General features: G+C 39.8%; 4 protein-coding genes across 5 annotated transcripts in view; 2 read left to right on the top strand and 2 right to left on the bottom strand.

Moving 5' to 3' along the window:
* Positions 1–11,911: 11,911 nt before the first annotated feature.
* DNAJA2 (DnaJ heat shock protein family (Hsp40) member A2) lies at positions 11,912–23,000 on the top strand. The gene is made up of 9 exons (XM_084533067.1): positions 11,912–12,113; positions 14,772–14,831; positions 15,774–15,997; positions 17,365–17,445; positions 17,730–17,863; positions 19,460–19,656; positions 21,270–21,414; positions 21,585–21,712; positions 22,228–23,000. The coding sequence occupies exons 1-9, from the start codon at positions 12,036–12,038 to the stop codon at positions 22,414–22,416; spliced, it is 1,236 nt and encodes a 411-aa protein (XP_084389193.1). The 5' UTR covers positions 11,912–12,035; the 3' UTR covers positions 22,417–23,000.
* Positions 23,001–27,687: 4,687 nt separating this feature from the next.
* On the bottom strand, positions 27,688–35,378 carry LOC311443339 (borealin-2-like). Its single transcript, XM_084533414.1, has 10 exons — positions 35,135–35,378; positions 34,525–34,653; positions 33,485–33,525; positions 33,098–33,158; positions 32,393–32,460; positions 31,544–31,611; positions 30,204–30,290; positions 29,025–29,157; positions 28,701–28,787; positions 27,688–27,868 (listed from the first exon to the last, which is right to left on the bottom strand). Exons 1-10 carry the CDS (start codon positions 35,262–35,264, stop codon positions 27,821–27,823), a joined length of 852 nt encoding a protein of 283 aa, XP_084389540.1. The 5' UTR covers positions 35,265–35,378; the 3' UTR covers positions 27,688–27,820.
* Positions 35,379–36,169: 791 nt separating this feature from the next.
* Positions 36,170–57,536, bottom strand: GPT2 (glutamic--pyruvic transaminase 2). Of its 2 annotated transcripts, XM_084533073.1 has the most exons (12): positions 56,974–57,536; positions 53,653–53,742; positions 52,027–52,135; positions 48,261–48,394; positions 45,991–46,234; positions 44,589–44,668; positions 43,889–44,025; positions 42,915–43,089; positions 41,965–42,120; positions 40,765–40,877; positions 39,435–39,564; positions 36,170–39,261 (listed from the first exon to the last, which is right to left on the bottom strand). In XM_084533073.1, the coding sequence occupies exons 1-11, from the start codon at positions 57,253–57,255 to the stop codon at positions 39,474–39,476; spliced, it is 1,611 nt and encodes a 536-aa protein (XP_084389199.1). In that variant the 5' UTR covers positions 57,256–57,536; the 3' UTR covers positions 36,170–39,261; positions 39,435–39,473. The 2 variants fall into 2 exon arrangements, with proteins under 2 accessions (XP_084389199.1, XP_084389198.1); XM_084533072.1 differs by having other exon boundaries at positions 36,170–39,564.
* Positions 57,537–67,426: 9,890 nt separating this feature from the next.
* LOC311443139 (UPF0547 protein C16orf87) overlaps positions 67,427–71,153 on the top strand; it is a 12,450-nt gene continuing 8,723 nt past the window's right edge. Inside the window, exon 1 of the mRNA XM_084533074.1 lies at positions 67,427–67,588. Coding sequence (XP_084389200.1) covers positions 67,523–67,588 — 66 coding nt within the window. The 5' untranslated portion in view covers positions 67,427–67,522. The remainder of the gene's footprint in view (positions 67,589–71,153) is intronic.

Consider the following 71,153-nt stretch of genomic DNA (forward strand, 5'->3'; position numbering starts at 1 on the left):
TTTTATTGGAAAGAAAATTGGAATATAGTAACAAAATATATATATACATAAATCTTGCTGTTACTATCCATAGTAATATTGGACTAGAGTGGAGAATGATGTGAAGCTGGTTGCACAAGAGATCTTAAGCTGTCTCAATAACTATTTTAAAATCACTTCGCTACTGCTCCAAAAATAAGTTTAGTACTGGGGTAGAATTGATGGGAAGCTTAGTGCACAGGTCTCAGGAGCTCACATTAACTGTTAGAATAACAGCAGACACTGCACTTTACGATCCTAATTTAGAAAGTAAAAAATCCATTTGCTACAATTTCTCATCTCTTTAGGACACCATAACCGTATGGGATGTGTGTTTACTTGAAATTTAGAAATCCCTAAATCTTTCTAGTTGCAAAGTAGTCTACAACCTTCATTACCATGTTCTACCTGGAACAGTTGGCTAATATATTAGTACATTAGTTCTAGAGACAGAGGTTCTTCTCATACAGTCTAACTGGTATGCAAAACCCAGCCTGGCTACTCAATATTCAGTTCAGTTGTGTATTTCATATAGAACTAGCTAAAAGAATAAGGCATTGCTGGCCAGCTAGCAGAGAAAAAAGTATGATATGTTCTCTAGCTTAGCAAGATTTCATGCAAATATTTACAACAAAAGAAAAAAAGTATAATTTTTCACATTTATATAATCAGTTCTATTTTATGCCTCATCTCTCAGGACTAACACAGCATATTTTCTTTCCAAAGAATCACTAAATCATTTTCTAAAGGGTAACTCCCTCTTCTATTGATCTCTTCTAGTCATATCACCCTTTTGACACAGCTTTTGCCAGCAGGAAGAGGAAACTGTTATTTGATTTAGCTCATTTTGATGCTGTGCTGTAGCTAGGCTCTTTGCCCTCTCTGTCAGCTCAGAACTGGCAACGAACTCTCCTTCTCCTACACGTTATGGCAGTGCAAGTCTATACCCTTTTGTACCCATACATCATTAGCTGAGATGCTTCCTGTCGGGAGCACTCAGCTGTTATTGCCCAGAGGTTCCTACACTTGACAGGAAAAGGCAGTGCTGAAGGTACAATGTTTGTGGGCTGGAGCAACGCTGGAGGGCATCTGGGCTCATTACTCACTTCACCATCTGGAAGCAGCATATTTATTGTTAGGAGACCTTACCTCCACCAGGGCATCTTATTTCCGAGGTTATCAATATACTCTATGTAGGCCAGCTGCTCAGTTAATTGTCACTGTGCCAAATCCACGTACTGTAATTCTATTGACTGAGCAAAATCAGCTTGTTTGATGAACTGTGATTGTTTCTGGTTTTAGCAAGTAGAACTGAATGACTTAAAGGCCCCAAGCTTTCAGCTATTTTTCCCTGAATAAAAAGCCAAACTGTTTTAAAGCTTAATAAGGTGACAAACACTTAGTAATGCACACAATGTTCCTGCGCGCAGACTCAACAAGCTCTTCCTCATAGTTCTGTGAACATAGTTAAGGAGCCAGTCTGCAATACCTCTACTATGCTTATTCTCTGCTTTTCCTCTACTGAATCCAAAACATTGGATTGTCACATTACATAGAATTTAAAAAGCAGATCTTTCCACAAGTCTTAGCTGCACTTTCACATAGGTCATGATAGATGAAAGAGTAAAGTTGAGTCTCTTGAAAGGATGCATTTTAAAAGGTCTGTCCACAATACTGAACCCACTTGAAATCATACCTATTGAGGTGATGCTAACCCACAAGCAGGAGTTTTCAAGGCAAATCACATTTGTTAACACTAGGATCAAAACTTAATACTAGAATTGAAAGGTCATATTTCTTAGTGAAGTAAGAATAAGTCATACCTACGAATCTGACAATCTTAGCAGCCAGGAATAAGCACTATGGTTTCTACATAGTACTTTAATGTATTACTGAAAATTTTACTTTTTTTTTTTTTTTTTTTTTTTAATGCACAAACAATACAATTGTTAAATCATCTTTTGTTTGACTTTCTACTCTATAATTCCTCCCCACATGCAGCCCAGTGGTTTGACAGCAGAATGCTTCATCCCTGTTGAATGACAGACTACATTACTACAGTCAACAAAGATACAGAAAGAGCTTCTCTCAGTCTATTCTGTACTTTAAATAATTGAGCTTTTCCTTGCAGCTAGTAATCAGAAGACCCAGGATTCGTCCCACATTTATTTCTCTTGGATACCATGCTTGATATTCTTAATGCAAAGGTTTCCCCTATTTTCCATTTAGTTCCTCCGTTATACTCATTTTCTGAACTAAAGGCTCCAAAATATTTCTCCAGAATTTACAGAATACCAAAATGGTTGTCTTCATTGACTCTTAAGTCTTACTCATAAGAAGAGTAAAAAAATAGCAAAATTTATTTTGGGTGTTCAAAATGTTTTCTGATCAACTCTTCCCCAAGAAAATCACTTAAGTAACTGTAAAAAAGGATTATGTGATACAGGCCTCTTTGGAAAGTTCTTTCTCATGCCCTAATAGATAGTCTCTGCACTTCTGAAAGGCCCAATTTTTTTTTCCTGTTTCCTTGGTGATGGATCAGGAAATAAAGAAAACCCTTCACACACAATGCTGTGGTCTCCAGTAAAAGACAATGTAGGGTGTTACAAGTTCTACCTATTTTTATGAGCTGCTCCTGAGAGATTGTTACATTTGGCATTCAAAACAGGAAAGTAGCTCTGGCAGCCAATCTCCATGACACAGCACTTACCTAAACTTTCGTTTTACCTCGAGATATACAGCAAATACCACTCAGCCTTTGACCTCAATTTGTCTGCCATTTACAAAGCTCCTTTTTATCCTTTTTCTTCCCTTTCAGCTATTACCTCTAGGTTTCAGACTGTATGCTTTTCCTTTCACTGAGAGCATTGCCTTATTTCTTCCTATTATTATTTTTGTTACCAGCCTCCAAGTAGAAGCACTGGATTGTCTGACCAGACTGTGGTACAGATTGTGTGCAAGTTTTCACTTCATTGAATCACAGAAGCCCCATTAAGCTCACTACAAAATTATTCAAAATTATACTAAATTTACCAAAGTTTGGTAATTTATACAAAATTGCCAAAATTATTCCTGATTTAATTGTCTATCAACATAATAGTCTTTTTTTTCCAAGCCTCTATTCTCAAATTACTGTGGAAATAATCCTATGTCCTGATATTTGTCATAACCAGACAATCTGAGATGAGTAATTAATGAAAACTGTTTAGTTTGACGAAGTGAAAGGTTTTGTTTGGAAAATAACTTTTACGTTAGGGCACGTTACAGGCCCATAAAGAAAGGAGTAAAATTATTTAACAAGCAAAAGCTCCCTCTAGCGGAAGGATGGAAGGAGGCCCAGTAACAGCTGCTGAAATTAAAACTCACAGCACACATGGCCTGATTCCTCATCAACATACTATCATTCTCTCTAAAGGGTTACAAGTATACAGACACAGGAAATGTGAATTTCTTCCACAAAAGGAGACAAGAATTAAGATGATCAAAACAGTAAGAAAGTTCACAAACTTAAGTCAAGTGAATTCCTAAAAAGGTCAGCAGCATCCCAAACTGCGACAGTGCATCTATTACTTTAAAATATAAAATAAAATTGGAGAAGTAACATAGTTTAATATCAGGCCTTCCCCCCTTTACTAAAGATTTGATGATGAAAATGAGAAAGAAATTGTAATGTTTTTTGAACTACGTATTTCAATTTTATTCAGAAATGATATATGCCCAGTTCAGAAGAACTAATGCTTTCAACTATCTTGTTTTAGGGGAACTATTTTCTTCACTGATAGAAATAATAGATTGCAAAGTTCAGAAGTTTATCTGAATATATTCAAGAGGAACGACAATAATTGTTTTCATGCTAGGACGACTGCTTCTCTGATAACCAAGGGAAAAGAAGACTTCTAAATCTGAAAAACTAAGTATTGTTATTGCTTCTCCTAGAAAAATTCAATTCTGTATTCACTTCTTTCTTCCCCTTTAGAATTACAGAGAAGTTCGTTGAGTAACAGCAAGAAATTCTATTTCCTCACCTTTCCCCCTTAGCAAATGTTTCATAAGAGGTCATAAAAGAGTGATTATTCAAGTGAAAGGGTATGTAGTCTAGTTAACACTTATTTTTCCCACATTTTAATGGAGTAAAAAGGTAACAGGTATATAAATAGCAACTTCTGTTATTAAGACGACAGAAGACCTGCAAAACAATTTTATTATTTCCCTCTGCTAAGTCATGTATTGTTCCCAAACGCGGAGGATTTTGTTGGTAGCTGAGAGAAAGGCAGACATCCCATGCTTTCAGATAGTCCACATTATTAATTCAGTGACAGATAAAGCTATTCATATTTTAGCTTGATATTCAAATGTTTCAAAATGGCAAAGCTTAGACAGGCATTTGGTAAAGCTCCAGACTTTCACTTCTGTTGAAATCAACAGTAAAACAGATTAAATTCATCTGAAGCAAGACTAAAACATTATGAAGTAATCTTTAGAACAAAACCAAAGACACAAATTGGTGGATTGTTAAACTAAAGAAATATATATATAAGAATAGAGTTGCCATTTAGCACACGACTTCAAAACAGCACTTTTAAGGTAGTCAGAAAATATCATCCTAGCTTGTAATATTGTTTCATCCCAGAAAGCTTCAAGCGTGATGATTCTCTGACTTTATCTAAACGCAAAAACCTGTTTGTTACCTAAAACTTCAATCAGATGATCCCTCTGCAAAATAACACAATTCTAGGCAGTAACTTTTTTTTTTTCCTGTATAAAAGAAAAAATTTCAGTAATGTTAATAACTAGGTGAAGCATTACTATATTTTATTTGCAGTCTTTATACAGTCAAGGAAGTTACTGAAGTAAAATATTTCATGTAAACAATTTTATCTGAGACAGAGCATGAGCATGTGCAATGGAAAATATTTATAAAAAGCTGATATCCAACAGCTCCTAATAAATTCCTTATGCTTTTCCTAAACACTGACTATAAAGGATCGTATTTAGCAACACTTTGACTCTTGGCTGTAATAAGAATAACTACAAATACAAGCTCAAAGCATAGAGGAAATAGCCACAAGCCATCATTGAGTTGTAATTCAGTAACAGCTCGGGGGAACATGTTCCACGGACAAGATTCCATGAAGAGCTGAACTGGCTTCTTTTGAGACAGCCATTGAGTGATAGATCATTGGTAGACTAAGGAACAAGTCTTTTTCTTTTAAAAGAGTAAGCCAGCTAGAAATAGCCGACTACTTCTATAAAATGTTTCCGTTGCATTCTATATACATGTATGTCCTAGTCTCAAAACATTAAGAGCCAGTTATCTGCATCTTTGCTGCCTCCTTTCTTCTAAAGGGTATAAAGGGTATACCCTCTTGTGGACAAGCACATTCAGAGGCAGTTTATTACCTCAAGAAGCCATATATAATTTTTTGCTAAAGCATTCTGAAGACTATATATTTCTTCATTTTCCCTTGCTTCCCCTTCCCCTGTAAGTACTTCCTTCTTCCATGCACCTACCCACCTACCCTTTCCTTTAGAAACCCTGTAACAGCATAACTTAGATCTGACAATAGAGCGAATTTTCAATACACTATCCAATTTCTGTTGCTCAGAAGGCAGGCTTCTTTATTATTATTTTATTTTATTTTATTTTATTTTATTTTATTTTATTTTATTTTATTTTATTTTATTTTATTTTATTTTATTTTATTTTATTTTATTTTTATTTTTCCCTGTATTTTAACTGCAAGTGGAAGGAACTGTACCCCATATGACTATTTAGAGATTACATAAGGATGATTCACAGATACTTGTGGTCTCATCTGAATAAGGATTAAACTGATGTTTGTCTCCAGTTACCTTCTCTAATGTTTTCTCTCATCCTTGCTTAAGCCTTTGTACAGTCTGTTCAGCATTACCCAGCTTACCACACTTTACTCCACGGTTTTTACCTTCTCATATATTGTAAATTTAGAGGGCCTAGTGTATTTTATAACAGTTGCAACATACTTTAGGAGAAATATTAGTAGATACAGAAGTATTGCAACAGTATCTTCAGTTACCTGACAAGAAAGCATCCTTCTTACCCTGCCTTGAAACAAAGCTGTTTGTTCAGAATATGCCCTCCAAGTAATAACCAAGAACATATTTTTCTTTACAGAGAATGCTTACACATATTACATAAAACAGGACCTAATAGGACAGATTGCTAAAAGTGTATGTTTCAAGAACATGCAAACTTTAGTTACATCCAAATTAAGTCTGAAGGTATAAAACCTGTGCAAATATGTCTTTTTATACAGACTGTTTTTGCGTATGTTTTACAAGATGTAGCCTTTTTCTTAAGAAAGCCTTCGATTCCCACACTACTCAGAATTAAGGGCAAAATCGCCATGACCAACAGGACTTCTGAGTAACATGCATAAGGATTTCCCAGAGTGCAAGTAAGTTAAAATTGTTAGTAGAATTAAAAGATCAGATACTTACAGCTAACATGTTTGGTTTTTGTTGAATATCACAGGATACACTGCACACAGGAAAAAAAAAAAAATATATATATATATATATATATATAAACAAGTATAACTAATATCAGAAAACATAATTAAAAATAACAATAGTTGGCAAGGCTAATTTTCATTATAACAAGGGCCTTACTTGCATCTGAGCTGTTACATGCAATAGACATCCTAATAAACTGAAGCACTTTTTCCAAATACAAATCTTATTAAAAACATCTTGTCTAGTCCATTTACCAGCAATTTCTTTGCACTAGAACAGGAAGAAAATTGGGTCTTGTTCAGGAATTTAAACAATAATAAAGAGACTCCAACAGGGTTAGCAGAGTTTTTCAGCTTTGATTGTGATGAATTGTCCTCCAAAACTGTATTCTTGTTATTTATTTTTATATAAATTATAAAATTGAAATTGATACATTCTTTCGTGAAAAAAATCATTGTATACTTGAGATGTGAATCACTTTTTGTACTATCCACTCACTCTTTGTTAGTTAACCATGTGGTATTTTTCCCTCATTGGCTTTCTATTCATAGTATAAAAATTTAAGAAATCAGACTGCATATAACACCAACTGCCTAATCTGATGAAATTGGATATCAAAAAGGTTCAAAGCAATGGCCAGTTAGGCTCTTGTAGTGGGTTTATGTGGCAAGGTTTTGGTAGCAGGGGGCCATAGGGGTGGCTTCTGTGAGAAGGATCTAGAAGTTGCCCCATGTTTGGTAAGGGCCCCACTGCTGACCAGAGCCAAGCCAATAAGTGACGTTGTTTGCACCTCTGTGAGAGCATATTTAAGACAGGGAAAAAAACGCTGTGCCACACAGCAGCTGGGAGAGTGAGAGGAGTGAGGAACAGCCTTGCAGGCACCAAGGTCAGTGAAGGAGGGGAAGAGGTGCTCCAGGTGCCGGAGCAGAAGTCCCCTGTGGCCTGTGGTGAGGATCACGGTGAAGCAGGATGTCCCCCTGTAGCCTATTGCTATAAATGAAGATACAACTTAATCTGAATTTAGTAATATTTATAAAAGGCAAGTAAACAGCGCTGGGTGCGTGGGGAATCTACGCTCTACCAACACGCACACACGAACATTGAACTTTCTAAATATACAGAACATTGCTTTTACATATTAAGCCCGAGTATGCCTATGCATATGTACAATCAGAAAAGGTAACCAATAGTTGTTAACAAACAATCCTTTAAGTATAGTACTGTTAATGTCCATGACTGGGGAGCATAGTTGGAGCTGGTAATCCTGGTTGAAGCGCTCGCATATCTTCCATGACTCATTAATTTCTCTAAGATCATATAACAGTCTCCATTTTCCATTCCTTTTCTTGATTACAAACACCAGAGAATTCCAGGGCTAGTCGTGGGAACAATATGCCTCACTTTAAGTTGTTCAGCAACTCGGCCTTCAGGCCTTATGTATCCTATTCTTACCGGATCGAATAAAAACATATCCGTCTCCTTTTCAGGGCCAATATTTTCTCCACGTTCCTCTTTGAGGAAGGGGAGTGACAGAGCGGTTGTGGTGGAGCCCAGCCGCCCACCCGAGTAAAACAATCACAGCTCTGTAATTTTTAAGTGCATAGCTGCATTCTTATTCAGGAAGCTTTTAAGCAGAACACATTATAATGATTGTTTAAATTTGATTGTATAGCACTAGTTTTAAGTAGGAGTCAATGACGCCTGCTCATACACTCATCTGTCTAGGAAGACTGTTAAACATATAAGGTAACTTGGTACGTTTTTGAAGGGTGGGGGTTTACTTTATCACTAAGGTGAGACCAAGCTCTGATTGTGATATGCATGTATGGAGTAATAATTCGTGTCAAGAAGATGGTTGATGTTAATAAAGGGGGAGATGTGGGAGTGTGGCCCTGGGGGTTGACAAGCCCCATGGTTGGTGATAGCATCAGACTCTTAACAATGAGGCCATCGGGAATGTAAAGAGTTTAGAGGGCACACAAAAGGGTGATTCAGGAGACCCCATGCTGTCTGGGGTTGCTTGTTATCCAGCTATTAAGGCATGGAAGTTGGTGGGGGTTTGCTGGTTGAAATTATTAATATTTATTGTTTAATGTTATATGATAATCATATTATTAGTGTGGTTTCAGAGGTTAACGAAACACGGGGAAAGACGGTCTCGCATGGCTTGGTGTCAATCACGTTTTGTTGCTTTCAGGAACTTTGTGGAGGGCACAGTATGCGCAGAAGAGGAGGGAGGCAGTTGAGGCCGCCCCTGCGGTCTGGACGAGATCCAGGAACCCACAAGGTCTGCGCAGGAACCAAAGGCTGCTAGCAGTGATGGGGGAGAACCGTGAGCCTCCATCCCCATGACCCCAACAACACCACTGAAAGACACTGCAGGTGCCAAAAGGAGGAGTTTGTGAAAATACTAATTATGATACCAAGCGGGGATAGGTCATACATGTGTATAGGTGTACTTGGGTTTCTTATGATTATGTAAAAGCAATGTTCTAGATATTTAGAAAGTTCGATGTTGTGTGTGCGTGTTGTGTTGGTAGAGCGTAGGCTCCCCGCGCACCCAGCACTGTTTACTTGCCTTTTATAAATATTACTAAATTCAGATTGAGTTGTATCTTCATTTATAACATGAGTCTCCAGTGACTAACATAATGAATTCTTACTTGATTTTTTAAAAATCTTTGTAAAATGCTTCACCTGAAAAATGAAACTCAACTTGTACCACACAAATAACGCATAAAGGTCTGAAACAAACTGAGTTTAAATGATCCCTTTTGGAGCCCTTGTAAAGCCAAAACAGTACCTTGAAGAGCTAAGAAATATGCTATTTAAAACAAACAAACAAACAAAAACTTCATATGGCAACTGTTGTAGTTTTAACATAGCTGCTTTTCATCACATTATGTGAATATAAGTAATATTAGAAACTAAATGATTAACTTACCTGGAGGAAATCAATGAAGAAATAACAAATAACAGTAATAATAATAATACATACAAAAGAAAAATAAACACAATGTGCAAGTGTTAAGAAAAAGTAGGGGACAACTTTTCAGCTGTGTGCCCAAAAAGTTCCATCAATACAACTCATGAGTAGGGTGTAAAAGCTATTCGACTACATTTTGACTTAATACAAAAATAATGATCCAAGCTTGTGGTTTTTAGCTCTACTTCAAAATAGAACATAAAGTTTCATCCCTGAGGAGTTTTCTTATTGTTTATTGTACTACATATTGCATTAGCATTTGGCTATGTAAGACATAAAACAGGACTGTAGTAACAGGGATGTTTTTAGCAAAGGAGAAGCAAGTATACAAACACTGCTTCTAAACTGCCTCATTAGCTTGGGCTCAAGCTGATATGCCAAGCTCACCTCCCATTCCTGTTATCCATCATTCCGCTGGTTTACATTCTGGCATGAGTGGTGAGCAAGCTGCTCAGCTCACTGGACGGGCAAGCCTGGGCTGAATCATACTTGGTGAACATCATCCCTACAGACATAGATAGGAATGGTACCCCACTGGTTTCAGCTAGGTTACCTTTCCTGATCTTCAGTTTTTGCTTTTGTTTTGTTTGTTTTAAAATGCAAAGACACAATCGCATGCTACCCTATGGTATTTTAAATATTGCTTGTTCCAGTCCTACTGATTCTGCTTAGCTCCTAAACACATCAGGTTGATTTGCAGAAAAAAGTGCCCCTCTACAGCCTTATAACTTTTCTTCCTACCTGACTGCCCACTAATAAGAAAATCCTGGATGACAAAAAAAAAAAAAAAATCTAGAATCATACAAATCAGTGAGCACAAAGGAAAATCGCCAAGGTAGGTGTACATGTCAGACAGTTTGTAAAGTAGCTGACAAGTCTAAATACTGCCTTACCAAAATAAAAGATTAATTTAGGTAGTACAAGACATGGGTAAACTAAATGTTTTACTAGCCTTACTAGCATCGGCCACATATGTTAATCCATACACTTATTGAAGACTGTGCAGACAACTTCTGAAAATACTGAAGAAACATACCTCTTCTTATTAATTTTTTTTTTTTATTTCTTTCTTCATGTCTCTGAGCTAGACTAATAATTAGAGTCTATGCGACTGTCTTTCCAGTAGCTGTTTTCTATCCTGTCACTGTTTTCCTCTCTCTAAAGAGAGTCTCCATTTCCCTTTGAAGTTCTTGACTGCTGCCACACCTACAATACCAAAGGCAGATATTACAATGACGTACTAAACTAGATTGTGCCAGACTTAACAAACCCAATGATGGAATTTAGGGTTCTGTAAACAAGGAAGGAGCAGAGAAACCAGCAGCAGACTGCATTTCCCAACACAGCCATTGCAACCACAAGCTATAGCAAGGAACTAAAGACGAAGTCTCCCTCCAGATGATGAGGAAAGAAGCCTCCAAGCGCACAGATCTGCTCCCCTGAGGCAGAAGGCCTACTCAGATCTCTATACCTCAAACACATGAATCACTTCAAAGCACTTTTTCTGTGCTCTCTCTCATGGGCCAAGTCACTTATCCACTCCAGCAGACTCCCCCCCAGGGCCTGCCATCACCCACCCAGTCCTTCTGCGTGCCCTCTCCCAGACACGCTCTAGGCTCGCCCCGGGAGCAGCCAGGAGAGTGTTTTCAGTCCCCTGCCATCTCAGGGGCCCGGCCCACAGCCAACTCCACCTCAGCCGAGCACTGCCCATGGGTTCTGGGGCTCTCTGGTGGCCACTGCTTGGTGAAGGGCTGGTGGCCACACCTGAGGAGAGGCACCAGGTGAGGAGAGGCTCGAGCTGCTGCCACAGCAAAGGGACTAAGCACTATGAAGCGCAACAGGGCTGTTTATTTGCTGGCTAGAAGTGGTGTCTTTCTGGGGCATCAACACTGCTTGAGCACAACTAAACAATCTAAACATCTAAAAGACATTTAGATGTTGAACTTAGTGATACGGTTTAGTGGAGGCCTTGTTAGTGTTAGGTCAGAGGTTGGACTCGATGATCTTGAGGTCTCTTCCAACCTAGAAATTCTGTGATTCTGTGTTCCTCTGAGTCACTCCAGGCCTGGCACCCGGTGCTTTTTTGAGATCGCAGGAGCCGAGCAAAACCCTCCAGCACAGGGAGCAGCTGCGCACCCCGACGAAGCCTCAGCACCCCGAGCCTGAAGGCGAAGGACGCCACTCAGGCGCCGCCCCGCGGGGCTCCGTCCCGCGCGGCCCCCACGCGCCTCCCGCCTCCCTCCCCGCGGCCGCGGCTGCCGGCAGCGCCCCCTGGCGCCAGGCGGCGGCACTGGGTCAGGCGCCCGAAGTGGGCCGAGGGGGCGGGGCCGCGGCGCCGAAGGGCGAAGGGGCGGGGCGAAGAGGCGGGGCGGGGCGGGGCTCCCGCGGCCCCTCCCCTGGCGCCTTCCCTCCCGGCGGCGCGGCGCGGTGACGCGGGGCGTGTGCGCGTGACGTCGGCAGCGGCTCTCGTCCTGCTCCCGGGCTCGCCCTCGCCGCCCCTCGGCCCGCTCCGGCCCCGCCGCCGCCCGCTGCCGCCATGGCGAACGTGGCCGACACGAAGCTGTACGACATCCTGGGCGTGCCGCCCGGCGCCTCCGACAACGAGCTCAAGAAGGTGCGGCCGGGCCGGGCCGGGCGGCGCCGCCGGGGCTGAGGGAAGGCCCCGGGCTTGGGGGGGGGAGGGGGTGCGGCGGGGCCCGGCCCGGCCCGGCCCGGCCCGGCCGCGGTGTGAGGCCTGGGGCGGGCCCGGGGCCGGGTGGGCCGCGGGGGAGGGCGGCGGGGGGGGAGGAGGGAGCGGGGCCCGGCGGGGGCTCCCCGCGGCCCGGCCCGGCCCCGCCAGGTCCCCGCGGCGCCCGGGGAGCCCCCGCTCGTCTCGCCCCCGCGGCGCCGCCCGCCCGCCTGCCCGCCCGGCTCCGGGGCGGCGCTCGCAGCCGGCGAGAGCTCCTCGGCGAGGAACGGGCGTGAGGCGGCAGGGGGGGGCCGCTGCCATTGTCTGCCCCACGTGTAGGCCTCGGTGGGGTCCGGCTGTGCTCACGGCTCCGCTCGTTTTCAGGCGAGGTGAGGTGAAGAAAGGAGCGAGGAGGGAGCTCGGGGCCGGTTCATCGTTTACCGCATCCATTTGGCTCAGTGGTGCAGAAACCTTTTTCTTTTTATTTATTTATTTATTTTTTCCTTCCCCAGAAGAAATTAAGCACCGTTTACACGTGAGGGAGGATAACTAAGGAGGCAGTTTACTAGCAGTGACCTGCTTCCGCTGCTGGGTGGTGCTGGAATTACCGACTCCCCCGTCATGCATGTGCTAGCCCAGTTTGTGCAGGGATAGGCAGATGCAGTGTTGAAATAGTTTTAGAGGTGGAAGGCATACGGCAAGAAGCTCCTGAACACAATCAAGTAGATCTTTTTTTTTTTTTTCCTTGCTAAGTTCTGCTAAGGGCCTTTGGTCTCCTGTAAGCACAAAGAACTTGTAGCAGTCCTCCACTCACTAATCTCAATGTTCATTGCTGTATGTTATGCTTGTCTTGGCATGTAAAATTTTGGGCTGCCCACAGCAGTGAGAAGTTCATCCATCTCTTATTGTCACAAAGAGATTGTGTGGATGCTTTATTCGTCTAATATTTTAACTTAGATATAAAAGTATAGAAGAGGTAAAACTAATAAAATATATAATAGCTTTATCAAAAGGGTCTGACTGAACACTGAGGAGATAAACTAATTTCTGTTGAAGCTATAGTATGGTGTTCATATAAGCCTTGATTCTGGATCTGTTTCTGATTGATTAAATAGTGGTAGCTTGCTTTTGGGCCATGAGTAGTCTAAAGGATTGCTCTAAACCAGTATGCTGCCATAAGCCAAGGCATTAGCTCTCTTTATATTTTTCAAGATCACCACGCAAAAATCATTTTTAGCTGAATAGATAACATTATGTAGGTTTTCAGTTTAGATGTATTTTTTTTTTTTTGCAATTATACTTCCTAAAATATGGGGAAAATCCATTTTTATTACAAAATATTCAAGTCTGTGGAAGATTAGGCTTTATTACTGATGGTTAATTCCTACTATAAGACCTATGAATTTGGTCTTTACTTTTACTGTGTTTTAGAATGTTTGACTTGTAATGTTCATTTTCTGTTTTGTTTCATTACTTTCTTATCAAACTTTATTTCTTGGTTGCATGTGTAAGTACAGAATATTTCAAGGTAATCAGTAAACAGGTAACTGCAGATACAAAAAAGGATTTTGATTTATCCCAGTACAAAATGATAAGTTGGGATCTCTATAAAGCTTCGTGTGTAAAGCTCTGTTCAAGCTGTAGTTCTATGGAGTTTGTTTATTTAGATGCTCAGTTCTACAGGAATAGAGCTATTAAAAAAAACACCCTTAAGAATTGGTGCGTTTCAATTATTTGCAGCTGCATCACTGTAGCAGATTTTATTAATATGTATAATAATAATATTAAAAAAAAAAACACTTTTATTAACAATCAGGGGACAGATATTGGGGAGTGTTGTGGTGGAGTGGGGAAAGAGTTGCAGTCCTTACTGTCAAAAGCTCAAATTGTAGAAGTCCTGTTATTTGCTTTTACCTCTAAGGTAAAAAAACAAAACAGAACTACTGCTGTAGAAAGTCATGGTCCTGAAAATCGAAACACTGGTCAAAAAAAGCATACTGAAAAATCTTCCCTGGGAATCTGGTCTGGCTGTACTTACTCCTCCAACTATTTTGGAATGATGAAATTAAAGAAAAGCAGTGATCTGTACGTTCTGCGCTTGTAACTCATACACTTATTTCAAACTGAGCTGAAACTTTCCATTATTAATAGGTAAGGAAGAATAAAAATTGATGTGGGGATTGACTGATAGACTTGGGTGAGAAGCTGAGGCAGCCATTTTGTTGTCTTGGTGTGACTGAGGTGAGATGTGAATGGGTTGAAACTTAGGTTGTGGATTTTGAGGGGGATCTGTAGAGTACGTCATTTTAATGAAGCACATTTTCCAGTGTAGTTCCTAATGCATGTTAATGAAGAGAAGCAGGCAAACTAGTTCTAGCTATCATGTGCTGTAGTTGTGTTTAAATCCAAGACTGAGTAGTTAATTTACGCCTATAGTAAAGTCAGAATTTTTAATGTACAATTTCAATGTATGAGTCACTTCAAAACATTCATTTTTTTCCCACTTTATTAGGGTTTTCTTTCTTACTGAAGACACTACTTGAATTTCTCAGAAAAGAAAAGATTATTCAAGACTGAAACTAATTTTGTACCTCTTTCAACTAGGCATACAGAAAGCTGGCTAAGGAATACCATCCTGATAAGAATCCAAATGCAGGTGACAAAGTAAGGCTTCTTTTTAAACTATTGAAGTTTGCTATTACAGTAGCATCTGAGGGACTGAATAGAAGTTTTGGGGTATGGGTATTGCAGTTGTTCAAAAAATATAAGAAATGTGAAAGGGAAGTATGTCTTGTCTACTTCTTCCCAATCTCCCTGTGTACCTCGTGACAAAATGCACCAGTTAAGTGAGTCAAATTGGTTGAGAAGGTAATGCTGAAGGGAGAACTGCTGCTTTTCATCTGCCAAGATGATGTCAGCTGTCACTAGCATCTATATAGGTATTTCAAAAAGATGGACAGCCCGCTTTCCAGTTCTTTCCAAGTATGCTAATATGTGGAAAAATGTACTTGTGGAGAGACTTAAAACTGCAGCATAAAACACATCGTATATGTGGAAAGGTTGTATTAGATATATTGTACTAATTGCAGCTAAAAAATGTTAATTCAATTTACTCAGTTGATTCTAGCAGAACTAAGTTCTGATGGTTGTTTAGAACTCAGCAGGGACGACTGTAAAAAGATCTGGTTTTGTAGACAAACGTGTTAGTGTGCATTTTATTACGTTGTTCAGGTGTGAGCCTATTCTAAGTGCCTAACAAGTCTTGCGGTCTTTGCCAATAGTGTATAACTGCGTTTTTGCCTGGTGGCTACTTCAGTATTGTGTACCTGTTTTTTTTTTTGCTGTTTGTGCAGTGTCTTATGCTAGGATTAATAAAGAGTACGTCAGTGGCTATTTGCAATAAAATGTCATTTGCTTATGGTAAAGCAAGAGGTAACACAACTATGCCCAAATTTGCTTTCCTCTCCCTTAATATAGAGGGGGTAGAAAATTGTTCTGTTGTGTGCCACCTTTATCAGGTGTATGTGCTGGACAAGAAACAATAGTAAAATGCTCCTTTGAAGTAACAAATTACCGTGCACTGATTTGACTCTGTCCCTCTTCTAGTTCAAAGAAATAAGCTTTGCCTATGAAGTATTGTCAAATCCGGAGAAACGTGAGTTATATGATAGATATGGAGAACAGGGCCTTCGAGAAGGTAGCGGTGGAGGCAGTGGAATGGACGATATTTTCTCCCACATCTTTGGTGGTGGATTGTTCAATTTCATGGGTGGTCAGAGTAGAAGTCGTAATGGTAGAAGAAGAGGAGAAGATATGATGCACCCGCTCAAGTAAGTATCTTGATGCTGCAATTCATACTCACTTCCAAGCTTTCCTGATTGGTACTCTAGTTTGTGTTCTTGGTATGCTCTTCAGGTAAGATTCTGCAGTCTGTACCTACTTTTCAGACCTGGACTACTTTGTCACATGTAGTCCAGAAAGCCAAACTCAAGTTACCTTGAGTTACTTTTAATGTTTGGTTGATCTTGTGTCAGATACTTTGATTTGCCTGGTTATTAGCCTGTAAATACTAGACACTTTTGTCATGGTATAGCTCTTCAATTATGTTTGGAAGTTGTAATCCGAAATTGCATTAAACAGACATACACTGCTTAATTGCTTGATTCTTGCAGAGGCACTAAGTCTCTTGAAAGACTTGCATTCATAGCTTACCAGCTGGAAGTGCAAACTACATAACTAATGGAAGAGTATTTAAAAAAAAAAAAAAAAAAAAGCTTGAATAGCATATCTAAATTTTATACATCTTTGCTTGCAGTCATGACTGGCTTTTTACTTGCTGAGCAGCTCCTTTCAAACTTCTATAAGTAAAGCTGCATCTTTTCTGTGTTTGGCAAGCCATGCTTAAAGTCTGTTTACTTTTATATGTTGCTTAGGTTAGTAGCTAATACTGTGCACTATATTACTAATGAGCTTTGGTTTTGTTACTTGTAAACACTGATGCCAGGCAACCTTTTATAGCTCAAAATACATAGGAATTTCTGTCCACTAACTTGAATCCTTTCAGGAGGAGCACTGTTCATAAATGTCTATCGATATATGAAGGTTATTGGAGTTCACTAGTGTATTTAAGAGCTGGGGGGGAAAAAGTGTGAACAAATGTAAAGAATTAAATAGCCTTTGGGGACATGTCCCCCCCCCCAGCCCCTCGAGTATGTTATGCTTTCCAGTGAAAAGCTCAATACAGAAGTAAATATTCTGTGTATATTCTTATGTATGTGTGCTATACGTACCATCAGGACAGTCTAAGAGAGGTTCTTTTTTCACTTGCTTGGTAGAACTTGGAAAAAAAATCAGATGTGACTAATCAAACAAAATACTATGTCTGTTTGTTTCCTGTTGAGAAAACAAACTAACCTGGTTTTGATTCTGCTGATTATATTGCAGCTTTTCTCTGAATTATATTTGGGATTATGTCTCTGTTTTCATGTGTGCTGAACAGTTTTTAAGGATTCCTTGTGAAAGCTAAAGTGATGCTTTCAAGGGTCTTATTTTAGTAGTGTATTTAGGTTTTTTGTTTGTTTGTTTGTTTTTTTATGAAGAACTGGTTTTCTATAACTTGTCCCAGGCAAGTATTTTAATTCTGTGGGGAAAGTAAGCTGTTAAATGATAACCCAGGAGAAAATGTTTTATTTTGCAGAGTTTCTTTAGAAGATCTCTATAATGGAAAGACCACTAAACTACAACTTAGCAAGAATGTCCTTTGTAGTGCGTGTAATGGGTAAGTTTGGTTATGCTTCTGGGTCCTCTGGTTGCTTTGTTGACATACAATATAATGAAGCATATTTTCTGTCAGATTTCTATCAGTATTTAACTTACTGGAGTCTGCTCTCACATTAGAAAACCGTTGAACTTGAATTTTACTGTTGATGGAACTGGAATTATTCAAGGGATTTGGGGGGGTGACTAATTGTCAGTATAATTAGGCATATTAACCGACTGCTGTAGATGTTGTCATGTTTCCAAAAAGCTTGCTTTTCATGCAACTGGTGCTTTCTATTCTAGTCAGGGAGGGAAGGCTGGAGCTGTTCAAAAATGTAATGCTTGCCGGGGTAGAGGTGTACGTATCATGATCAGACAGCTGGCTCCTGGAATGGTTCAGCAGATGCAGTCTGTATGCTCTGACTGCAACGGAGAAGGTAAGCCAGCTATTCTGTATTCCTAAATGTGCTTGCTTGTAAATATTTATCTTGACTGTTAAGAAGAACTGCTTCATAATTTCTATCATATAACAAATTTTGTCTCATCCAGGAGAATTTTGCCCCCATCTAGTCAATTGGGTCTCAGTCTGGTCCCAATATGGAGAAGTCATCCTACTTAGGACACGAGTGTTACTTGTTACTACTGTTCTTCTGTTAAAGACCAAGATTTTGTTTTTTAGAAGTATTTTTGATGGAAGGATTTTTTGATTTCTCCTATTATCCAAGGACAAATATAGGTTAGAAAACAGAAACCTATATTTTTAGAAGTTGAATTCAAGGTTATAAGATAGGATTTTGTTAAATCTGTTGTGTTTGGGAGAACAAGTTCAGCATGTGCTCTGTACTTCACGTGATTTCTATTTGGATCATCTGCAATTTTCACAGTAGTAATGCTACCTTGTAGATATTACTCTGGATGATACCTGCAAATTACAAAGCTGTATTTTGTAGCAAGTAAAAATTTCGCAAATGATGTTTTTGAACATGGTTTTCACAATTCAAATACGTAGTTCCAGCTGCATCATAATGTTGTGCTTCGTTTCACAGAAAGGTGTGGTTTAAGCTGGAAAATTTTGTCTTAAGCCAAGTGCATCCACTTGTAGCTCTTAAAGTAGTGCTGTAAATAAGCACTGAAAATTGTAGAGTGTATGACCAATTAGTCTTTCTTTCTGTACAAAGACGTTAGCTTACTTGGAAAAATAAAGACCAAGTAGAGGAGAAGTTAAGGCATGTTGGATAATTATCATTAAGCTTGCTGGAAAAAGTGTGAAAAGCTGTTCACTTTTGGAGTAGTATAAAAGTGAAATCCCGTTTATACCAGAAGACCCTAGATTCATCCTGGAGGAGAATCTATGTATTTCCCTTATGCAGTTGATTTGACCAGCTGTCTTAGCCCCCTTTTTGTGTGTAAGTCTTCAGTTTTACTAGCTGCATTTATGTAATACTTCAGTGTTGTGGTAATATTCTGCAATATGTGGCTCTCCCAGTAATCCTTTTTTTTTTTTCACTGTTGTTAATAGAAATGGAACTAAGCTTCCTAAATTCAGTAGTCTGAAATTTGTGCTCCAGCTTTTAAGGGAGGGGAGGCGCTTCTGTTCAGTTTCAGCTTCATCCTTTCTTTTATAGTGGGCATCCTCCAGCATAACAAAGAATGGAATGCAGGCTTTTTTATTTTAAAGAGAAGTTGAGTGGTAAGGCTACTGGAATTGAACTTGGACCTAAAGAAAGGTAGAAATCATAGACAAAAGTCTTGTTTTGCCTTTCTTCTCCAGAGCACATCCACTTTTCAAAATCCTTGATAAGACAGCTTGGAAGCTTATGTGTATCTCTGTATTCCCTTTTTTGTTTTTCCTTCCCCTTCTCCCAGCCAGGTTAAGTTGAGCCTTCCTTTCTTGTGAGGAATTCTTAAAGCAACATTGAAATAACAAGTTCTCTTGCATGCATTCTTCAGCATACTTTAAAATTAGTGTGTGTTTTCTTCAGAGTTGTATGCAACTATGTGGAAATCTCTGAACTCCAAATTTGTATCTTTAGGTGAAGTAATTAATGAAAAAGACCGCTGTAAAAAATGTGAAGGGAAGAAGGTGATCAAAGAGGTAAAAATACTTGAAGTTCATGTAGACAAAGGCATGAAACATGGGCAACGAATTACATTCAGTGGAGAAGCAGATCAGGCTCCAGGTGTGGAACCAGGTGATATTGTCCTCTTACTCCAAGAAAAGGAGAATGAGGTAATACTTTACAGTTTATATATTAAATGCCTTTTGTTCTAGTCTTTTAATATTGAAATTATATGGATGGCCATTCATTTTAAAGTAAATCACGTTGTTGCACCTCTGGGAGAGATGGGAAATAGCTTTTAATAGATCTATAGCAAGTAATGTGGCTTTATTTGTGAGCCAGAAAAAACTTCTGTAAGACTGCAAGTCTTAGCCAGAGGACGTGCAGATTCTGGTGCTTCCTCATGCTAATAAATTGTAGCTTTCTCAGAATGACTTTGCTAGACATAGGCACGGTGAAGAGCCATTCGGGATTTCAAACTGAATCTTCTTTGCTTGTGACATTTACAATGTTAAGTGTTCTTTTTATTAATCTTTTGAGACATGGCAGGGAACTCCTATTAGGCAGCACAGATGGTGCTTTCTGTCTTCTACTGGATCTGGAAATACAGCGCAGATATTCACAGATCATTTAACAAAATACTAAGAAATGAGAGTAGTTTGTGCTAGGTGGTTAAAGCTTTATGTTATTCTGGAGTATATATGTTGTGCTTTTGAATTAAATATTGCATATGAATCTTCTTCTAAGTTCAACCTTCTCTTAGGGCAAATTTGGGGTGACTTTTGAATGCTTTTGTTTCAAAAGCAAGCTATTACAATGGAGAAATAAGGGTGCATTTTACTCTGGGGGAAGAAACTGTCGAATGGAATGTTGGTATAAAAATCAAAACATTCTGTCTCAAAAAATAGTGTTGGGTACAAATTTAAGTTTTTGTCACCTATACGGATATCTTGGTTATTTGAAGATTAGGTACTATGTAAACTTTTCACTGTGGACTGCTGCTTTGTCAAAATCAGTGTTGTAAAGCTGCTTACACTTCTCCCGGGATACTGGATGAAACATGAAATCTTGTTTTTTTTCTTTTTTTGGCCAAAAAGGGAGAAACAATCTGTAAGCATACAAAACAAATGTGCATGACAGCATCAAATTCCAGACGGCAGATGACACTTCTGTCTTAGTCTTCTAATAAACTACATCTGGCTTTACAGTGTTAACCATTCTGAAAAATACCGTACCTTGTGTCCTACTGAGTAAAACTAGACTGATTCTCAGTCAAGCTTTTAGTGTTCTTAAAATCTTTCTTGAAGTGGGAAGGTGATGAAAGCAATGTTTTTGGAGGTCTGCCAGTAGAGAAAGCTTAATATATTCTGATTAAAAATCCAAAGTGCAATGGTTTAAAGATCTCTTAAAGACAGCAACCTGCCCTATAGGCAGTTAGGAGAAGCAGGTATGTGCAACTATTGCTTAAATGCTGAGAAACAAAAATGTGTTGTTGTGTAGGAGGAGTAGTGACAAACAGCCATAAGCTTTGTTTGTAGGTTGGTTGTGTGGAAGACCTTGGTATAAGGAAGCACTACTGCTATACAAGCTGCCTTGTCTAATTTGCACCTTCCATCATACTATGTACTGTAGCTGGCATTATCTTAGATGACATTTTCATAAGGTAAAAACTTTCCAAATGTGTTAAATTAGCTGATGTTAATAATTATGCATTCTAAATAACAAGTCTTGTGAAGGTACAATTTTAGTACTAGAAAAAATCCCTCATAATTCTGTTTTTCAGGTGTTCCAGCGGGATGGAAATGACTTGCATATGACACACAAGATAGGACTTGTTGAAGCACTGTGTGGATTTCAGTTCACATTTAAGCACCTTGATGGGCGCCAAATTGTGGTTAAATATCCTCCTGGAAAAGTAATTGAACCAGGTAAGCCTGACCAGATAAGAACTCCTTTTACCATGCTTTTGTGGTTCTTAAACACTTTAATTCTGTTCTTGTTCTCTTGTTACCTGAACACAGGCTAAGAGAAATGAAGAGAATTTGATAGGGTGAGACTTACTCTGAAGTACTCTACAGATTACTTCTTTGAATTACAGGTTGTGTTCGTGTAGTCAGAGGTGAAGGAATGCCACAGTATCGCAATCCTTTTGAGAAGGGGGATCTTTACATTAAATTTGACGTTCAGTTTCCTGAAAATAACTGGATTAGCCCAGAAAAGCTTTCAGTAAGTAGTCTTTCAAGCATAAACCTGGTGGTCTTATTGGACAGCTTATGCAAAGTGCTTGTGTTGTAGCCCCTGTATTTGTTTTCCAGTGCTTAAATTTGGATAAAGTACAACTAATTCGTTCTGTTAATATTGTTTGTAGGCAACATGTAACTTGAAAATACCCATTCAAGTGTAAGTTTCTGGAACCCATTTTTAAAAGCTAAGTGGGTATTGGGCAGATGAGAGTAGGAGGAATTATCTTTCTGCTACCGTGTGATAAGTTTTCAGAGTGCAACTGCATTTACTGATTGCATGCTGGTTGACAACATGTGGAGCTGTTGTGCGTTTTTTTAAGAGATGTCTTCCAGTTGATAAAAATACTCTTAAATGACTATGCACTTGGAAGGCTGACACCAGCTTAGTCTTAGAAACCAAACCTGCTCTGAGAAGGAGTTTTGAAGTTGTGGGGGAACTATTCATTTTATTTGGAAGCTGCAGATGCAGTACTGAATGCACTTCTTTTTTTGGGGCAGGAACTTGAAGATCTTCTGCCAGCTAGACCAGAATTTCCCAATGTAATTGGTGATGCAGAAGAGGTAGATCTTCAGGAATTTGATACCACTCGTGGTTCAGGTGGTGGCCAGAGACGTGAAGCTTATAACGATAGTTCTGATGAAGAAAGCAGCCATCATGGACCTGGGGTACAGTGTGCCCATCAGTAAACATTTGTCTAAAAAGTTGCACAAGGATTTTCTTTCAAATTTTGCCTGACTTGTTTTCAACAATCCAACTGGATTGTATAAGTAATCCAGATGAACCAATGGACATCTATTGCTGTATGTGTAACTTTTAAATTGGTCTATAGTATCTACAGAGTGTAATTTAAACTAACCACAAAGCTTACATCTTCATTTTGACTGTGTAGCAGAATAAAGCACTTGAAAGGAAGACGAGACTCCTTTTCACATGGGTTTTAAGTTTGTCCTCGTATCTGTGCTTGATTTTTACCAGTTTTGTGTAGATCTTAGGTTTCATATTTTAAATTTGAATTCTACATTGTAAAGTTTGTGTACAATTTGTCCTGAGGCTTGGTATTTGGCTGCACCTGCATAAGCTGCTACAAGTAGAATAAAGAATTTCATAGCCTGTATCTATCATCTAGATGCATGGTAAATGGGCTTTGCACATAATGGGTTTAGAGCTGACTGGGAACAATGGAAGACTAAATTAGAAGTGGTTGTAAGTTTTTTCTACCATCTTGTGAACGGTTTCTGAAATAAATAAAAGCAGTTGGTGTATAATATAATTCTTTTGCCTTGTAACTTTTACTTTTCTAGTGGTTTTAATTGTTCTATGTACCAACTGACTCTGAGGTGGACATTTTACAAACAGGGAGGCTGAATCTGCTTTAAGACGTGGGTTTAGATAAGTAACAATTGTGTGCTGAGTAGAAGTCTTCTCTTGAAATGAGGTTATGAGTAAATGAGCATGGGGGAGGCCACAGCCATGACCCCGCTGTATGAAGAAAATAAAGAGGGTTTCTGAGTGCCATCAAAAAATTTCAAAACCTCTTAAATTAAGATGATTAAATCCCCCAACAACAGTATCATATAAAAATGAACACGATGCCTGGCAACTTATAGTTGCATTAACATAGTTTGTAAAGAGATTGAGATTAGCATTCTACTTGACAAAGTGTTTTGACCTCAAAGCATACTAAATGTAGCTGGGTTTGTTGCTTGTTCAGCAGCTTCATTTTTTGTCATTGTTGCTTTAACTGTTAAGGTCTTGAGTTTCCCAGATGCAGTCCTGTTCCATTTTGTATACTTTTAATTTTAAAAGTCAAAAAAAATCTTAAGTAAGTATCAGGTACAGCTATGTTATTTCCTCACAGTATTAAGGAACAGTGTGTCAGTTGCTGTTAGCCACTTTTATGGTGTAGTTCCTTTCCCTCTTGAGTAGAGGAAGCTGAAAGATACCCCTAATTTTCTTTAAAAAGCTGAAGGGTAGCTTAAATGTCAACAGTTATCCAAGCAACTATTAACCAGTAAGATTAGAGGGACTCACTCCAAGATTTTTCCGTGCACTTTGGTAGGCATTGGCATGTTGCTGAACATCCTTGTAATAAATTCTAAAACTGAAGCAAGAATAGAATACTGCTTGACCTGTATTTCAGTATTGATTTGTACTGTGGCAGTCTCATCTAGTGAATTTTTGCTTATTTTTACTTACCAAAACTTCAAGTTGATTTTGCATGAAGCCATGGTTACATGGTGATCCTTCTCCTGGATTGTTTTGCCAAGAAGTCAATCAACTTAAGTTGCAGTGCTTAATAATTAACATACTTGTCTTCTGCTCTTATGTAATAGTTGTTGTTTTTTTTTGTTAAGCAGTGAATATATGCTAAACTTCTATCTTCTGATCTTCAAATTGTTGATCTGTTTTGGGAGGGGATTCATGGTAACTTCAGTGGTAGCACGCTGAACTGAAGGCGGTAAGGAAATGTAGAGTTCATCGCTGTAGTGTGAGTTAGTTCAGTTCTGTTTGTGTTTGTAGTCAAGTTTGGTTTGTTCACTTAGGCTTCTGACAGCAGCATCTTTGTGATGGCTTTTTCAGAATTGCCTTTATTCTAAGCATCCTCCTCTCTGCTAAGAGGGTGCCCCTTTACTAAATTGTAGTGTAGTAAAAACTATATGTAAGTTTAACATCTACACTGCCTCAGTTCCAATATTAAAGTTGCAAGTAATACTACTACAGTAACTAATGCTTTTTAGTTTACAGCTAAACTTCATTGCTTTACTACAGCTACTAATACTTTAAGTAGGTCAGTGTGATTGTCCTATGGAAAATAAACATTAGTTTAGTGTTGTCTAATAAACAGCTTCAACTAGAGCACTTAGTCCAAAGGCGCTACTGTAGATGAATGAGTATTCCCTGTGCTGGCAGAAGAAAATGTGATCACCAGAATTGTAGTAAAGCCACTTTAAATATTATTTTCATGTCTTCATATTAGTATCAAAAAGCTGAGAGAATAAAAAATGAGGTCTAGTCTAGCTTATTTCAGGACAAGTTTAGTTGCACATGTACAGTGACTAAGATTGACCTAAAGTTGGCTTTTATGGAAAGTCATATTTTTCCTCTTGAATGCGCTTAATTTGCGGAAGTGTTTGCAGGTGAATATTTATTGATAAGCTGCTGCCAGTGGTGTGATTCTTGTCACCAAAAAAAAAAAGTAGCTTTGTTCTGCTGAAGATCTGTTTGCAAAGAAATTAAAAAGTACTCAGCGGAGCAAGATTACTTTTTTCCCCCCCAGACACCAGTATGTCAGACTTAATATTTTAGAATATTTTAGAAGCCTTAGAAATTTCTGTGTATTAAGGAGGTAGTTGAACATCAGGATTTTTTTTTTTTTTTTTTTTAGTTACTAACCCTTTTTTTTAGCTATAGCCTTCCCGTATTGCCTTAGGCTAACGGAAGTTAAAACAATTGGTATAAAGGAGGTAGGAACAGAGTGATAGAAGCTTCCTAGCTTGGTCATACAAGAGCAACTTGAGTTGATACAAAAGCTCTGTTTTGTTGGTGTATCTTGTGAATTTGCCTTGTTAGAGGGCCTGGAAATGCTTCCCCAGCTCTTGAAGTTAGCTTTGTGACTAAAAGGCTATTAAATTTAAAACCTCAGATACTTTAACAGAGCAGGCTGGATTAGACAATGAGCTATTTTGGTATTATCACTACCTCCATACCTAAACCCCAGCAAGGTCCACAACAAGGGTGTGTTGACCTGTTTTTCAAAGCCCTACCTAACACTATACTGGCTCCAGAAATTGTGCAATACTGCAATTACAAGTTCAGGTTCCAGTATTTGCTTTGTAATTTCACATACGTTAGCATAGTACAGGAGTGAAAGGTTAAATTATTCATGTTGAAATATCCATTTGTCTTCAATAATCAGAAGCAGATACCATGGTGATGTGATGCTCATCAATTTAAGTTAAAACTGACAAAGATTAAACTATTAATTACTCACAACTAAGTTTTCATTAATGACTTAAAGTGAAGACACACTATAGATCTGTGTGTAATTTGAATGAAAGGCTTATTCATCTGTTTTCTGGCTACCAAGTGAGAGTGGGCGTATTTTTTAATAGTCCAGGTTTAAATGTGTATTTTAACTTCATGTTCTTTACCGTTGTCTTCCATGTCCTAGAAAGCTTTTTCTTTTTCCTTAATTGAAATATCTGATCATGGTTTCAGGAAGTGTGTGGTGGTTTTACTTGGGTGGGCAGCCGAGCTCCACCACAACCACTCTCTCACTCCCCCTCTTCAAAGAGGAACGGGGAGAAAATAGGATGGGAAGGGCTCAAGGGTTGAGATGAGGACAGGGAGATCGCGTGGTAGTTATTGTGATGGGCAGAACAGACCCATGGGAGATGGTAAGATTTATGGCCTATTATTAACAAGCTAGAGAAGTGAGAAACAAAGGAAAGAAACCAAAAGCACCCCCCCAACTGTCCTCTTCCACCTCCTTCCCCCGAGCGGTGCAGGGAAATGGGGTTTATGGTCAGGCTGTAGCGCTTCTTCTCTGCTGCTCCTTCTCAGTCACTTTCATTCCCTGCTCCAATGTGGGGTCCCTCCCCTGGGATGCAGTCCTTGCTGAACTGATCTGGCGTGGGCTGCCCACAGGCAGCAGCTCTTCCAGAACTTCTCCAGCTATGGGTCCGTACCACGGGGTCCATTCCTCAGGAGCAAACTGCTCCAACCTGGGTCCTCCATGGGCAGCAGCTCCTGTGTGTGCTCCTCTCCATGGGCTGCAGGTCTGGCCTCAAATCTGCTCTGGCGGAGATCTCCCACAAGCTGCAGCCTCTGTCAGTGCAGCTCTGCCTGCTTCACCATGGCGCTCCATGGGCTGCAGGGGGACATCCTGCTTCACCATGGTCCTCACCACAGGCCCCAGGGGACTTCTGCTCTGGTGCCTGGTGCACCTCTACCCCTCTTCCTTCCCTGACCTTGGTCACTGCAAGGCTGTTCCTCACAACTCTCACTCTCCCAGCTGCTGTGTGGCACAGCATGGTTGTTTTTTTTTCCTGTCTTAAATATGCTCTCACAGAGGTGCAAACGTCACTTACTGGCTTGGCTCTGGTCAGCAGTGGGACCCTTACCAAACATGGGGCAACTTCTAGATCCTTCTCACAGAAACCAGGTCTATGGCTCCCTGCTACCAAAGCCTTGCCACATAAACCCACTACACAGTAAAGTACTGAAATACAGGTTAGAAGTTTGTTTCCATCAACTAAAGGAACTGTTAGAAGCTGGTCTTTATTTAAGTTTTAAAAGTACATTTCTTCCATACTATTTTTTGTCACAGTGAAAACACTTTCACTGAAGTCACTACTGGCAGAGTAAAAGCCAAGAGCATCCTCAAGTTGTAGAAATAGTTAAGTAGTAACTGGGACTGGCATGGTAAAGAGATGTCAAAAGTCTTTCTTTTCAGTTACTCAGAAAAATATTATTAGAAAAAAGGTCCTTCAGAGGAAAGCTGAATTACCATGATCTAATATATTAGATCATAGCATAAGACTTAAGAATTGCTTATGTCAAAATTGCAAATATCACCAAATGAAATTACATGGTTTTATTCAAGTTTTTATTACAAGTTTTATGCAAGCACTTCAAAACATGCACTTCACCTTAAGTCCTGAGTTGAACTCAAGGCGATTGTCACTGGGAAGACCCCACAAACAGTAAACTAATAAAATAGTAACAATGTTGGTTGTGGCATGCATGGAAGAATGACCTTAAATAGCTCTATGTTATGTAAAAAAATACTATTAAGAATATCAGAGTTAAAACCTGTATTCTCCATCAATCTATTATTCACTTTATTATGAATTGAACTAAAATGTTAACTAAGCTTTTATGAAGTTGGGAAAGTGGAAGAATTTTCTTCTGCATTTATATGCTTTACAGAGATAAGAACACATCACAGTTTAAGCTTTTGTATAAATTTGTATAAAACATTTATTGGGCAGTATACAGCTTTATTAAGACATTATAAACATTCTCTGAACACTTCAGGGGAGGCAAGCAAGAGATGTCATACAATCCTTCAGTCAGAAGACAGTTCCATTAATTTGGTTTAGCTGTGGCCTTTCCGTATAGTACAGTCAGCTCGCTCTAAGGGGGGAGGGAAATAATTTAGTTCAAGGTACCAAACGGTTCTTATAAAAAAAATAGAAAAATCACCATTGCTAAAAGCAAGTAGTGAGCAAGCACTCCCTATTCTCTACCTACAGAGGCGGGACCTTGATATAAAAATAAAGCTTCTAGGTCTAAAAATACAGCTTCTAGGTCTTTATCCTAACTCATTATAGCTGCATTTGAATTAATACCTGCAAGACTATAGTGATTAATATTCCTTAGGCCTAGATAGATACTTACTGCTGCAGATTAATTCATCTAAAAGTCTGTCTTTAAGAAAGTCAGGCACTATATGCAGCAAAGTTCTGTTCCATTTCATTCCGTTTGAAAACAGTTTACTTCCTTGAACCAAAAGTAAGGTAGGTAGTATTTCAAATACAGCAGAGAATTATCAGGAGTAGTTCTTACACAACAAGGGACACTGACTAATAGATTGTAAGAAGAACTGAAACTTAGCTGTAGCTTTGTAAGTCACTGTGAATGGGATAGAGAATGGCAGCTTGCACCCAGGGAAGGACAGACAACAGAGCAATCTAGAAGGTAGAGCTTATGCTTTTGTTCTCCCCTGGACAGTTACCAAACTGCACATGCTTCTAAGTGTTCTTTTCTACATTATGTATGTGCAGCACTTCTCCCCTCCCTGTTCCTCCCTTACCCTATTTCTCCCTCCAGCCTATGCCAACAAAATCAGGCTTAAACCCCAAAGGATTATGCACTTAGAGCTGACATCTATAACAGTGTCTCGCGTGAAAATCTCAGACAAGGTGTTTGAATAATTGCATGTAAAAGCCTACTAGTTTAAGCTTACCACTAAGTTATGAATATGCTGTACTGTATCTTGATTTAGTAGTTGCACATCAATGTTACGGAGGTCTCCACCAGCCATACAGAGGGTCTAAACATGAAGAGAAACAGTTTTAAGATGAAAAAACTACTCTGAAAGTTTCTATTTGCATGGCCTATTTTTCTGAAAGCCATGTGCTTCCTGGCTATGTTGTGGAATTTTAGGAATTGTTCTTTCTTTTGCATAGCAGCATCTCATTTAATGATAATAACAACTATTATTAGTATTACATGATTCACAGATTAGCTACTCTAAGTTGAGAAAACTTTTTAAAAAGAAGTTTGATACCTGTCCATCAGCCAAGGGAATGTTTACAAATGGAACAGTTCTGTGTTGGGGTACTGATCTGCTTCTTAGTAACATGCTTTGAACTCTTCCACTGGTAGGTGCAGTTCTCGAGACAGTCTGTTGTAGTCCAATACTAGAATAAAAGAAAAAAACATTACTTTAAGGTTAACTTCCTATGCTCCGTAGATTTTCACACATGAAATAAATGTATGTCATAGCAAACATACCTAACAAAAAGGCAATCGTGTTTGCCTCTTCCAGTGCTGCCAGAAGCACCACTAGGTAATGTTGTATGTCTATGAAACACTGCAGTAACTTTCTAAGTCCTTGTTACAGGCCAGGGGGCAAGCTGACATCTGGACCTCTCACTAACAAGAATATCCACTCTTCAATATCAACACTGAATAAACAGTTTTGGGAAGAGGAAACTGCATGCCTCTGGGCTTAAGATAAGTCTATTTCAGAGGCAGGTAGTAAGAAATACTGAAGCTGCTAGCTCTGAGGTACAGGGCATGCCTTATGTCATACAAAATAACTGAAGTTCTTTCTTGATACAATTGTTTATACTCCACAAAAATGTAAGATTTGATTATCTTCTGCATGGCAACAAGTCTGACATTTATAGTAAGCCAAGGTGAAATGGTGAAAGGTGCTGGTTCCATGACCCACTTAACTATCAAGCTTCTCCTCTCTCTCCACCCACCGCAATCTGGTGACTTCTGCCAAAACAGAACTCTGTAGTATATGGAGAACGGTAACTGAAAATCTGGATGGTTCAATGAGGGAAGAACTGATGGTCAGTTTATTTTTAAACACAGGCATGCATATTGGTCACATTTCAATCAAGCTTATGCTCTGAGAGGTAGTCTAAGCTGTAAACTATATCTTTAAAGAACGGTAGATGGGAATAGAAATTAGATTATAAATACATGTTTTGGTTTGTGTTTTTTTGTTTTTTTTTTTGTAAATGTGGGTGTTAATTGGCTCAGTTACAACACTGCATCCTGTACCTTCATGAAAACCTAAGTAAACACCCACACTCAAAGCAGATGTGACTGGTTCACATCCTCACTACCAAAGTTAATGGCAGACCATAAAGATCTAGTAAATCTAGAATAATGATTAATTAGTATCTAGATTTATATTCATTTAGGTGTACAGTGTCTTGATACTCCTTACCTTTTAGATGTCTTTGGCGTGGCTTTTAAATTTGTAGCACTGCAATCAGTGGCAACAGTCTTAACAGCCTCAGAAGAGTGAACAGACCTGAAAAAGAATTAAAGTAGTGATTTGTTTCTTGGTTCGTTTTAATTTCCTCATCTATTTCTAGTTTAGCTTGGATGAAGATAGGTGGTGAATTAGAGAACGTTAAAGTGTTCCATGATATATCTAGTTATATGTAAGTGAAAAAGCCCTCCTGAAGTAGACATATTAAAACCTAATGCCATAGGGAAATGAAAGGATTAGTTATATTAGTAGGTAAGGGAGGGCTGCAGTAGCTGACTTGGGGATAATTAAGGGATCACCCAGAACTTTGTGTGAAAAAGTCTCTTGGCAAGTTCCTTTTTCAGCAGGATTTAATTTTACACGTTCTTAGGACATTTGTTTTGTGTGGTTGGCCTGAATATAGAGAATAATTTCTTTCCAGTTTTGGGTTTTAACTCCATTCACAGAAATTTGAATGACAGCAATTTACTTCACAAGCTCCTTTTGCCCCCTTTTCCCATACACATTTTGAAGATACTGTAAAGGCATGGTTTTGGACCAATGTTATTGTACTTGAATAAACACAGTCTTCAAAAACTGAAAAGCTAGACTTCCCCAGGCAAAGTGGCCTTCTGTATTTCAATTTCATCAAGCCAAAAATTCTATAATCCCAATTCAAGGAAATAATGTAAATAGGGCTAAGACTATCTAATTTCTTTTAAGCACCTGGATACATTATTTCAATTGTCTTTCTGAATACAATTTGAATGTATTAAAATAAGTGCCAGTGGGTTCAAGTATATATGCCAGAGGTAGAACAGGAACATCTCAAAGAACTTTTTCATGCAGATACCCACTGTTTTTTTATTTATTTTTAACTCATTAGATCTTATAGTGAGACTTGAATTTGGTCCATCATAGTATTATCTTGAAGGTGTTTTTGCAAGTGTCTATTTCCCCACTAATGACAACTTCCTTTCAGCTATGTTACACAACAGTTTATTACTCATAACAAGAAGCAACAAAGATGTTTCCCTTACGCACTCTGTTCCACTAGGTATTTTGTTTGGAAAGCTGTACTGATAACTTTCGCAACTGTGCACTGTTCAGTGAGCAAGATCTTTTTGCCAGCTAGAGGTACTTTCTTGTTTAAGGTTCACATTGCTACAATACATCTGATACAGGTTATTAAAGGCATCTGGATCGGATTTATTTTTATCAGGCTCAAATCTCAGCTACTTTATGTGAAAATAATTCTATTCAGTATTTATAAGTTCAAGTAAGTTACACAAGTTATAAAAGGCAAGACTTACCTAGAAATAGGGTTCAGTTTGCTATTTAAACCAGAGCCCAATGAAACCAGTGACTTTGTTCTGCATACCTGAAAGTGTGCATATTAGACTGCAGTTAACAGAAGTGGCATTCTAAGGCGACATAATAGATATTTCCAGGGAAGAATACTGTAGGAATTCACTGTTTAAAAAGAAGTTAAGCCCTATAGTGCTGCCTTTTATAGTTTTACATATATTTAAAATGGCAGGTATGCATTCTAAAACAAGAGATTTTTTAAGATGTCAAACCATGTTTGTTCATACTGAAGTTCAGTACAAACAACAGCCTTTCTAACATACACCCTTCCAACTTGTAGCCTTCTTATAATGAATGCCTGTAACTCCGCATATAATCTTTTTGCCTTTGTTGAGTCATCATCTTTACACTTACATCAGTGTCTGGCTGAGGCACTGCACAGAAGGACTGAGGTGGTAAAATTAATACACCTTTGCTGTTTGTTTTGGAGAGCAATGTGGATAAAGTCATACAAACATAGAAAAACATTTATTCTAATACAAGGTTCAGTAACTAGAAAAAGTTTCAACAAAACACGATTCCTCAAACCATCAAGACTTCAAAAATCAAGAGAGAATGACTACTTCAGTACTTGAAAGTCTGAATGAATTACTGAAAGTGCAGATCCCGTGTTTTATTATGAAGTTAACACACTATGCAGTTTAGCCTGGCTTAACTTACTTTAAATTGAATTTGAAGCAATTGACTTTTCAAACGAACAAGCAACAGGTCATTTGCCTGTCTGGTTATGGACCTAGCAGGGTTCATAGCAGGTCTGATTAGACCCTTATGTTGTTTATTTAGGACAAACTTACTTTTTTAGATATTTTCTTTGCAGAAGTATGCTTGGCATCTTCATATTCAACAATTGTAGTTACCTTAACTGGAAATATATTAGAAAGACGAGGAAAATAAAGATCTCATGAAGATCATAAAACACCATTTTTTTTTCCTTTAATGCTATTTATCCAGAGTTATGTATCAATTCTGTTATTTGATGGTCATTTGCCTGGGACAGAGTTCAAAGCAAATTGTGTGTTTGTCACAGACATGGTGACGCACTGGATAGTTAAAAGGCACTAGATAACCCTTTAACCCCCAGATAAAATTGAACTGCATTTCAGTGGTAGTGTCCTTCTTATCACAGTTCGGAGTACAAAGAGGAATGGTACTTTCCTTGCAAGCTTCAGGTCAAAGCAGAATCTATGAGATAACATGGCAACATTCCCAGCTCCTCTGCTATACTGTGATGCACTGACAAGTCACTTAAATCTGTCTCTTCTCACTATTTTCAGTGATAAATCCAAAGAGTGGGAAACTCTCATGTTTTCAAATACCTGAACAGTAGCATAGCTCATGATCCTCTGCACCAAAAACTGGTGGGACCTGTATGTTATATTTCTAGCTACACACTTTACCCTTTTATATTCTCCAGGCTTAACATTTGCAAATATTCAGTTGAAACCACTAAAATCACACAAAAATTAAGAGCAAAAATATATATTAGTAGAGTGACTTGCCTTTTTTGCTGTTGGTCCTCGTCAGTTTGGGATTTGGTACATCTTCTAGAGAAGAGTCACTCTACAAAATGTTTATCCAACAAAGAGGTCAACAGTTTTTACCCAGCAAATGCATATTATCTTACAGAAGGCAGTGAAACAAAGGGGCATAGAAGTAAGTGACAGAAGTAGGATTGGCTAAATGCCAGCTTGTTTTTCAGGAACATCCGGATTGCTGCCTACAGATGATCCTAAATCTCTAGGTAGTGTTCATAACCGCACCATGCCTGGCTGCATAGCCTTTTCATCTCATCTTCTTTTTAAACATATAGCCAAACAAAATCATTTGCCTGAAATCTTTACAGTAGGAAAAAAAGATCTCTAGTCTGCAAGGTGTGATACACTTACCACTGCAGCAGCAAGAGCCACTTCCTCCCTTCCTTGCAAACCTGTAACACAAGCAAGTATAACCTGTTCATATACTATTTCTTGCATAATTGTTATCTGCAGGTTCTTATCTTACAGACTGTGAAACTGAGTAAGTAATTCCAGATTGCAGTTGCTTAAATAGATAATCTTAGGTAACAAGTTCTTTAGGATAGTCAGTTCACTAAACAATAATAAAGAAAAATCTTTGGCTACTTCAGTACATTTAATCTTTAAAAGTATACTAAGCTTAGTCACACAGTATATAGCCTGACTTCAGAGAACAATTTTTTTTAAAAAAAAGCATTGCACTGCTGAAAGCCAATGCTTTTAGGTAGAAGCTTTCAAGAAAGGCATTCGAATGTGCATTCAGCGCAAAGGCTTACAGTAAGTTCAAGGTCTACAAGAGTCATAGGTTTGATCTTTGTGTTGCCCCTGCAACTTCAGCTGCAAGGAAGATTCCAAAAACATCAGTTCTCAGCAGAATATACATCTGATGCTGAGTGTCCACCACAGCTTAAAATGCTGCATAAAAATGAGGTTAAAATTAAAGTTGTTCATGCATCACCACCCATAAACACTACGTGAGAAAAGCTCAATAGTCAAGGACTTCAGATTAACAGAAAGACAAAACAATCTCTGGGGCTAGGATGAACATGTTCAGATGAAAAGCAGTTCTTAAGTTTTTAAGCACAGACACTACTAAAAACTTGTAATCACTCCTTGCCTCTTCAGGCTCTAAGTAAGATGACTTAAGAGCACAAGAAAAAGACAACTCCAGACCAAACTGTTACCTACGAATTCTACACCCTGCATTACACAGATCAGTCTACCTGAATGAGAGTTTTGACTGGTCACCTGCAATGTAACACCGCTGCTTAAAATATTCAGCAGGCAAAGAAACCTTTTTCATAAAAGTCCCCCAGCTTGCAGCTTTTTCTCACATTAGTCAAGGGCACACATAGAAGTTCTGATGTCTGATTTGCTCACAAATACCAAGTGCTTTGATCACACATACTTACTAAGCAAGTCTTTTCTTTTCATTTTTCTGATGGCAAGTGGTATCTTCAGCAACTCCACTGTGAACGCCTTCTCAGCTGTTTGCAAGAGCGCATCAAGCTCTTTCTTCATTTCCCGGATGCTTTCCTTAGCTTTAAAACAAAACCGGCTTTTATTGCCACGCGTGTTAAATATTTCCGAGTATGAGATCTGCTGGATCACATAAAACAACTTCATGTTTTCGATAGGGTGATTTGACTTGGAGTCAAAGCGATTTGCAAGCAAGCCTCCAGTTCAGGCAGCTCCGCGCAGCTGCACCTGTTTCCGAGCGGATCGATGAAACACTGACATCTCTAACACCAGAGCAGGTTACCCTCTTGCCCACCTTCTAAGGAGAAGCGTGGCAGCACCGCGGGCGGCGCAGAGACGTTTTAAGGGCACACCGGCCACCGACGAGCACCCCGACACCACGAACGCCTCAGGCCGGCACCGGGGGAAGGCGCCCAGGCCGCGGGGCCCCTCAGCAGCCCCGGGCCCCCGCCCCCGCCGCCAGGGCGGCCCCTCACGGAGCGGCGGCGCCCGCGGGGGCCGCTGCTGGGACTCTGAGCTCTGCCCCCCCGGCCCCGGCCCTACCCTGCTGCTCGAAGTCTCTGAGGAAGAGCGCGGTGCGCTGGGCCTTCTTCTCCTGGGAGAGCGCCCCGCGGTCGGGCTCCACGCCCGAGTCGGTGCTGCGCCGTTTGACCGGGGGCTTCCTCACGGGCATGGCTGCGACCACCCAGGGACAAACGAGCGGCTCCTGACCCCGGGAGCTTTCCGAAGCGCGGGGGCTTCTCCCCACCTGCCTCCCCCCGCTCCGCCCCGGGGCCGAGGCGGGCACGCCCTGGGGGCGGCCGTAACGGGCGGCCCCGGCCCCCGACACGGGCTGGCGGCTGGGAGGGCGCGGGGCGGCCCGGGGCCGGGGGCTGGAAGCACCGGGAGGCCATGGCCGGCCTCGTCGGGAGGGAGAGGGGAGGCGGCGAGGACGTCCCGGGGAGCCCCGGGGCCAGGCACGGCCAGAGAGGCGCAGCGGGCTGCCGCGTCCTGACAGGAGCCGAGCGCGGCAGGTGGGCGGGTTAGGCGCGCACAGGCGCTTTCTCCTGGTGGAGAAAAATGAGAAATTCCTCCTAAAATACGCTTCTATGAATTGCTCTGAAGCAGGCGCTGCTGGCCGCTGCACCGGAGGAGCGGCGGTAGCGCCGACGGCCGCTTTCGTCCGGCGGGGTGAGTCGTACCCGGCGCCGGGCTGTGGGGTGCTGGTGGTACTGGTGGTACTGGTGGTACTGGAGGTGGTGGTCCTGACGGTACTGGTAGTGCTGGAGGCCGTACTGGTACTGCTGGTACCTCTGGTGGCGGTGCGGCTGCCAGGGGCGGGCGCCGGGAAGCCGCGGCCCCGTTCCTCGTTATTTCACTGCTCGTTCTGCCACAAGGCGTTATGCAAATCCCTACAGTTTGTGTAAGCTCTGACCGGGTGAAAGGAGAAAAATGTAATGGTGTGGAGCATCAAGGATACACACAGTACTGAATGCATTAAAATATTCAAAGGTATATTCTTAAAAATGTAATTCCTTGTAGAAATGTGTGACCTTATATGAATTCAAATAATAATAATAATAAAAAACACACCAGAGGTTTGAGTATTTTAGGTTTTATACAAATAATCTAACCTGTATTCTTTACTGATTGAGGGCCTGCATTAAAAGGAATTTAGATAATGTTGTAAAACACTAGGGTTTTCTTCATACAGTGTACACAATTCATGTTGTAAGCTCTCCGAAGTTAGTAGGTTCTTCAACTCTTCTTATGACTGGCACAACCTCAGGATCTACTGAGCCAGATGGGACGGACTACATCACTCAAACAAACCTGTGAACTCAGACTGACAACTCGTAGTATCATTTTAGATCAGCCCATGTTCTTGTTTGTAAAGCAAACAACCCCACCACAATGCCCCCAAATAAGTGCCCCCAAGTAGATGCTTCAGCTCCAGAAAACACTCCAATACCTGACATAAACAAGGATATAGCCAGCTTTTGCTTTTGTTTTAGTGGTGCAGTTATACACACAAGCAGGACTAGCTTCCCTTTCCCTAAACTGTATTTTCTTTTGAATTACCAAACATCGCTAAAGATATTCTGAGGTATCACTGCAAAAAAAGACAAGATCATCTTGCTTGGTATGTTTAATCTCATACAAACCATGTAATAAGACTTAAAAAAAAAAAAAATACCAAACAATCCCCTCACCAAACCTTTCAGGCCACAATTGTTCAGTCTTAGTCAAGACTGATCCTCTCTATGAGGAAATAAATCTGTTTTGCTTAACTCCTGGTTACAACTCCTTAAAGAAAAATATTTGATTAATTATGAGTATGTCTAAGATCATCTGTATGTTCAATTCTGCATTGGTGAGGAATAGTTTTGTGACAAGTCCATCAAATTTCTAATCCGTAAATTGGAGCGATGCATAAATCAATGGTCTAATACATGGATTAAAGTAAATACTATTTCCAACATGAAGTTAAATGCTTCAAATAGTGCAATCCAGGAAATCTTGTTTCAGTAACATAGGAAATGGAGAACTATTGCTCTTTCTTCTTTTCTTTTCTTTTTTTTTTTTTTTTTTTTTTTAAACATGTGCTTTATTGTTTGGAATTCTCATACATCTAAAGTACCATTATAAGGAGCACCTGTAGGAAAATCAAACCTAGAAGCATGCACTTGAAAGTAAGGATTGTCTGTTATTAATCAAATATTTCATAGACATTGAAAATAAACCTCCTTTCTTAGCTTTACAGGATTGACCCACAAAATGCACATCTACCTTATCACAGTACATACAAATATTGTGGATGGACAATAGAAATCACCACTCTTCCATATGAGATGCATCAAGAACAAAGCGTTATTTCTTATAATGTCAGAAACATAAAAGGCACCATAATAGAATGTTAAAAACAAAACAAAACAAACAACAACAACAACAAAAAAAAACAACGCTTCAGTTTATGCCATTATATTTTGGTTTAAAAGTGTAAGAATTGTGGTCCTGACGTAAAACAAAAAGCCTTTGACACCTGTAAAGTATCATTAGAAACTTGTAAACCTTTACATTTTTCCAGAAGTATCAGGTGCAAATGCAAGGCAAATATAAAATCTATCGACTTATTAAATTACAAATACTACCCCAATGAAAAAGCTGTAGTTACAAAAATATAAAAAATATTCTAACTCCCATTGTTAGATTTTAGTTTCAATCTACAAGTTTCAATCTACAAGTCGAAAGCCAGATCTGATTTAGACACATTTCTAGACTAGGAAAGCGCTGTTTGTCATATTTTTAAATCAATGTTCTAACCTCTTACTACAGTTTTGCTTTATAAATTTGTTTTATTAGTGCATGTTAAGGATGCCAAGGGGAGAGTGCTAACAGATAAAAGCTTGCATTTATCAATGGATAGTAGCAATGTGAGTGTTCCCTGTCTGCTGTCCTCCCAGAAATCATTTCACCCATCACAGATGAAAGTAAATTTTTTTGTGAAATGTTTTTTCCCCAAGCTTCCATACATACATACTTTGTGTAGCAGCATGTGATTTTCATTTTTGAACCTGTGTCCACTGGTAGACGATTGAGAAGTGCTAAGTTTTTTCTCACAACCTTCTGTGAGGAGCAGTGAGAAGTATACCAACTGCCAATGCTACGTCATAGCCTAGCAGCTGCTGTAGCAAGGACAATTATTGTCAACATCTCTGTCTTCTACATGGTTTGGCACATCCTTTATCCATATCTTGATTCTCTAGCCCTTGGCTTTAGTATTACCTGGATCAGCATAGGATGCTGAAGCAGCTACAAAGGCAGCCTAACAAAGTGCTGGTAGACATTAAAATGAATTTACTTTAATCATTTAATGACTAGATGAAATGGGATATTCTTAATGAATAAACTCCATGAAATGCTGAGCCTAAGCCTGACAAATGTTAATGCTTTCATGGCTGAATACTGGAAGGAAGCTATGTTTCTTCAGTACTTTACCAGTGCTAGCAGAAGGCATCCAGCTTCCAACTCTAGGCAAACTGAAGCCTTCTTTCTCTGTTTTAGTGGAACTAGCATGGATTAGTGGAGTAATACAGCTGTACTCCTAGATGATTACTTGATTTAGCTGTGTTTTAATAAGAGTACAACAGTATATGAAGAAGAAGCTAATATTCCTCATTATGTTTCAGTTTCATACAAATAGGGTTCAAACAGACACCATATTCACTCCTGTGATCAAAACTGTATATTCACTCTGATTATGCTGTGATGGCAGGATTTCTTTTTAACAGAAGTTCAAAGGTATCTACATACATCTGCCAGTGATTTTTTTTAAATAAGCATGCTGTACCTACACGTTTAATCAGATCCAGAGAACACTTCATACTTAAAAACAAAAAAAGAAAAATCCAGTACCTTGTAGTACCTTGCAGTAGGCTTCTGAATTTTTGTTTAGAATTTTAAGATGGGAATCATGTTCCTAGCTAAACAATTGCTCCGAGCATTTCTGTCTTATAAAAACAACAACAACAACAACAAAAACACCTCCCCAAAAAACAGTAGTAGATGTCATGACCAACTCCTTTCCCCAGCCTGTTGAGTCAAAAGTTCAAGAATGTAACTTCCAATCAAGGCACAAAATCATTTACTGACTCCTTCTTCCACCGTTCTCTTCTCATTTTCCCCTTCCTCTTGAAAGAAAAAAAAAAAAAAAGTTGGTGTAACAATGTCGTATATTAACAGACATTAAATTCAATTCAGTAAGTCTTAGCTGTATCTGAAATAAGTTCTGTCTATTTTGAATTTAGTTTAATTAGATGAACAGCACATTTTCAGCAGATTCTTGTTCATTTTCTGCGTTCACCTTGAAGTGGAGGGGATGGAGGAAAAAGCCACAGCAGTTTCATGCATATTTTTCAAGAAACTTTATGTGGAAGTCTTTCATTTTCTCCAGTAGGATCTTCAGCTTTTCTATTGGAGGAAGTATGGTCATTCTGAAAAATAATATTTAGAAGAAAAAATATATATCCAACATTGTCTTCAAAACAAACTGATGTGTAATCTTGACACAGATGTTGACTTATCTCAGGGCAATGCTAGTAATATGTAAATCTAAATATCTGTTTTGATGTGGTGCTCTATTTTTTTGCATTTATGCTTTAATCAAATATTAAACTGGAGCAATTAGTTTCCATTGGTTAATGTATAGGAATTACAGAACTTTTATTTTTTTTTGCTGAGTGATACAAAACATTATCAGGAAGAAAAATCAGTGAGTCAGTTTCCATTTTGGTGGCAGTTATGTCAAATACTTTTTTGTTTAGTATGAAGGGCTGGTGATTATGAGTAGATGTACATTTCTTTCTGAATTGAAAATTTAAATACAATTTAAACAATGTAACATCCCACACTGCATGTTTAAGTCCCCCTTTTCCTTCAGCATAATCTGAAGATCACATTGAGTTATCAGCCTGTACACAAGAATTACAGAGGAAAAAAAAAAACAAACAAACATTTTTCTACACATGTACAGGGATGGACTTGCAACAGCTTTTCCCTGGAGCTGCATGCACCCGGACATCTAACTCAGCTCTCTGTACTGCTGAACTTGCATAGCTAATGGTACCCTCTGTTACACTGCTTCAGACCAAACAAGACTAAATTCCATGATAAACTGCAGCTATCCGTGGCTTGATTCTAATAAAATGTTGTTTATTGGAAGCAAGAGCAATGGACTCTATATTCAGTTTTGGTATTAAAAGATTTAGTCCAATTTCTTGTTTCAGTAAACAAAGTAATTCAGTGTGTGTAGAGCAGATTTATAGGGGAAGGTACTGCATGTTTCACATGATTTCTCCATATTGAAACACTGTTCAATTCCCCTCCGCTTATTAATGCCTTAGCCGACTTTAAAGCTTAGAGTATAAGCTACTAATTATTGTTTTTATTTGTGGAGAAGACATTTCCAATGTCAGTGTATAAAAATAGAATAAAGCTATATCAGCAAGCTGGGAAAACACTGTAAAAACCCAAACAGCTCATCTAGCAGATCAGGTCTGTTCAACAGAAAATGTCAGTAGAGTGAGACGACATCAATGTAAATAAGATTCCTTATATTTAGTCAGAAAATAAAGTATTGGGATGGTACTTAGTTTATTACAGTTCATTTGATTTTAAATCAACAGAAACTGTACCTGAAATGGTAACTTCCTTCTCTTTGGCCAAATCCACTTCCAGGTACAACACAAATTCCAGTCTCTTCCAGAAGTTTCATGCAATATAGCATGTCGGGTGCCATTTTATGAGCCTAGTGGAGTGGATGCTTTGGAATTAATGAAGTCAAAATATTCCAAATAACTATAACTCATTTAATGACTTTTTTTTTTCCTGAAACCTTGTCTTGCATTGTTAGTTCCTATTTTAACTATTACTAAATACGTGAAGAACAATTCCTAATTATACAGTTCACACTTAATTAAAAAATGGTAATTCATGGAGGAGCAAGGGTAAAGAACCTACATAAAACACTTGTTTTGAAAGAAAGCTTCTAGATAATTTTGTTTTACTCCTTGACTGGCTTGTAGCTTTTTGTGAAAAGTCTCAAAATCGTATTTACAAAAATCTAAGCTACTGACATTTGACAAAATGAAATTAGAGCGGTGTGTTCCAGTTCTGTTAGCAGTTACTATTTTTTCCCTTGAATTATCTGCTGACTAGAAAGTCCCCTGATTAATAACTATGGAAGTTCTTACATACATGCAGGTTATACACCTTGTCACAGAATCAGCAGAAAGAGCCCTGTTTTTGCCCTCAGCTATGTAGTTATAATTCCCTTTAAAAAATGTATGTTACATATTGGGTAATAGAGCTCCAGCTAGGAACAAGACTTGTCATTTAGTGATATAATTGACTGACCCCAATGAGGGGAAAAAAAAAAAAAAAGAAAAAAAAAAAAGAAAAAAAAGCAATTGTGCAGAACTAAAATTGGTAAGACAACCTCCCTCTCTCTTTCCTATGCTTGCTGAATGTGGCTTCTTTACAGGGTCAGTAGTGTTCAGCTGGTCACAGTCCCAGGCACATAACCTGGCCCAACCTAGCCTGGGCAGGGGCAGCAATCTGGAATGTGCATGAGTCCAGCTACCTGTCTGTCCTGTGACTTTATTTAACACTACCCTCCCTGGTTAGCATTCTCAACCTGGATGTCTTACAAGCGTAGAGAAATGCTCTGTTTATTTTTTAAGTGAAGGTCGTGTTACATTTAAGATCATACATAGCCAATGAAGTCCTTTTTTTTACATGGCCTTACTCTACCTTTGGAATAAAAGTTCATCGTTAAAAGTAGCAGGCACAAGCATGTGAAGGTTAAAATGGACTGGAAAAAATGGATGACTGACCTTTGCCTCCTCAATGGCTTTGGCAGGGATAAAGATCCGTGGGAAAGCATACATAGCTCCTTGAAGTGGATTGCAGTGAACTCCTGGTACCTTGTTAAACATGTCTTCTGTCAGTTTTGCTTTTTTGGCAAGATTGTTCAAAACAGACTCCTTCTCCTGTTTAAAAGGAAGGTGTTCAGTTTGGCATATTTGAAGTGGCAGTAAAAATGCTAGAGAAAAAAGGGATGCTTCAAGGAGCCTACCCAGAATTAAGCATTTCTAGGACTCTGCTGAGCTTTCAGAACAAGTGATGCTCCTAAATCCAGTCTTACTTTTACAGCCAGCAATGCAAAAAAAGGCATTAGCAAGATATAACTATGAAGTGTTATAGATAGACAAAAACCTGCTCAAACCTCTATCTGCATGTCCTGTTCTTCCTTCCAAGCGTCCACCCTTGGCTATTTTCAGAGACCATGTTACCTGAACCTTTGGTCTGACTCAATACTGTAATTTATTAAGCCATATTTTGTTTCATTTGTACAGGTGAAAAAATATATGTATACTTTAACACAGAATGCCATATAGTTCAGTGTATAAAGGGATACCTAAGAACCAGGCTGAGTTTATAACTCTGTTTGAACTTATATTCCTCTTTAGATTTAGTAAAAGCAAATATATATATGTATTTTTTTCTTATGCTAAACACAGAAGAAAAGTTGAACTTAGCAGCAGAAGAGGTGATTTAATAATGCCTTCTTAGCTTTCCTTTGGCTCCTAAGCAGAAGAACCATAAAAGGAATAAAAAATATTTTTAAGGTAGATATATTCAGCTAATATAAAAACAAACAAACAAACAACTGCATAGTTCTGTAAAATGAAGAAAAAGGCCTGGTCTCTATGCATATTTTGAGTTCACGGTGCACAGGATAGGTTTAGGAAATGTACAACAGAATAAGCATGTTATCACTGACCTTTATGAACTGTGAATAGGATTCTTCTCCAGGTACTGGAGGATTAACTACAATATCCATTGCTGCTTGTCCTGAGACTGGAGAACAAATGCGAACAGAAAGCAGCTTAACAAGCTGTCCTTTCATTTCTGGGTGCAAGTTAATGACCTCCATATAACCTCCTCTGTAGCCACATCTATGGAGTGAACAGAAAAGATCAGTTGGCCCCAAGTGTATATATGCACTTTTATATGTGTGTGTGTATGTGTGTATATATATATATATACACACATACACACACATATATATAAAAAATACTGGAAAAGCGATGAAAATAATTGCAAAAGTGGCAAGAGAGTTAAGATCTTGCAATATGTAACACACGGGTGTTGAAACAGCTGCTATAGTCATTGTTCTAAGATGGCACTAAATACCATGCCATTAAGCTCTAGTATCCCATACAGGGAAAATAGCGTACATGTGGCTTCCCTGTTGGACAAGTTAACTATTAACATGGACTGTTTTCTCTTCAGAACAAGCACATACAGCTGTCACAGAATGCATTTAATCAGAACATTCTTTTTGTTCCATCTCTTCCTCTCCAAAACAACCAAACCCAAACAATTGTAATATTAAATGTCCTAGTGACATTAAATGTACTTAAGCTGTTCTGTTGGATTTTGGAGAGCCTCTTTTCCTTTATCACAGGTTTAGGACTGTAGGATTTCAGCTTTGTGGAACAGAGGCATTCGGTGTCTGAAATAAATACATTCATAATGTTGAACTATTCAGTACATTGAAAACCACAGGGCTAATTCATCACAGCTTAAATGTTTGTTTTCTTTTTCTTAACATTTTTTTAAATTAAAATCAATAGAAGACACTGGATTACCTTCAGGTCACTAATGAAAAATGTCTGTCCAATCAGATTAACAGGGAAGGTGAAAATTTAAATTAAAAATTAAAATTAAAATGTTAAATGAAAACAGACTTACTCGCCCATGTATCCCTTAGATGTAGAGTGAAAAGAGGCCAGTTCAACATTGTTATAGTACTCAGGTCCCATCTCATACAGAATCTTTTTGAAGGAATGAAACTGGCATCCTTCAGAGTACACATTGTCCTGGTAAACCTGAACAGTCAGAAGACATTAATGTACTCTGTTCCTCCAGCTAACGATAAAAGACGGCCTTTTAGAGAGCCAGATCTGAACTGAAGACACAGTTGTTACACTTGAAACTTAAGCCTTTAGAGGACACAAGGTTCTTTGTTAAGTAATAGTTACTGTAATGATGTGTTTTATCTCACGTAGCCATACTTAATAGTTTAGCCTTTGGAAAAACATTGAACTTCTTTATATAATTTACCCTTGACTTGTACATTTAAATTGATTTTCCTTCTGTTGCTTTCATTTTAAGTGCTCTGAAAATCACACAGGTTTTTAGGTCAGTTCTAGCAAAGTCTCTTCCTCGTGTTTCCTGCTTGTGTCCCCTACACTTTCTCTCTAGTTCAAATCCAGATCGAGCCACCTTTCATTAACCCCCCAATATTAATAATCTCATATGTTTGTCCATGTCTTTATATGATAATAGAGAATCTGTTCTTTAAAATGCACCACTACCACATATGGAACAAAGTTACATTTTTTATGCTTACTCTTAGCTCTGCTTTTGAGGGAACAGAATACACCCTTACCTCATCAGCCAGAAGAAAAAGTTTCTCTTCCCAAGCAAAGTGTATCACATCTTCAATGCACTTTCTGCTTTGCACCTGTCCTATAGTTTGATTTTTAAAGCAAGAAAAATAAAGTTAGTGGAGCATACAGACAAATCTTTTAGTGCAGACCTACTTAGACAACTACCTTTTCAATAAGATGCTCCTCTGTCTCAGAAAAGGGCTGTTGAATTTTAGAATACAATTCACTAAGTCTGAAATCAAGGAACATTTTTAGAGGTGTTATGGTTCAAGGCAACTTAGTCCATCCCAAACAAAGGAAGCATGAGCATCAGTAATTTACTAACAGTAGTCTGTGTATAAGTGATCATTTGAAATCCTCACATGTGTAATGATTGAACAGGTTATTTCACAATGCAGTTTAAGCACAAGTTTGACAGATAATTGCAAGGAGATGAATTATTGTGTTCCTGTTTGTGAGCCAAGCCACAGTAATTGACACTGTGCCTTCCTGACTCAAGTAAGATGTATTGACTCAAGCCAACTTTCTGCAGTGAGCTATGAATATATACACATAGATTTTTACTGCAGTTCACCTGACAAGCAACATAAAGACCACTTACGACTGTTTACAGTCATTTAATTTTATTTGTTACCTTCCATCCCCAAGCCACTAATAGTAATGCAAAATAATGTTAATAAACATGATGTGTATAATGATAACTGACAATTGTCTCGTCCTAGTAGTCTCAAATAGGTTGAAGAAAATGAATCTTATTTGAAAGTTTGATTTCTTTTAGCTTGGTGAAGGAGCCCTGGTCCTTCTGTATTTGTCACACTGTTTAAGGTTCCACTTGATCCCATGGAAGCCTTAGGATTTCTGCAGGAATATTGCTGAGATAGGAATCTTCCCACTGAGTCCAGCTCATGCAAGAATAGCTGCAACTCCACAGCTCAAACAAATCTGGAACAGTGCAAGCTAGTTTCTCACTAAGCAACCTCAACTGTGCAAAGAAAGAAATCTTTCCAAGAGGGGCAGTGCTTGCCACTGAGTTCAGAGTCATCTGCAGTCATTGCCTTACAGGCATCTTAGAGACGAGATCCTTGATACAGACCAAAAGTGACTGAAAGTCATTCCCCAAGACTGTAGAAGTTAAATGGAAGCAATGACTTCAGATGTGATGCAGTGAAGTGAACCTGCTCCCTTCTCTCTCCCCAAGTTGCTGGAATTCCATGATACCAATAAGAAGTTTCTGAAAGTATGCTGTACCATCCTACATAAAGTACTGATCTCTAGAGCTCAGCTTTAAATATTTGATACGTATTTTGGATTTGCCTGCAATGTCAAATGAATGAAAGAGAAACAAAAAATGTATTAGAAAAACATCAATACAAACATCAATACAAGAAAACCACTACAGACCTGTGGGATTTCCTGGGTTGATGATGCAGAGGACTTTTGGATGGCAATATGCCTTAGCTTCATTCAAGGAGCGGCGAAGTTCATTCACATCTAGAGACCAGCAATTTTCTTCATCCAAATAGTAGTTCACCTGGATGGCACCGAGTTCAGATATGGCTGCTGAATATAAGGGATACTGTGGTATAGGGATCATCACTCCTGTTCGGGATTTTCCACCTCCTGAGACCAGGATCTTTAGAATTGTCTGGGGAAAAAGTAGGAAAAAAAAAGTCCTAAGTCAGAATTATTAGTATACTCTAGAATATGTTGTTGATCTTTCTTCTTAAAAGAATCTAGAGTTAAGATAGATTTCTAAAAGCTGACGGTCCTTTCCTTACATCAAAGAGTGTGTTTTTTTTTCAAGTTAAGTTACTGACTGGGTAAGAATGGTCTAACTGAGCTTCAGAGAATTCATCTGCATGTCACAGCTCCTGAACATGATGTCTGATCAACTTCAAAATGTAGAAAAAAAAAATTCTGAGCACAAGGCTAGAGGAAAACTTGGAAAAAGGAATATCTAGATCATGAGTATATGTTTGTTTTAGTTTTTGTTTTTTTTTTACTGTGCTCAATTACAGTTAGAAGCAAAGAAGCCTCAGCTAGTTGTTGCTCATTGCCTTCCACTCGTATTGTCCCAGTGAACACAAGAGGCCAAGAAATAAAACCAAAAATTAGCACTGGGGCACATGGAGGTTCTCCTTTGTAATGGGAGACCTGTTTCAGATTAGGAGCAAAAGTGGCAAGGTGGCACCAAAGCTAGAGACTGGCATTATGCTTTCATGTTCAAGAAATACGAGAGAGCAAAAGTCTGCATATCTTAGGATGCATTATATGCACATCTTATGCATTATATGTAATTTATGCCCAGAAAACACAGGCAGAAATGGAATGCTTGTGCTAAGATAAGTCCAGAGGATTTACCTGTTCCCAACAGCTGTGTGTCTGTGTAGGCTTTTTATGTGTGAATTAGATAAAAGAGTACGTTTGGTGTGGGCAGGGGAAAGATTTCTTGCCTTTAGAATCCATGGAGAACTGAAGTACAGGTACAATCAGAGCAGGCATCATTACCAACATGTTATTATAGTGTAAAAACAGAAATAGCACTTCAGATGTAACAGCAGTACCCTTTAAGTTTCCCAAGCTTCTGGAACAAAATCTGCCTTTCTGTGCCTCTCATCACATACTCACTCAGTTGCTAAGCTAATGATTTATAATCAACATCATTTTATACCCACCACTAGTTTAAAAATACCGAACATCCAACAAATGTAATCAGGAATTAAATGCAAAATTTAAAATAAAGTCTTTAATACTCTGTGTCCCCCATGTTATGGAACAATGGTTGTTCTATCCTTGGAAGTTCCAAATAATGAGACTCTTTGTACTGCTGACATTTTACCAATGGCAAAATCAAACAAGCATGGTACGGATTTGATGCGCTATGCCAGCTACAAGCTGCCAGTATAACACTCGGCATTGGAAACTCTAGAAAGCCAATTCTCTAAAGTCATGAGGAGAGCTGTTTATGTCTGAACATTGCCATTCTGAACTCTGCCACTAGATGTCATTTAAAAACAACAGCAAGCTTTAACAAACAAGTCTGCCGTAAATAAATAGATAAATAGATAAATAAATAAATAAGGCAAAGAATTATTGGTTGATGTAATATCAGCAAACGTGCCTGTGTAAAGTAAAAGTCTAACAGAGACAGTTATTTCTCTTAAATGATTACCATCTTTGAACATTGGTTGAAGCCAACACCTAGTTTCTCCCAAAGATAGCTATTGAAATGGATCTTTGTGATTTTCACTGGCATTAATCTGCACTAGCAGAGTGTTTATTAGGAAGAAGAGCTCCCAAGACTTCTCACCTCTTTGCCATGGATTGATTGACCTTTAGTGCTTAATGCATTCTAACTATGGAGGACATCATTCAGTCTTAGTGGTCTGTCTCCTATATTTATATTGTAGTGTGTATGTAACTTACACTGCCTATACAAAAGGTACTGGTCAATATATATTAAGAGACTCCATGGGTCTGTTACTTAGCTGGCACCTTAAATCCTCATAATTGGGTGTATTTGTTATCAATTCAGTTTGACTTCAGTATCTATTAGATCAAACTCACAAGAATTTGTGAGACCAGATGTTCAACAGAGATCAGTATTTCTGAAGGTAACTAATGACATATAATTTATACCAGGAAGAGACAGGTTTAATTTTAACACTTACAGCAATGCCATCACTTGCCCCAGTGGTAAGATATATGTTATCTGGATCTGCAGGAACTCCTCCATCTCTTCTTTCAATATATGAAGCAACATCTTCACGGATGCAATTTATTCCTTGACTGGCACTGTAAGCTCCTGTGAAAAAGAGAATGAGATGAGAGTTGTGTACAATGAACGTCAGATTTGCTGTTTGCTAGAAAATCCCCTGAGCTGGTGGTATATTATTTTTTTTTAATATGAGGGCTTTGGATCCCTTTTTTTTGCTTTCCAAAGAGCATGAAAGGGAGTTGGATTGTTGGTAGAGCAAAAGCATTTATTTGGGATGAGACAAATACAATAATTATCACTAACATACAAAAATAAATTTAATAAAAGTAGGCTTTAAAGGCTACTTTGCAAACTGGGTCAGCAATCCCATTTTTACTTTCTCCCAGTTGCTTTCATTATGCTGAAAGCCATTTCAGGTCAGTCACAATTATTTAAGTAATGGGAACAAAGAACAGGGGTGGCATGTGCAATAGGAGAGAAAATAACTTCTTAAAAATTCATGACAAAAATAAGATTTTTATTTGCAATATGAAAAGAACATGAAACCATTTCTTCCCAGTCTGAAAAGCAAAAAAATCCTGAACTGCTTCCCTCTCCCTCCACAGCAACTCCCTCAACCATTTGCAGTTACCTGTAGCAGAAACATCTAGTATCACACCAGTACACAAGGCTTGTGAAGTTTACAGAGCATAACTAATAATCTAATAAAGTAAGATTTTAGATGCTGTGTGCATCATTGCTGAGCGTGTGCAACGAGTAAACAGTAAAAACAAGTCTAAGCCTAAGTGAGGAATGGATTCAAGCTATGAGGCCTAAGGCTGATGGATGGTGAAGTGACAAATGTACATGTAGTTTAGAACACTGTCATGAACCTGCAGAGTCTTCTCTGCCTTTTGGGTGGAGTGGAATAATTGTGCCTGACTTAACTCTTATCGCTCAGTTATATCCTATAAGTCAGCCTAATAATACTTCTGTAGCAGCGCAATTTACAAAGACAAAGAACCTTTGCAAGTACTGTGCAACTGTATGGCACCAAGTGGCTATTCAGGGCACAAAGTTCCCTGATGTCCTAAAAATTGACTTTCACACAACAATAATCTATATTGGGTTTGTATAAGGGTCTTCTACCGCAGCAAGGAAGCCCCTGTTAAAGAGGGGAACAAAGCTAAGCTACCATCCTGTTTTGTGCTCCTTTGAAGGCTGAGTCTCAGTGGGAATATACAGAAGACCTGAATTCAATTTTCAGGCCTATACTTGATTGTACTCAGTTGGTAACTTTGACTAAAACCCATTAGTTTTCACTGTGGCATGCAGATAAATTAAAAAACAAACAAACAAACAATTGAAACCAGTCAAAAAAAAAAAAAAAAAAAAAAAAGTCAAAAGAATCCCAGAGTATTTGAACACAATAGAAGTTGAGGATGTGTCTGAGCCATCACATGTGGTCTGGGAGAATGAGACTCAATGCTACTAGGAGGGTTTTGCCAAATGAATGTTCATTAGAAGTGAGGTTATTTTAGTTCATACCCAGAAGTCAAGTAATTCATATTAAATTTGCAATTAATAGATTTAAGCAGGCCAATATAGATGCAAATACACCACTTCATAACATATATAGATTAAACATATATAGATAAAGCTTAAACATATATAGATTGCAAAATCACTTCTGTGTTGAACTGAAAAATGTTTTAGAAGTTATTTAGAACACAGCACTTAAAGCTACGTGGAAGGATCAGTTTTTGACTTCTGATTTTTTCCAAGAAAGCAAATTCCTCTGTCTCGGCCACAGAAAGCAGCAACAGGTTTTCAAACTGTCAGTGAAGTGCTTGGAGTCAGCGCCACGCAGCTGCAATTTCACTCAGGCTGCGTATTTACGGAGTGCTGTACAGAGGCTGGTGGGTACCTGGGGCCGAGAGCAGGGGCTGATAGATGGTACTGAAGAGACGGGTGGAGAGGAAGTGTAAACCAGTAGAGTAGATCAATAAGGTCTACAGTGTTCTTGGTTTTAGGGAATTCAGAGGGACAGATGTTCTTGGTACATACCATAGCAGGGAAAAAAAATATAATCCAAGACTGCAGTTTCTGACTTACAGAACTTACATTTATCCACTGAAATTAAAAGGGTGTATTCAGAATGTTGTGAATGTTTCAGGCCTACTTCTGTGCCTACTAAGCTAATGCAAATTACTTGAAATACGTGATGATCTGCTGAAAGAGAGATTTTGTACAGGATCACATATTTCTGAAATATACAAGGCTAAATTCCATTCTGCTTAATCCAGAAGTGTGGGACCAAGACTCAGCATTCTGAGAGCTCTTATTACACCCCCAAACTTGAAAATCACCACCGAAAATGACTGATGAAAAATTCGGTTATATCCCCAGTAACTTTCACATGACAACCAGTATCGTGTTGATGAGTTGTTCCTAAGTGAGCTACGAAAGGATTTCATGGAGTCAGAGTAATTTCTCCGTTTTGGTAACTGTATTTTTTATGTTCTCTGTATAGAAACAAAACCAATGCAAAGAAGGCAAGGATAGAATGCATTCTATATTAGGCTGTGTTGTTAGGAATAGTCTAAAGCTGAAATACTGCTAATATAACCCCTAATTAGGTTTTGTTTATTTTATTAAGTTTCACCTACCCTAAAAGTATGCCAGAGCAAATAGCCACTGCGATCACAAAGATTAAGAAATACGCCAGTTAATCTCAGATGTACTCTGAAATGTCACTGTTCACTGGTTTTTGGACCTGAAAGAAGGTAGTTTGGTGTGCCAGACTCTTTGCCCTACCCTGTAGCTGTAACACAGCCTTCACAGTAGAATTTTTAGTGACATTTCCCAGATACAAGCAGACATCACAGCTGATAGAGGAGAAGCAATTTGTCCCTTCTATTTTCTCTCTGCTGAATTTGCAACGTTTGTACTTATTTGTGCATAGATTATATTTGTACTCTTGTGGGAGCACTGGTTGAAGAACAGAGTTCTTTAGTTCTTTGTGGGGTTATTTTGCCTTGGAGAAATGGGGTTCTGATATCTTCAGCTGGAACTATCTGGGATAAATAAAAAGCTACCATGTTCTGAGTGTGCTCTTCCCTCTTTGCAGAGCATTATCACCTTGGTATGTGTGTTTCAGATACCCCAGCTCATATCCTGGCAAACATATTTGTGCAGTTGGTTCAAAATGAAGGTACAGGACTGTGAGCTGGATCAGCTGAGATGACATAAAGTTTGTTGATCCCACCACTACAGTGACTGCATACTTCATGGCAGGGAGAGGAAACATCTAGAGTTGATAAAATTGTAAACAGCCCCTCCTAGGATCGAGCAGGAGACATAGCTGTCAGTCCAGGTCTAACAGATGTCAGAAGATGCCTAAAAGACATTTTTTATAGAAATAGCACTCTGCAACACTTTTCTGGTAGAAAAAAAGCTTAGCATTATGTTTATGGTTATGCCTAGAAAGTGTTGTAGTGAGGACCCTGTGAGTGTGTAATCTTTATCTTGCCCTCTTCTGTGACAAGTCTTGTAAAAAATTGCACCGTTACTGCTTATCAGTGGGCCGCACCGAATCTCCTCCTATCATTTTGCCCTAGGCCATCTCCCATTTGTCTTGTAATCATATAGAACAAGATTAGGAAATTTCAGTACTGCACATATTGAAACTACCTTAGTTGATTCTATTGCACATAAGAGCAACTGAAACAGATGCTTACCTAAGCTGTTACCTCCACAACCCTGCAAGATCCGTCTGGCTCGCTTTTTCGCATCTTCTGGAAAACTTGGGCTGTCCAGCAGGTTTGGGTATGTGCACAGTGCCACAACCTAGAGTGCCAAGAAAGCTGTAAATTTGCCACTGCTCAATGGTTATTTCAAGTTGGTAACATTACTGTTAACTTTCCTTGGACATGAAGATCACAACTTAACTTTTTAAAGCTAATTTAAAACAAAGGCTGTTGATGAAGGGTTTGCAGTTGTTTCTTTATGGGTAGTGCTTATAGAAGTGAAGAATCTTATCAGGTTCCAACTTCTGCTACTAAAAGCAGTTATAGAGGTATTAACTCTTTGAATTACAGATGGTAAAGATTGGAGTCAAAGTGAGATCTGCGTAGTGCAAACACAGCGAAACAGTTCATTATTCAGAATAGGAAACCTGTAAATAGCTCTGTCCTCCACTCTTTGTGTATTACTAGCCCACTTTATTGACAAGAAATAAAGAGTATAAATATGGAGCAGAACTGAAAAATGTGATCAGAGTTTTAAGTCCCAATTTCATGTTCTGTAATCCTTCCCCAAAATAACTTACAGTTATTATCAATATGAAGTTGTGAGAAATAATTAAAAAAGAAGTGGTGGTGTAGAACATAGTAAAAGTAGAAACAGCACCTAGCAGAATTAAATTTTTGAAGAAATGTAAGACAAATCTAGAGGCCTTGCTTGAGATCAGCTTTGATTTGCTCCAGTCTCTCTCATGTTTACGTTCACATGGTGTAATATGGATTGGCTGTTGTCATCTTGTGGGCAAGTGACTGAAGAATTAAACTGAATGCACATGCAGTCATGGGGAAGAAGGATTTCCCATTTACCCAGTATTTTATTTAATAATATTGGATCTGAATTAATTTGAAAGAAGCTCTGTTTTTTCTAGCTTGTATAGCTCAGTTTTATAATCTTGGCACATGGACCCCCAGATTTATATGGCTTCAGTTTGGCCTCTGAAATTCTCTGAATTTATAGTATTATAGGCTCATGATTTTACATGTGTGTGTAAGGGATGTTCAGAAACTGTTTTTACTTGTAAGCTTTTTATTTAAAGAGTATAAAAATACTTTTATTAAATAACACAGTAATATAAAATTTGAGTAGTATAAAAATAGTATTTATTGAAATACCATAGTGGGTGGTGGTTTTTTTTGTTTGTTTGTTTGTTTGTTTGTTTTCCCCCAGCATACTGCTGCAAAATCAGGAGTAGTACAACTAGTTGCACCCAACTGCAAGCAGATTTTAAGTATACTGTCAGATGAAGAAAAGCTTTTTTTTTTTTTTCCTTAAGAACAATTGCTATCTTTTCTAAAGTGCATTACTGATAACAAATGTGCTGAATGATAATACAGAAGTATCAGGAGAAAGGATGGATGGGCAATGATCTCAAAAGTAAGGAAAGCTACTGTGTTAGTTATAGGACTTCTAGCAGAAATCCAAACTTGTAATTCTTTATCAAAGGCTTACAAGTATAAATGCATGTAAGGAATCATTAATATTAGTAAGAGAGTCAAACATGTTAAGGTATTCTTCATAATATAATCAAAAAAAGCAACAATAATATTTTATTATATTCTTACCTGACGAAGGAAGGTGATTGGCCTCTGTCCCATTGCATGTGCATCTCCAATGTTGGCTTTAATTACTTCAGTAAAAGGTTTTTTGATTCCCTAGAAGGAGAAAATTCACAATGGGCTGTTAGGGCTGAAACAGATGATAAAGAATTCCTTTTTGTCATATGGCTGTAAGTAAACAGTGCATAATCTCAGAAAAGAAAGAAGTTTAAAGCTTAATGCATTTCTTTACAATAGCAGATCATAAATGCTTTATAGAAATGATGCTGTGACACAGTTTTAAATGACTGATAGTCTTTTTTTTTTTTTTTTTTTTTTTTTTTTGTTAAAGTGTTTGTTCATTTTTCTGCTAGCTGCAAGTAAGAGATTGACTTGCCTGGCAACTGCAGTGTGAGGTAGAAAAGCTGAAAGAAAGGCTTTCTGAATTGCCAGCATGAGAACAACTTGTTTGATACACCTGAGGGCAGGAGGGATCAGTCAAGAAGCTAAAAAGATTTGAGAATATTTGAGAAATCCACCAACAACAGAGACCTTGAAGCCTTTAGTTCTTATTAGAATTTGCTTATACACTGCTTGCTTATTTATTTTCTGACTATTTACATTAATTATGCATTATGTTATGTCCCCTACGTTACCATATACAGATGTTTCATCATAAGGAACTCTATGATAAACAGCAAAAGTGCTAAATAGTCACCATGAATACTTAAACGCTTCTTAATTTCTGAAATCTGACCAGACAGCTGTTTTACCAGCGAGGAATTGAATAGATCAAGAGAACAGAGGGAAAACAGTTGCAGAATGTTGGTTAGCCACCACAGCTCTTTAAAATGGCAATTAAAAAAGAGGAAAAATGGTCAGCAACTGCCCGGTAGAAAAAACACCATTGATTTAAATAAGAAAGATTAACTGAAAGTAAAGGTCAACATAAAGACTAAATGAGCAAGGTAAGAGCAATTTTATAGCTTTTCTAGTGTAACTTTGGGTATGAGAAATGGTAGGGAAGCCTTCAAACCATGACAGGATTTTCATGCAGACTAATGAGCTGCAAAATTATACTGCCTATGTGTTGGCCTGCAGTGACAGATCAGAACCCAGATATGCAAAGATAACAATGACCAAAATATTAGAATTCACCAGGGTTACAAATTCCAAGGTATGCCAAAATTTGGAGGCATAGCGTGGCTAACAGCTTATTCTAGATAATGTGGTTCAAATTCTCTCTGTGGATCCAGTTCAAGGCATATATAACTGAGAACATTCAGTTTTTCATTTGTTTGTTTGCTTTGTTTTCATTTGCAATTAAATAGGTGGCATTAAGACAAGACAATTGAACTTATAGGATCCTGACTTAGCAGGGTCAAAGCATTTTACATGGCCTTAAATTTGGCAGGAATTGAAAAGTGGTTCACTTAAAATAATTGAAAGTGACTCATTGATTACATCAAGTCATTTGCTTTTATGTTTGCTGATATAAATGAGTGCCTAAATAAGAGCTGCATTTCAATTTTAAATTACAGACTAGGAACAGAGATTCCAGATAAAGGTATTACAGATATTTGAGGCTGAAGTTCAGCATTTTCTGAGTAATGCAAATGGTTAGAAATAAGTTTTCTTCAATCAGTGTCCACTGATAGCATAATCATTTCACTCTCATTTATGAATAAGAAGGTAAAGAAGAATAAGAAACATGTAGAAGGAGAATGAGTTCAGTCTGAATGAAATTAAGAAAGATTCCTGCACATCTTAATTCTGTTTGGTTCTTTTTATGGTAGACAGAATCTGGCTCACTATACTTGCACACTAATACAAATGTGTTAAAGAATAAGGGATGATATTTTCTTTGCCCTGAGTTAGGGTATTGTCTAAAAAAGCATAACAGTTCCCAGCAATAAGCAGAAAGAGATTTTCTTTTCCCACCAGATTAAAAACAGAACAAGCAAAAGCCCTAACACATAAATTTAGTACATTAGCCAAACCAGATGGTTTTTGCACACAAATACTATTGTGGTCTTTCACAGCAACACTCTCCTCCTTCCCTGCCAACAGGTACTTGTTTTTGTTTGCTTTAGTCATCTTAGAACATAGTCATGTGTCTGCGGACACTGTGTGCCATTGAAAATATTCCATGGGACTGGTTCAGGAAGAAGGCTTTTAAATGGAAAATGCCACGTAAGCAGACACAAAGCTGGCGTACCAATCTTTTAATAAAGCAATTGGCAATTACTTGCCCTTGTATCTTTTAAAAAGTGCCCAGAAGACTTTTCTCTCTGCCAATGACTCAGCTTGTAGTTGAAGAAAGCAGGGGAGCTGGGAGGAGTTAGTGAGGATCACCGTGTATCTGTTTTGTCAAGTAATATCTCCTGCTCTGCAATGGTAACTTGAAAACAAACATGCCCACTGAAAACACTGGAAGGTTTTGTTCTCTGTTCCTGGCAAACGCACCTCTTTGAGAATCTGGTTGCATGAAACTGCAATGACACCTTTATAAACAGGTCCTTGGACAAAAATCAAAGCACGTGTTTCAAAATAGAACCTTTATCGCCACTCTGAAAGTTTGGGGGAGAATTGTAAAAAGGCAATTATGAACAGCTCTAATTGAAATGATTGGGTTAGACATACACATGTAATAGATGAACATAACACACAGTGAGCTGAAGGCATACACGGCCTTCTGAGATGAGGGTAGCCAAGTAACACAAAGAGCAAAGCCTTAAAATAATCTCTCTAGCATTCCTGCGGCACTGTTTTTGTACAAAACGTGTACTAGTCAAATTCTTCGGGGTAATAACAACATCGGCAAGGCTTGCTAAAGCGGTGAAGGTGGGGAGCAGTATCTGAAATCCTAGAAGCAACCATGCCAGATGCTTCATTCAAAGCAGAAATCAATCCTCACGGTGACAAGGGAAGCTGTGAACAGCAAAAAGCCTCACTTGAATTGCTAAGCTGTTCCCCCTCCCCGATATTAAGTCGTAAGTTAAGAAATAAGAGCAAAACACGCAGAAGGCGCTGGAAGCATCGCCGCATCGGGATGCTCCCTCAGCACCCGGCAGCTTCATCAGCACCCGGCCGCGGTGCGGGGCTCGGACGGGGCCGGGGGCTGGCGGAAAAGCCCCGAGCGGCCCCCAGCGGCCCCCAGCGGCTCGCTGCCGGCCGGGGCGCTGCTCGGCCCCGGGGCTCGCTGCGGGGAGGGCGGCCCCGGCCCCGGCGAGCCCCCCGGCGCCCCAATCAGCGGCGGCGGCGGCGGAGGAGTGCCCCGGGGGCCGGGCAGGGCCGGGCCGGCGGCGGGGCCGCCGGGGAGAGGTCGCCCCGCCGCCCCCGCCTCACCTTGCGCAGCTCCTTCTCGATCTCGCCGGCCTTGAGGACGATGGGGCCCCGCACCGCGTACTCCACCGCCTTCACGTAGGGGTTCATGGACTCCAGCGTCAGGATCTTCTCCCGGCTCGCCTTCTCGTTGAGCTTCACGGCGGAGGCCTCGGCGGCGCTGCTCCAGCTCGCCGCGCCCTCCCGAGCCGGCTGCGGGAGCCGGGGCCGCCGCTCCCCGCCGCCGCCGCCGCCGCCCCCGGGCCGGGCCGCGCCGCGCCGGGCAGCCGAGAGGAGCCGCAGCATCGCCCCGCCGGGCCGCTCCGAGGCTCCCGAGCGGCGCTGTCGCCGCGGATCGCCGCGTCCCCGCCGCCCTCGTCGAGGCGAGGGATGCGGGCGCCGCTCAGCCCTGCCCCGTCCCGCTGCCGAGCCTAGCCGCGGGCGCTGCGAGCGGTGCTGCGGAGCGGCGCTGCCACCAGAGCGGCAACACGGGCCAGCATTGCATCAGATGCCGCCGCGGAGCCCCGGCCCCGGCAGGAGGGCCCCGCTAGGCTGCCGGGCACGGGCGGCCATCCTCCGAGCCCCCTGCCCGCCTCCCCCCCCCCCGAACCCCGCGGCGAGCCGAGATGGGCAGCGGCCCGGCGAGGGAGGCGGTGCTGCCGGGCGGGCTTTGTAGTTCCTGCAGCCCCGGGCTGCGCCTGCCCACAGCATCAGGTGATGGGCAGGGAGCTGCCGCACCCACAGCGCCACCGGCCCCCAAGCCCGCTGCTGCAGCTGGAGATGGCTTTGGTGGGGGTGGCGGTGATGCTGATGGTGGTGGTGGTGGTGGTTGCCTTTGTCCGGGGCTGGTTTTCTGCTCTCCCGCCCTCCCGTGCCCTTGGATGCGCGGCAGAGGCTCGATGTGCGCCCCGGGGATGTCACAGCCCTTTCGCTGCCCCCTGCCCAAGCAGAACCTCTGGCCGAGGTTTCGTTCCTGCAGGCACAAGTTGGTGCCATCACAGCATCCTCGTTGTTTCCATGTGATGGAAGTGGTCCTCGCACTCAGGGTCTGCTCTGCTTCCGTGGCAAATGGCTGGAGGTCTGTCATCAAATGCAGAAGCAGAATTTGAGGGATGGAGGGGCAGCTGCTCTCTCCTCACCACCCGTGGGGAGGAGAAGGCCCCTCTCACCCAACCTTGGTGCCCTGAAGGGGCGCCTTGTTTGTGCTCAGAGAGTGGAATAAGGGATCATTCACTCAGGAATATTCCTATGACCTGATGTTACCTCCCTGAGTAAGAGCCTGGCCTGTAAATTGGACTTCTTTCTGAATTATTTTTGTAGGACCTTCTTTTTCTTACTTTCTCTTCCTCCACTGACTTAGAGAGACCAGTTTCCTATTTTGGTTACCTAAATTAGGTGGTTCAAGGCTTGGGTTCTGTTCTGCGTGTTTTGGTATCTCTCCTTGGCTGATGAGGGAGGGGAAGGCAAGCTGCTTTTACTGAGTTTGGTTTTATTTTGTTCCATATGATTCTATCTTGACTCTTTTTTTCCTGTCTTTACTATTTATTTTTTTCTAATGAGCTTCTGCTCGCTATAGTGTTTAACTCCACAACTAATTAGTTCAAGCTCTCTTTCTGTTTCAAGTGCAACATTTTAGCTATTGCTCTGTGACAATTTAAAAAACAATCACAACTCTAGAACTGCAGTCAATTCATAGTTATTAGAATAACAGAAGTGGGATTTTCTTGTTGTGCTGAAGGGACCGTCCAGAGGTGGTGCAGAAAACCCATTTGTTTTACCCAGGAATTTCATTTTTTATAATTTCAGTCTTTGTGCTGACTGTAATGAAAGCTTTTTGTTGTTTACTGCTCAGCTTGTGAAGGCTCTTGGGTGGAGTGCATCTGAGCCTGTGTATCCTCCTTCCAAAATTCGCTTCACAAAATGGCTTGATGGAGCACATATGTGTGCTCCAATTCAAGTTCCAAGAAGGACAGCTTCAATAAGTGTTTCAGGATTTTTTAGTCTGCATCTCTTTCATTTTGTTTTGTTTTGTGTTGTTGTTACTGTTTTGTTTGTTTGTTTTTTCTTCCATATTTTAAACATTCTTTAACTTTTTGAATGTGAAGTTTTGGAGCCTGTATGTGGCTTTTGCAGTACGCTTTCATTGAATAACCTGAAGCTGATTTTGCAATAAGCTTTAACCAGATAACCCAAAATGTTCAACTTTTTTTTGAATTCTTATATGAATTCTCGGGAAAAAAAATGATATTTACACTCATTGGGTATAAGTGGACTTGCCAGACATCTTGATATGACTGTTAATGTTTAGGGTTCATTAGCGATCAAGGTCAGAACGCTATCCGCTCAATTAAAAATCTAAGTCCACTGGATTTGGAACCACTAGTTTTGCTAGGGGAAGTACAAAAATTAACCTTTGTTCTTGACCACCCTGTTCCACCCCGAATCCGCCCCCCAGAAACAGCTGGCATAGCAGAAAGCTTGCAGTCAGCATTGCCATGGTATCTCTGATTGATCCCCGAGAAAGTAAAGGTACACACTGCTGCCTGACATCTCTGGTCCTGCCTCTAGCTGACAATCCAAACAAGACCATGTTTGCAAATTCTGTAATGCTGCTTGTTAGCACAGCAGTATCGGAATAACACTAACAATCTTAAAACACATGTTGCACAAGCCAAAGCATATGTTTGTGATAAAACATTTGAATGAATATAAACAGACGTGAAATTCAATAGACTGATTAATTTCCCAAGTTTAGAAATGTACAAAGTAAACGAATAGGATGAAAAAAGCCTTTCTGTGTTCAACATCATATGAAATGTTTGTTTTGTAGAAAAAGTATCTGTTGCTTTAATTATGATAAATGCAGTTTATTTTAATAGGGATACTTTCAGGAAAGGAAATAGCATGTGTAATGAACTTCCAGTTTTGAGGTGAAGTTGTGCCTATGGACATGAACAACAGAACTCCTACTGGCTTCAGGGGAGTCAGCATGCCACTCCACAGTCAGTGTGACTCTGTATTTGTGTGTGCTGCTCTGGCTTTTTGAGGCTTAGCATATCTACCCATAAAATGAGGAAAATAAAACCTATTTTGTGAGCAAAGGTACTGTGGAATTAGTTAATGCATGCTTGCAAAAATGTTGTGCAATGACCTATTGAGGATGAAGTGTTTTTTTGAGTTTACTCATGAAAATCTTCCTTTCTCTCTCCCCATGCCCCTGAGTTGAATGGCAGATAGCATGCATAATTGCTGGCTCATGCTATCACCCATCAGAAAAGACTAAGGCTTTTGCAGGTTGGCCCATGATGATCAGCTGGCGTGATCGCTGGGCAATTTATACATCCTATACAAATCATATGAATGCAAGTTTCAGTAACCTGATGGTGGCAAGCACTGCGTAGGTCTTTGATCCCCGTGTCGTGTTCCACCTTTAGTCATAAAGAAAGACAGAGTTCAGGTTTTTTTTGCAGTCATAAGAAGCTAAAAGGAATTTCATGTTGATGTTGAGGAGTTAGAGATACAGAACAACAGCAAATGTGAACATAGGTAGAAAGAGAGATATAGAGCTGGAGAAAAGCCTTGATAAACAGACTTAGCTGCTGTCACATCTTTCCATTATGACAGACAGCAAGCTGTTTATCATGAATGGCTGCGTGGTTTAAACCACATGATTATAATAATGGCATGTGGTAACTGAGCATTCATTTTTCTTATGCTGTTTCATATAAATAAGTGCACAGGATAGAAAACTACCTTTACAATGGCCAAGTATTGTTAATTATATTTAAATAATTAAGTCCTATTTAAATGGAATCTGACTTCGATGAGACATTAAGTAAACCATATTACATAACCTATTTGTTTTAGGCAAAAACAAGAAACTATTTTTGTGTTCTGAGTTGTATGGTGGATGACTGTTTCCTGTGGAATACTGCTGATGGTAGTAATTCAGAATATAATGAGCATCTTCAGAGAAATTACTGTTCTAACTGTTCTGAACATAACTCAACATAAACCTTTAAGATCTGGTCTGAAGCCCTGTGCAGTCAGTGGAGAAAGTGCCAGTTCAGTGACTTTGTATCTTAATGTTTACCAGCTGTGGTGGTTTCACCCCAATGGACAGCTGAACTATACCACAAGCACTCTTTCACTCCCTCTCCTCAAAGGAACAGGGGGAGAAAATAACATGGGAAGGGGTTCAGGGGTTGAGATAAGGACAGGGAGGTCACTCACCAGTTACCTTCATGGGCAAAACAGATTTGGCGTAGGGAGATTAATATAATTTGTTGCCTATCACTAGCAGACAGGAACAGTGAGAAACTAAAAGCAAACTAAAAGCAAATTAAAACCACCCCATCCACCCTCTTCCACCTCATCCCCCCCCAAGTGGTGCAGGGGAAGGGGGAATGGGGGCTGTGGTCAGTCCCTAACACTTTGTCTCTGCTCCTTCATGGTCACTCTCTGCCCCTGCTCCACGTGGGGTCCCTCCCACAGGATGCCGGCCTTCCCGAACTGGTCCTGCGTGGGCTGCCCACAGGCAGCAGCTCTTCAAGAACTGCTCCCCTACGGGTCCGTACCATGGGGTCCATCCCCCAAGAGCAAACTGCTCCAGCACGGATGACCCACGGGCTGCAGCTCTGGCTCAGGGCCTGCTCCTGCAGGGGCTCTCCATGAGACGGGGCCTTCTCCAGGCCACATCCACCCTTTTGGAGAAGCCGGAGCTGGCTCTGCTCTGACATGGGGCAGCTCCTGGGCTCTGCTCATGAAGGCCCTCCCCGCATCCCCCTCTCTACCAAACCCTTACCATGTAAGCCCCATGCACCATCTCTCATTTTTTATGATATGCAAAAATAAAGCCCAACTCCCAACCCCAAAACAAACCCAAAAGGAAACACATGATGTTGTCTATCAAATTTTCTTCAGAAGAATTAATTGAAAAGGTGCTCTATGGAAAGAATGGAATTTTATTTTGAAAGGGATATTTTATACACAAAACATTTCAAATAAAAATACTATTTTATTTATTTATTTATTGTGAGAAATGACGAATTTGATGAAACCAAATTGTTCTGAACAATGTGTGGATTTTAATAGCTTCCCATGCAAAAGGCCCGACATGTGAGACAAAAAAAAAAAAAAAAAAAAAAAGGAAGCTTTTTTTATGGAAAGGTAGCTGCTACTGACATTTAAATTATTAATATTTCAGTGAAAGCTTTGTTTGAAAATACCGTCTGCAGGTGGTAGGCATCTGCATCACAAAGCAAATAAATCTCTGTTAAAAAAACACTGGTGACCTGGCCCGTAGGACTTGTTTCGTAGATTATGTTCCAGCTTGATTAGGGAGGGATATTTCCACCAAGTTTTTACTCTGAGAGGGCTTTAAAGACTCAGTGTTAAAAAATATATGGACAAGGTCATATTTTATCACTTCTATTGGACACATTTGCTTTAAGAATTGAGTAAAATCAAACAGTGGAATAGAAAAGTTGAAGGATTTTTTTTCCATTACTAATATAGAAAAATATTAAAACATTGGGAGCTAGGAACTTAAATGTTTCTTTCAAATTCTAAAAGAAGCATAGTAATGATATGGAAAATATATGACTTCTGGATTTTGTGCTTGTAAAATTATAGTTGCACAACAAAATACTGCAGCATGCAAGAAGCCAGTGTGGTGGGCATATACATGTATGTTGCATTCCAGTGAAGGAGGAGAGCATCCCAAGATCTCAGTTCATTCATATCAGCTGAACTGTATTGTGACTGCTGCAGAGAAAAGCCATCAAGGGCAGGCATAGAAAAACTTCATGTGTAGCTTTTCATAAAATACAGAAAATGCATAATTTTATTATTTTCTCTTTTAAATTAGTGTAAAACACATTTTAAATGAGGCTTAGTCCTGCAAAGTACTACTCTTACAGACTCTCTAAGAGAGTAAGTACCGGTACCCTTAAAAAGATATTTGTTGCTTTTTCTCAGTGTTGCATTCATGTCTGAAATGGCACAAAAGAAGTAGTCCTGGACTTTCAGAACTCAAAACTAATTTAATAATAAATTAGAATAACAAGAAAAACATCACAGAAGCATGAAACAGCCCAGGCTGGAAGGGACCTTGAAATATCACTAGGCCCAACCTTTACTATGTATCTGCATGGCAAATCTTAAAAATCAGTTGTCTAGCAATGCATGCTATCTTGTTTGCATTCAATAAGGAAATATTTTTATTTGTATTTGAATAGTTGAAGAGCAGTCACTGACTATTTTATTTGCTCTAAAGAGAAGGCAGGATGTTGTAGTAGATCTGTGTTAGTTCTCTTGTGTATTCATTAACTCCTTTCCTAGATACTGTTACATACGCAGCAGAGCCCCCTGCTGTTAAAGACCCTCTGAAATGCTTGATTAGTTTTCTATGTTTTGCTATGTCTGGACCTTCTTAGTTAAGATGAAGAAAAATCCAGAAGTAGTCTGAAGGTCTTGGTTGCATGGATTTAGTCTTCATATAGGAATGAACTCTGCATATCCTCCTGCCTGTATAGAACACAGTTGTGCTTTTGGCAACAGTCACAGTTTATATAAAAAATAAACTTGTCTTGGTGTATCTCTGAAAAAAGACCTGTGCTGGCAACAGATTGCTATAGTTTGAAAGCAATACGCAGCGAGAGAAGGTAAGCAAAACCCACCTTCCAAGAGAGAATTTAAATACTCAGAAGAAAAGGAAAAGGGCAGGTCAGCCAATGCAGTCACTGCGTGTGCAGCAGAAACCACAGCACACACATGGGGGAGCCCAAGATGATCACAAGTGCAGAAGAGTGTCTTCTTGTGCCTGTGTGGGAGCTGGGCCTGGAGCAACCAAAAGGCCTGTGGAGTTCTTAGGCATGGTAGCTGTCAAGGAGTAAGGGAAAGGGTAGGAGAAACAGAGAGGCCACAGAGTACTTAGGTTGACTGTCGGGAATGTAAGATTAACTGTCAACAATAACACTTGAGAAGGAATGGTAGAAAAAAAAACGGTAGGCCGTACTGTTATAAGAAAGGATATTGAACATAATAAAAGTTTTTGGTATCTTATTCATATATTAGTAGTAAGGGTGGAGTGGGTTGGTGTTACAAACTGGGAATCTTGAGGGAACTTTTGAAGGTATAATTTTATTTTATTTTATTTTATTTTATTTTATTTTATTTTATTTTATTTTATTTTATTTTATTTTATTTTATTTTATTTTATTTTATTTTATGATAAAGTCAGGCCCTGCTGACATAGAGAGCTCTAGTAATTTTCCTGGTGTTTTGATCCTGACAGTAACGTTACTGTAGCAGGACACTGCTGTCTGAGAACATTCACTGTGGTGTTCAGAGACAGGAGGTTGTATATCTCACATTTATCTATAAAAGATAGTTAGTATTTACATATGCTCATTGTGACTTAAAATACTCAGGGCGTGTAGAAAACCACTATATTTGTGTGGAGAGATGACAATCAGAGTTCAGACAATGATGTTCTTTACTACCAATACTTAGGATTTTAAAACACTTTCAGTTATATGTTGACCATATGTATATTGTGAATTGATTTTTGCCTACAATTCATTCATGCACTCCAACATTGCTTTCATTTCATAGTAGCGTGCATGAAATTAGCATTGCACTTAAAGGCGAAGTACTCTTTGTTCCAGTGGTGGAAATACTCGTAGAATAGTTTAACAAGGTCCTTTGCTTTATGTGAGTAGTTTAAAATCAAAACATTGAAGTTATTTTATGGTTTTTACTTTTTACCCTAGCAAAAAAAATTAAAGCTGTCTGGAATTGTTACCTCTATCAGCGTTCGTTTTATCACCCAAAGTCAAACAATCCTTTGTGCTGCAACAATGCAAAAGCTTCCACTGGAATCAGCTGTGATATGTCGGACGTCTGGTGAAAAACAGGTAGGAAAATTATTCACCAAACAGAGCCTTCTGGTGATTTGAATTTTGTAACACTTTTATATTTAATCAATTATTTTAAGAAGAATGCAAAAACAACAACAAAGAAATGTGACAGCTGGTCTATTACTGGAATAGATTTTTCATTGCCTTTAATTCATTTTTGTATATTGATTAATATACAAATATAAATACGTGAAAAAATATGAAATCAATTAATATGAAATTATTTTGTACAAATACAGATCATAATCATCTGCATTTAGGTGGCTTCATGAATTTCTCTCCATTTCAAGGTATGCCCCTCTCCACTAGGATGCTCTGAGATGGCTTAGCAGGATGATTGCTAAAAAAAGGGTGGGAAGATGTTCTCTTGGGCCAGGTGGGAAATGTGGATCCTCGACAGATTGTAGGTGATTGAAGTGATTGTAACCCTTCCATTTCCCTGGTTTGTATGTGGAAAACAGCATAGTCTATAGTTGTGTTATTCTGTTTTGTCCAAGACTGCTCTTTGGAGATGTGGCCTGATAGTCACAAGGACAAGTTGTCAACAAGAGAAGATGGTAAATGACTAAGAGTGATTGTACTTGGACCCAGAACTGCAACCTCCCACTTCAGATGGTGAGAAATCTCTACTCCTCAGATCATGGTTAGTATGAAATGAAAGAGATTTGTTTTTCAGGTTTAGAAAGGGAATATTTTCACGTGTGGACCTTGCCATATGAGAAGGTTGACTGTCAAGATTACTAAGAGGAACCACATTTCAAAAGATTAAGGTGAGGATGGATCAAGTTACTGTTAAGTTTATGTCATGTGGCTCCTCTGTGTTGTCTCCTAAATATTCCAGTTTTCCTCAGAATACATAGATGTAATTTGTTGTTCTATGTGGCCTTTCAGAAGATAGTTCAGTTTTTACAGTCTGCATTTAAGGTATACACAGCAACAATGTTGCTTAGAAATCTGTAATAAAAACATTGCCTATCTAGAGCATGTGTGGACTTTTATGAATCTGGAACTCCATTTTTGAGTTTCATGGAACCTGCAATAAAACAGTGTCAACAGCTAAGCTGAATGAACCCAGCCTGAGTGAGACTCTAGGTAAGCTTACTTGGCAACTGGGGTACTGTCAGCTGTCTGCTCTGTGAGGGCAGTCAATAAGCTGCTAGAAGATAAGGCCATTAGGCCTTCAGCTGTAGGGGGAGTTTTACTCCACGAGGAGCTATGGAAAGTGCTAGTCTGCCTGAATGAAGTGTCTTTTGAATTTGCCTAACAGGGAAAAATTATTTGGGCTGTCCTGGCAGAAAAATAAATACTCTCTTGGTGGCTTCCCGTCCATCAAGAACTGACCAAATGCTTCATAGTAAGTAACTCAGTAAGGAGCTAGTAGACAGTGTTAAAATCTAAATAGCTGTACAAGTCACATTTAAAAGCATCCCCTAAACTGCTTTTAGGTCAATTGCCTTAAAAGAGAAGTATAGATAAAAGTCTTATTTAAAAGGTCTCTCTTCCAATGCTTTTTCTCAAAACTTAGATGCAGCAAGCTGAGTTCAAGTCTGAACTACAAAAGTAAAATAAAATTTTGTTATACTGGGCTCAGTGCCAGCTTCACAGATGCACTCATTGCTACCCGTGTAAAAACGTTACAGATCTAGGACAGTTCTTTAATATGCACTGGCAGCTGTATGTGAGGCTATTTTAAACAATAATCTTCAAAAATAATTTTCTGTTGAGACTTTGCAGCGCTTTTCTCTTGTAGGTGTTTCGTAATACAAGAAAAAAAATCAGCCAAACTCGTGTTAATAGCAGTATTCTCAGCAGTACACAGCAGTATTCAGCAGTATCCATTCTCACCTTCCTCCTTTTTAGCTCGAGGTAAATGATTCAGATATACACTTTTTTGTGGGAATTCGAAGCATTTACATGCTGATACCAAATTACAGTCTCAGCTCTAGCTTGAAGGAATTTTGGAGTGGAAATTAGTATTTAGAACTGCTATTTTTCTTTAAAAATGCATTTTATAAGAAACATAAAAGTGCATTTGGGTTACATTAGCTATTTATATTTTTAGGTAGGAGTGACAGGAAAATTAACATGCTAGTATAAAAACATGCAATTTGCAAGCAAAACGTTTAGAGGCACCCCAAGCGTTCAAACAGCAGGCTCGCAAAGATAAAGGAGCAGAAGGCAAAGTGTGTCCCCCCCCAGCTCCAGCCTTCTCTGAATTGAAATCCAGCCCGGAACAACGCTGTGTAGCGCTGCCCACACACTTTGTGCACCCCGCAGCGCTGCCCAGGGGGCTCGCTGAGCCGGGAGGGCAGGGAAGGCGCTGCCCTCCCCTCGGTTAACTTCTCACAAAGGGGGCTTGCGACTGGGGAGCCGTTTCGGAGCTGGGGGAGCGAGCCTGCAAAGGGCTGCCCGGCCCCCAGCCGCGCCGAGACCCCCTCAGCGGGGCGCTATCAGCGAGAGGCCCCCGCCCAGCCCGAAGCGGGCACCTCAGCGCCGGGGGCCGCTCCCCGCCCGAGGCGGCCGCTCAACGGCTCCGCCGCCGCTGGGCGCCGAGGCCCGGCCTCCCTGCCCTGCCTTCCCTCCCTCCCCGGCCGCCTCGGAGGCGGGGCGCCGGCGTTCCGGTAGCGGCGGCGGCGGCGGCGGCAGCGAGCATGTCCTCGAGCAGGGCCAAGAAAGTGAAGATGGCCACCAAGTCCTGCCCCGAGTGCGACCAGCAGGTGAGGCGGCGGCAGGGGGGGCCGGGGGCCGAGCCCCCCGCCCTGCTGCCCACCCCGGGCCCGGAGCGGCGGGGCCGGGCCCGCAGCACCGCACCGCAGCGCACCGCCTCGCCGCCTCCCTTCCTGCTTTCTCCGCCCGTGCTGTCTTGCTGGAGCTTTTGTGTCCTCAGCGGTAGCGTGAGGAGAGGTCGTGCCGGGGGGGGGGGAGCTGCGAGGCGGTGTTTGTGCGGAGTGCCTGGCCTGGGTTAACGCTGTGTGCCTCTTGCTGCGCTGTGCCCAGGGGTTTGGTGTGGCAGGTATTGCCGTTCAGGCGCTAGTGCTGGGTAGTGGCTAATAATTCATTGAAAATCTGGTGAACTTCGTCATTGGTACAACGTCGCTCGGCCTCCGGATGACTCATGTGGCTGAGGCCGCTCGCTGGGCTCTTGGCTTCGTGGGGGGCTCAGGGGCAGCACCAGCGCGACCTGTGCCGAAATTTCTGTCAGTGGGGCCAGGCGGGTGCTTCTTGCAGTGCTTTAAGCGTGCAAGCTGCGGCCTTACTTGCACTTCAACATCACCGACAGTTCATTTGGTCTGTGACTGTAGTCCAAGCTTGTCTTCATCTATGCTTTCTACTCGCGATGATGTTAGTAATAAAAATAAGCTGGCATGTTACAGCAGCGCTTCTCCGCCGGAACAATGGCACAGCATTGCAGGAGGCTGCTGTGGGGCTCAGGGTAGGGGAGAAGGCTCTTTCATCTAATTATGGGAAACACATTTGTTATGTGATCCTGAAACATGGCTGGTGTACACTACCTTAGATTTACTTAGAAATAAATTAGAAAGAAACCCTCTCACACCATTTTTCTGTGTTTACAAGATCTTAAAAGGTAAGCTTAGTTGTTCCAACTTGCATAATTTTGACAGCGTTCCTACTCATCCTGGAGTGGTTTGGAATGTGAAGCCGTGCGGGGCTGTCCTTTCATGTTCTAGGCAGTAGATGAACCACTGCGAATGCTTCCATGTTAAGCACGTCACTCCAGTGCTGTTTCTGAGAAAAGAAAGTTACGTGCCAAGTTCTGGTGTGTAGTTTGTTGAAAGACAAAATTAAAAAGAGTTAGGAGTTGAGGATGAGAGTGGCATGTGTGTGTTTTCTGTTTCTCTTGGTTTTTAATTTAATGTAAACGTCAAACTACCAGTGATGGGGAAGGCAAGTAAATATTATAGGCTTTTCAAGCTGATGCTGAAACTTTCACTCTGTTCTGCTGCTTAAAACTAAACCAGATGATATGCATATGTCAACACAGGCTTTTTGTTAGCAACTCTTCTGTAGCTAAACAAAGAATTATGTGCATGCTTGTCCTGCCCTGGCGTAAGGATGGCTCACAGGGCCTTGTTTTCCAGTGCCAAGTGCTCTCAGAGAGGACAAGAAGTAAAGCCTTGCCCTACTGCACTTAGATCTCAAAGCTTCTTTTGAAAGGGAGATTATTTGCCCCAGAATAGCTGGTTCAGGCTACTAGTCAGCCCTTTGCAAAGTGTGGGGGAGGTTCTCATGTGACACTTCAGTACAGGCATTTCCAAAATTCCGCAATAAACAAGGATTTTGCATTTGTTTCTGATTTTTGTGTTCAAGTGGTATGCATGGAAATATTTAAACAGCCACAAATATTGGAGTATAATATTGAGTAACACTTCTTAGGCTTTTAATTTTTTTTTTTTGATGACATTTAGATGATATGTAATTGCCATTTACTGTTTTTTTTTTTGTTTTTTTTTTTTCTTGTAAGAGAAGTATCTTGATCATATTTTCACCACCAAAGCACAGCTCTAGTAAGCTAGGGAGTCTGGAATACTTGCAGTCAATCATAGGAAATAATACTACTTACCTTTGGGTAATCTTTCTTGTATGAGAAGCTCGATCTATTTTGGCTTGGTAAACACTGAACAGAGTTAAAATAGTGTTTGTTAAAACTGTGTTGCCATAATAATAATTGTTACAGGATCTTACGTGTAGTAGGTCATTTTCAAAGGATGACCAATAGACTTCAAGGAGTAAGCCCCTTCCCACCTTACCTTGCCTGTAAATGACATGCACATATCTAAGTGCCACACATTTAACATGACAACCGTATTGCTCTGTTAAACAAGGTGAAGTTCATTGAGAAAATACTGGGTTTGCTCCAGTGCGCTTTGACTATTTCCCTCCCTTTCTTTTAAGGCTGAGCCCAGAAAGGTGGAGAGACCCGGTTAATACTAGCAGTCCTGTATCACCGTAACAAGGCAGGTGACCATCTGCTAGGTAGTGTGGTGCGATACCGCATTGTTCACGTGCCAATATAAGAGTAAGCATACAGGCAATTGTGATGAGTTTTAGAGGGTTAAATAAATACATAAAATATTGCCAGGGTTAAATAAACCTTGACTAGAATTGTTTTTAATGTCACTGTTTACATCAGAGGGAATCAAAATGTCTCCAGTTAGTTCAACTGAATCAAAAATTGATTTGTAAGCTGCTCCTAAAATGAAGTACAGGAGTTAAGATGTGCTGCAGAAAGCAAAGTTGTTTCTTTATTCTGAGTAGCTGGTAAGTTCCTCTTTAAAATTAATGTACTATTTTTACATTTGTTTTTCTAGCCGTTAGAACACTGGAAACTTTCTTCTGCGTGTCTGGTAAAATTCAGCAGACAGTCATCGTTCTGTACTCCTGGTTGTTTCAGTGGACAGTGGCAAACTTGTAGAGACCTGTCATAAAGAATTACCTTTGAGAAATTACGTCCTGCTTCTTTTCTCTGCTGTCCTGCTGCAACATGACTTGATTTTAATGGGTGTTATTTTAATCTCTTCTAGATCTCTCATTTATACTTGCTTTAATTAGTGTTTTCAGTCTTAAACCTAATCAGAGCAATATGGTATATTCTTTAATGCTTTAAAATATCTCAAAAGATCTTGGCTTTAAGTGAAGATACTGGGTTTTGTAATTTATCAGCCTTGCTTTTTTTAATTGCTTGGAGTAATTTTTTTCGCATGGTTTGTGTAAGTGTGGCATTTCCAAATTTTTCTCATCTTGTTTTAAATTGTGTGCTGCTCTGGGCTGCTCAGCTGTGGTCAAGAGAAGCTCTTTAGCCTCTCAAACTCTTCAGTCTGCAGTCAGCTTTTGACTAGCCATGGTAGCTTGTTTGCATTTGGAATTAACTAGGTTGTTCTGCGACTACCTGGCCTAGTCTACAACCTGTTGTAGATCATGGTACAAATGCATCTGTTTTGCTTCAAGCTCTGTTGTGCCTAAAGCTGCTCTGCTCACAAAGAGTTGATTTTGAATGTTTCTGAGGTTGAAAGTATTCAGAATGCATTGGCAGTTTTAATTTACACTTTTTTTTTTTTTTTAAATAAGTGAGGAAAGCAAAACTAGGGATGGCTTATTGTTTTGACTGGGGATATTTGAGAGCTCTGAAAATACATTCCTATTCTAATTCGCTCCAGTTTTGCTGCTTTCCATTTTCCCTCACCCTCTTTCTGAGAGCCTGGGGAAAAGGGCTTGGTGTACAAAATGGTCACAACAGCTATGCATTTCAAGCTTAGTTTCTAA

Source organism: Aythya ferina, assembly GCF_964211825.1.
Source record: "Aythya ferina genome assembly, chromosome: 12".
NCBI lineage: Eukaryota > Metazoa > Chordata > Aves > Anseriformes > Anatidae > Aythya > Aythya ferina.

Bases quoted from the DNA above. Each gene is read 5' to 3' on its own strand.
- DNAJA2 (XM_084533067.1), top strand. From the start codon at position 12,036: ATGGCGAACGTGGCCGACACGAAGCTGTACGACATCCTGGGCGTGCCG. The intron at 14,832-15,773 runs GTAAGGCTTCTT...TCCCTCTTCTAG, and splicing joins ATCCAAATGCAGGTGACAAA to TTCAAAGAAATAAGCTTTGC. The intron at 21,415-21,584 runs GTAAGCCTGACC...TTTGAATTACAG, and splicing joins TGGAAAAGTAATTGAACCAG to GTTGTGTTCGTGTAGTCAGA.
- LOC311443339 (XM_084533414.1), bottom strand. From the start codon at position 35,264: ATGCCCGTGAGGAAGCCCCCGGTCAAACGGCGCAGCACCGACTCGGGC. The intron at 33,526-34,524 runs GTAAGTATGTGT...CTTGTGTTACAG, and splicing joins GAAAAGAAAAGACTTGCTTA to GTTTGCAAGGAAGGGAGGAA. The intron at 30,291-31,543 runs GTAAGTCTTGCC...ATTCTTTTTCAG, and splicing joins AAACTGAACCCTATTTCTAG to GTCTGTTCACTCTTCTGAGG.
- GPT2 (XM_084533073.1), bottom strand. From the start codon at position 57,255: ATGCTGCGGCTCCTCTCGGCTGCCCGGCGCGGCGCGGCCCGGCCCGGG. The intron at 46,235-48,260 runs GTAAGTGTTAAA...CTTTTTCCCCAG, and splicing joins GGGCAAGTGATGGCATTGCT to ACAATTCTAAAGATCCTGGT. The intron at 40,878-41,964 runs GTCAGTCATCCA...CCACTCCACTAG, and splicing joins AAGCCATTGAGGAGGCAAAG to GCTCATAAAATGGCACCCGA.